Source organism: Anas platyrhynchos, chromosome 16 (genome assembly GCF_047663525.1).
Source record: "Anas platyrhynchos isolate ZD024472 breed Pekin duck chromosome 16, IASCAAS_PekinDuck_T2T, whole genome shotgun sequence".
In the NCBI taxonomy this organism is placed as follows: Eukaryota; Metazoa; Chordata; class Aves; order Anseriformes; family Anatidae; genus Anas; species Anas platyrhynchos.
The window spans coordinates 15,787,214-15,858,107 of NC_092602.1; positions in this window are offsets into that span (position 1 = coordinate 15,787,214).

A 70,894-nucleotide genomic window follows, 5' to 3' on the forward strand; every position below is an offset into this window, starting at 1 on the left:
CAGAAGTGCCCCCAAAGGAAGACTTTGGGTACAACTGAACTCCCCAATGGAGCCTTTATGCAGCCCCACATGCAACTGGACCCTTCGGGTTCGCTCTTTCCGAGCAACAATAAATATATGCCTAGCCGTTACTGGAGACGACTGAAAACTCGGGCCCCAGAAAACCCATTCCGAGCCCCTTTTGCCCATCCAAAAGTGCCCCCAGAGGAAGGCTTTGAGTACAACTGAAATCCCCATGGGAGCCTATACACAGCCCCACATGAAACTGGACCCTCCGTGTTCGCTGTTTACAAGCAACCCTAAATATAACCCTAGCCAGCATGGCAAAAGACTGAAAACTCGGGCCCCAGAAAAAGCGTTTCAAGCCCCATTCGCCCATCCAAAAGTGCCGCCAAAGGAAGACTTTGGGTACAAGTGAACTCCCCAGGGGAGCCTTTACGCAGCCTAACATGCAACTGGACCCCCCGCGTTCACTCTTTCTATGCAAGCCTAAATATATCCCTAGCCGGCATCGGAGATGACTGAAAAAGCGGGCCTCAGAAAACGCATTGCGATTCCCCTTGGACCATCCAAAAGTGCCCCCAAAGGAAGGCTTTGGGTACATCTGAACTCCCCAGGGGAGTCTTTATGCAGACCCACATGCAACTGGACCTTCCGGGACCACTCTTTCCGAGCAACACAAAATATAACCCTAGTCGACATCGGAGACGACTGAAAACTCGGGCCCCAGAAAATGCGTTACAAGCCCCATTCGCCCATCCATAAGTGCCCCCAGAGGAAGGCTTTGGGTACAAGTGAACTCCTCAGGGGAGCCTTTATGCAGCCCCACATGCAACTGGACCCTCCGGGTTCACTCTTTCACCGCAAACCTAAATATAGCCCTCGGCGCAATGGGAGAAGTCTGAAAAAGCGGGCCTCAGGAAATGCATTGCGATTCCCCTTGGACCATCCAAAAGTGCCCCTAAAGGAAGGCTTTGGGTACAAGTGAACTCCCCAGGGGAGCCTTTATGCAGCCCCACATGCAACTGGACCCTCCGGGTTCGCTCTTTCCGAGCAACAATACATATAGCCCTAGCCATTATTGGAGACGACTGAAAACTCGGGCCCCAGAAAACGCATTCCGAGCCCCTTTCGCCCATCCAAAAGTGCCCCCAGAGGAAGGCTTTGAGTACAAGTGAACTCCCCAGGGGAGCCTTTATGCAGCCCCACATGCAACTGGACCCTCTGTATTCGCTCTTTCACAGCACACCTAAATATAGCCCTAGAGAGCATGGGAGAAGACTGAAAACTCGGGCCCCAGAAAACGCATAACAAGCCCCTTACGCCCATCCAGAAGTGCCCCCAAAAAAGGCTTTGGGTACATCTGAACTCCCCAGGGGAGCCTTTAGGCAGCCCCACATGCAACTGGACCCTCCGCGTTCACTCTTTCTACGCAAGACTAAATATATCCCTAGTTGCAATGGGAGAAGACTGAAAAAGCGGGCCTCAGAAAACGCATTGCGAGCCCCTTTCGCCCATCCAAAAGTTTCCCCAGAGGAAGGTTTTGGGTAGAAGTGAATTCCCCAGTGGAGCCTTTAAGCAGCCCAACATGCAACTGGACCCTCCTTATTCGCTCTTTCAGAGCAACCCTAAATACAACCCTAGCCAGCGTGGCAGACGACTGAAAAATCGGGCCCCAGAAAACGCATTGCGATTCCCCTTGAACCATCCAAAAGTGCCCCCAAAGGAAGGCTTTGGGTACATCTGAACTCCCCAGGGGAGCATTTATGCCGCCCCACATGCAACTGGACCCTCCGGGTTCGCTCATTCCGAGCAACAATATATATATCCCTGGCCGTTATTGGAGACGACTGAAAACTCGGGCCCCAGAAAACGCATTCCCAGACCCTTTCGCCCATCCAAAAGTGCCCCCAGAGGAAGGCTTTGAGTACAAGTGAAATCCCCAGGGGAGACATTATGCCGTCCCACATGCAACTGGACCCTCCGTATTCGCTCTTTCAAAGCAAACCTAAGTATAGCCCTGGCCCGCATGGCAGACGACTGAAAACTCGGGCCATAGAAAATGCGTTACAAGCCCCATTCGCCCATCCAAAAGTGCCCCCAAAGGAAGGCTTCGGGTACAAATGAACTCCCCAGGGGAGCCTTTATGTTGCCCCACATGCAACTGGACCCTCCGGGTTCGCTGTTTACAAGCAACCCTAAGTACAACCGTAGCCAGCATGGCAGAAGACAAAACCTGGGCCCCAGAAAAAGCGTTTCAAGCCCCATTCGCCCATCCAAAAGTGCCCCCAAAGGAAGGCTTTGGGTACAACTGAACTCCCCAGGGGAGCCTTTACGCAGCCCAACATGCAACTGGACCCTCCGCGTTCACTCTTTCTACGCAAGACTAAATATATCCCTAGCTGCAAAGGGACAATACTTAAAAAGCGGGCCTCAGAAAACGCATTGCGATTCCCCTTTGTACCATCCAAAAGTGCCCCCAGAGGAAGGCTTTGGGTACATCTGAACTCCAGAGGGGAGCCTTTATGCAGCCCCACATGCAACTGGACCCTCCTTATTCGCTCTTTCACAGCAAGCCTAATATAGCCCTAGCCGGCATTGGAGATGACTGAAAAGTCATGCCCCAGAAAATGCATTCCGAGACCCTTTCGCCCATCCAAAAGTGCCCCCAGACGACGGCTTTGAGTACAAGTGAACTCCCCAAGGGAGCCTTTATGCCGCCCCACATGCAACTGGACCCTCCTTATTCGCTCTTTCACAGCAAGCCTAATATAGCCCTAGCCGGCATTGGAAATGACTGAAAAATCGGGCCAAAGTAAATGCATTACAAGACTCTTTCCACATCCAAAAGTGCCCCCAACGGTAGGCTTTGTGAACAACTGAACTCCCCAGGGAAGCCTTTATGCTGCCCCACATGCAACTGGACCCTCCGCGTTCACTCTTTCTACGCAAGCCTAAACATAGCCCTAACCCGCATAGGAGACGACTGAAAACTCGGGTCTCAGAAAACGCATTCCGAGCCCCTTTTGCCCATCCAAAAGTGCCCCCAGAGGAAGGCTTTGGGTACAACTGAACTCCCCAGGGGAGCCTTTATGCAGCCCCACATGCAACTGGACCCTCCGCGTTCACTCTTTCTACGCAAGCCTAAACATAGCCCTAACCCGCATAGGAGACGACTGAAAACTCGGGCCCCAGAAAATGCATTCCGAGACCCTTTCGCCCATCCAAAAGTGCCCCCAGAGGAAGGCTTTGGGTAGAAGTGAATTCCTCAGGGGAGCCTTTACGCAGCCCCACATGCAACTGGACCCTCCGTGTTCGCTGTTTACAAGCAACTCTAAATATAACCCTAGCCAGCATGGCAAAAGACTGAGAACTTGGACCCCAGAAAAAGCGTTTCAAGCCTCATTCGCCCATCCAGAAGTGCCCCGAAAGGAAGATGTTGGGTACAAGTAAACTCCCCAGGGGAGCCTTTATGCAGCCCCACATGCAACTGGACCCTCCGTATTTGCTCTTTCACAGCAACCCTAAATATAGCCCTGGCCCGCATGGCAGACCACTGAAAAATCGGGCCCCAGAAAACGCATTTCCATTCCCCTTGGACCATTCGAAAGTGCCCCCAAAGGAAGGCTTTGGGTACATCTGAACTCCCCAGGGGAGTCTTTATGCAGACCCACATGCAACTGGACCTTCCGGGTCCGCTCTTTCCGAGCAACACTAAATATAACCCTAGTCGACATCGGAGACGACTGAAAACTCGGGCCCCAGAAAACGCATTCCGAGCCCCTTTCGCCCATCCAAAAGTGCCCCCAGAGGAAGGCTTTGAGTACAAGTGAACTCCCCATTGGAGCCTTTATGCACCCCACATGCAACTGGACCCTCCGTATTCGCTCTTTCAAAGCAAACCAAAGTATAGCCCTGGCCCGCATGGCAGACGATTGAAAACTCAGGCCACAGAAAATGCATTACAAGCCCCATTCGCCCATCCAAAAGTGCCCCCAAAGGAAGGCTTTGGGTACAAGTGAACTCCTCAGGGGAGCCTTTATGCAGACCCACATGCAACTGGACCTTCCGGGTCCGCACTTTACGAGCAACACTAAATATAACCCTAGTCGGCATCGGAGATGACTGAAAACTCGGGCCCCAGAAAATGCATTGCGATTCCCCTTGGACCATCCAAAAGTGCCCCTAAAGGAAGGCTTTGGGTACAAGTGAACTCCCCAGGGGAGCATTTATGCAGCCCAACATGCAACTGGACACTCCGCGTTCACTCTTTCACCGCACGACTAAATATAAGCATCGGCGCAATGGGAGAAGACTGAAAAAGCAGGCCTCAGAAAATGCATTGCGATTCCCCTTGGACCATCCAATAGAGCCCCCAGAGGAAGGCTTTGGGTACAAGTGAACTTCCCAGGGGAGCCTTTATGCAGCCCCACATCCAACTGGACCCTCCGTATTCGCTCTTTCACAGCAAGCCTAAATATAACCCTAGCCAGCATGGCAGACAACTAAAAAATCGGGCCCCAGAAAACGCGTTACATGCCCCATTTGCCCATCCAGAAGTGCCCCCAAAGGAAGACTTTGGGTACAACTGAACTCCCCAGGGGAGCCTTTATGCAGCCCCACATGCAACTGGACCCTTCGGGTTCGCTCTTTCCGAGCAACAATAAATATATGCCTAGCCGTTACTGGAGACGACTGAAAACTCGGGCCCCAGAAAACCCATTCCGAGCCCCTTTTGCCCATCCAAAAGTGCCCCCAGAGGAAGGCTTTGAGTACAACTGAACTCCCCATGGGAGCCTATACACAGCCCCACATGAAACTGGACCCTCCGGGTTCGCTGTTTACAAGCAACCCTAAATATAACCCTAGCCAGCATGGCAAAAGACTGAAAACTCGGGCCCCAGAAAAAGCGTTTCAAGCCCCATTCGCCCATCCAAAAGTGCCCCCAAAGGAAGACTTTCGGTACAAGTGAACTCCCCAGGGGAGCCTTTACGCAGCCCCACATGCAACTGGACCCTCCGTATTCGCTCTTTCACAGCAACCCTAAATAAAGCCCTGGCCCGCATGGCTGACGACTGAAAACTCGGTCCTCAGAAAATGCGTTACAAGCCCCATTCGCTTATCCAAAAGTGCCCCCAAAGGAAGACTTTGGGTACAAGTGAACTCCCCAGGGGAGCCTTTACGCAGCCTAACATGCAACTGGACCCCCCGCGTTCACTCTTTCTATGCAAGACTATATATATCACTAGCCGGCATCGGAGATGACAGAAAAAGCAGGCCTCAGAAAACGCATTGCGATTCCCCTTGGACCATCCAAAAGTGCCCCCAAAGGAAGGCTTTGGGTACATCTGAACTCCCCAGGGGAGCCTTTATGCAGCCCCACATGCAACTGGACCCTCCGTATTCGCTCTTTCAAAGCAAACCGAAGTATAGCCCTGGCCCGCATGGCAGACGACTGAAAACTCGGGCCACAGAAAATGCATTACAAGCCCCATTCGCCCATCCATAAGTGCCCCCAGAGGAAGGCTTTGGGTACAAGTGAACTCCTCAGGGGAGCCTTTATGCAGCCCCACATGCAACTGGACCCTCCGGGTTCACTCTTTCACCGCAAGACTAAATATAGCCCTCGGCGCAATGGGAGAAGTCTGAAAAAGCGGGCCTCAGGAAATGCATTGCGATTCCCCTTGGACCATCCAAAAGTGCCCCTAAAGGAAGGCTTTGGGTACAAGTGAACTCCCCAGGGGAGCCTTTATGCAGCCCCACATGCAACTGGACCCTCCGGGTTCGCTCTTTCCGAGCAACAATACATATAGCCCTAGCCATTATTGGAGACGACTGAAAACTCGGGCCCCAGAAAACGCATTCCGAGCCCCTTTTGCCCATCCAAAAGTGCCCCCAGAGGAAGGCTTTGAGTACAAGTGAACTCCCCAGGGGAGCCTTTATGCAGCCGCACATGCAACTGGACCCTCTGTATTCGCTCTTTCACAGCACACCTAAATATAGCCCTAGAGAGCATGGGAGAAGACTGAAAACTCGGGCCCCAGAAAACGCATAACAAGCCCCTTACGCCCATCCAGAAGTGCCCCCAAAAAAGGCTTTGGGTACATCTTAACTCCCCAGGGGAGCCTTTAGGCAGCCCCACATGCAACTGGACCCTCCGCGTTCACTCTTTCTACGCAAGACTAAATATATCCCTAGTTGCAATGGGAGAAGACTGAAAAAGCGGGCCTCAGAAAACGCATTGCGAGCCCCTTTCGCCCATCCAAAAGTTTCCCAGAGGAAGGTTTTGGGTAGAAGTGAATTCCCCAGTGGAGCCTTTAAGCAGCCCAACATGCAACTGGACCCTCCTTATTCGCTCTTTCAGAGCAACCCTAAATACAACCCTAGCCAGCGTGGCAGACGACTGAAAAATCGGGCCCCAGAAAACGCATTGCGATTCCCCTTGAACCATCCAAAAGTGCCCCCAAAGGAAGGCTTTGGGTACATCTGAACTCCCCAGGGGAGCATTTATGCCGCCCCACATGCAACTGGACCCTCCGGGTTCGCTCATTCCGAGCAACAATATATATATCCCTGGCCGTTATTGGAGACGACTGAAAACTCGGGCCCCAGAAAACGCATTCCCAGACCCTTTCGCCCATCCAAAAGTGCCCCCAGAGGAAGGCTTTGAGTACAAGTGAAATCCCCAGGGGAGACATTATGCCGTCCCACATGCAACTGGACCCTCCGTATTCGCTCTTTCAAAGCAAACCTAAGTATAGCCCTGGCCCGCATGGCAGACGACTGAAAACTCGGGCCATAGAAAATGCGTTACAAGCCCCATTCGCCCATCCAAAAGTGCCCCCAAAGGAAGGCTTCGGGTACAAATGAACTCCCCAGGGGAGCCTTTATGTTGCCCCACATGCAACTGGACCCTCCGGGTTCGCTGTTTACAAGCAACCCTAAGTACAACCGTAGCCAGCATGGCAGAAGACAAAACCTGGGCCCCAGAAAAAGCGTTTCAAGCCCCATTCGCCCATCCAAAAGTGCCCCCAAAGGAAGGCTTTGGGTACAACTGAACTCCCCAGGGGAGCCTTTACGCAGCCCAACATGCAACTGGACCCTCCGCGTTCACTCTTTCTACGCAAGACTAAATATATCCCTAGCCGCAAAGGGACAATACTAAAAAAGCGGGCCTCAGAAAACGCATTGCGATTCCCCTTTTTACCATCCAAAAGTGCCCCCAGAGGAAGGCTTTGGGTACAACTGAACTCCACAGGGGAGCCTTTATGCAGCCCCACATGCAACTGGACCCTCCTTATTCGCTCTTTCACAGCAAGCCTAATATAGCCCTAGCCGGCATTGGAGATGACTGAAAACTCGGGCCCCAGAAAACGCATTCCCAGACCCTTTCGCCCATCCAAAAGTGCCCCCAGAGGAAGGCTTTGAGTATAAGTGAACTCCCCAGGGGAGACATTATGCCGTCCCACATGCAACTGGAACCTCCTTATTCGCTCTTTCAAAGCAAACCTAAGTATAGCCCTGGCCCGCATGGCAGACGACTGAAAACTCGGGCCACAGAAAATGCGTTACAAGCCCCATTCGCCCATCCAAAAGTGCCCCCAAAGGAAGGCTTTGGGTACAAGTGAACTCCCCAGGGGAGCCTTTATGCAGCCCCACATGCAACTGGACCCTCCGGGTTCGCTGTTTACAAGCAACCCTAAGTATATCAGTAGCCAGCATGGCAGAAGACAAAACTCGGGCCCCAGAAAAAGCGTTTCAAGCCCCATTCGCCCATCCAAAAGTGCCCCCAAAGTAAGGCTTTGGGTACAACTGAACTCCCCAGGGGAGCCTTTATGCAGCCCCACATGCAACTGGACCCTCCGGGTTCGCTCTTTCCAAGCAACACTAAACATAGCCCTAGCCGGCATGGGAGAAGACTGAAAACTCAGGCCCCAGAAAACGTATTCCGAGCCCCTTTCGCCCATCCAAAAGTGCCCCCTGAGGAAGGCTTTGAGTACAACTGAACTCCCCAGGGGAGCCTTTATGCCGCCCCACATGCAACTGGACCCTCCGGGTTCGCTGTTTACAAGCAACCCTAAGTATATCAGTAGCCAGCATGGCAGAAGACAAAACTCGGGCCCCAGAAAAAGCGTTTCAAGCCCCATTCGCCCATCCAAAAGTGCCCCCAAAGTAAGGCTTTGGGTACAACTGAACTCCCCAGGGGAGCCTTTATGCAGCCCCACATGCAACTGGACCCTCCGCGTTCACTCTTTCTACGCAAGACTAAATATATCCCTAGCCGCAAAGGGAAAAGACTAAAAAAGCGGGCTTCAGAAAACACATTGCGATTCCCCTTGGACCATCCAAAAGTGCCCCCAGAGGAAGGCTTTGGGTACATCTGAACTCCCCAGGGGAGCCTTTATGCAGCCCCACATGCAACTGGACCCTCCTTATTCGCTCTTTCACAGCAAGCCTAATATAGCCCTAGCCGGCATTGGAGATGACTGAAAACTCGGGCCCCAGAAAATGCATTCCGAGACCCTTTCGCCCATCCAAAAGTGCCCCCAGATGACGGCTTTGAGTACAAGTGAACTCCCCAAGGGAGCCTTTATGCCGCCCCACATGCAACTGGACCCTCCGGGTTCGCTCTTTCACAGCAAGCCTAATATAGCCCTAGCCGGCATTGGAGATGACTGAAAACTCGGGCCCCAGAAAACGCATTCCGAGACCCTTTCGCCCATCGAAAAGTGCCCCCAGAGGAAGGCTTTGAGTATAAGTGAAATCCCCAGGGGAGACATTATGCCGTCCCACATGCAACTGGACCCTCCTTATTCGCTCTGTCAAAGCAAACCTAAGTATAGCCCTGGCCCGCATGGCAGACGACTGAAAACTCGGGCCACAGAAAATGCGTTACAAGCCCCATTCGCCCATCCAAATGTGCCCCCAAAGGAAGGCTTTGAGTACAAGTGAACTCCCCAGGGGAGCCTTTATGCCGCCCCATATGCAACTGGACCCTCCGTGTTCGCTGTTTACAAGCAACCCTAAGTATAACCGTAGCCAGCATGGCAGAAGACAAAACACGGGCCCCAGAAAAAGCGTTTCAAGCCCCATTCGCCCATCCAAAAGTGCCCCCAAAGTAAGGCTTTGGGTACAAGTGAACTCCCCAGGGGAGCCTTTATGCAGCCCCACATGCAACTGGACACTCCGCGTTCACTCTTTCACCGCAAGACTAAATATAAGCATCGGCGCAATGGGAGAAGACTGAAAAAGCAGGCCTCAGAAAATGCATTGCGATTCCCCTTGGACCATCCAATAGAGCCCCCAGAGGAAGGCTTTGGGTACAAGTGAACTTCCCAGGGGAGCCTTTATGCAGCCCCACATGCAACTGGACCCTCCGGGTTCGCTCTTTCCAAGCAACACTAAACATAGCCCTAGCCGGCATGGGAGAAGACTGAAAACTCGGGCCCCAGAAAACGCGCTACAAGCTCCATTCGCCCATCCAAAAGTGCCCCCAAATGAAGGCTTTGGGTACAACTGAACTCCGCAGGGGAGCCTTTATGCAGCCCCACATGCAACTGGACCCTCCGCGTTCACTCTTTCACCGCAAGCCTAAATATAGCCCTCGGCGCAATGGGAGAAGACTGAAAAAGTGGGCCTCAGAAAACGCATTGAGAGCCCCTTTCGCCCATCCAAAAGTGCCCCCAGAGGAAGGCTTTGGGTAGAAGTGAATTCCCCAGTGGAGTCTTTATGCAGCCCCACATGCAACTGGACCCTCCGTGTTCGCTGTTTACAAGCAACCCTAAATATAACCCTAGCCAGCATGGCATAAGACTGAAAACTCGGGCCCCAGAAAAAGCGTTTCAAGCCCCATTCGCCCATTCAGAAGTGCCCCCAAAGGAAGACTTTGGGTACAAGTGAACTCCCCAGGGGAGCCTTTACGCAGCCCCACATGCAACTGGACCTTCCGTATTTGCTCTTTCACAGCAACCCTAAATATAACCCTGGCCCGCATGGCTGACGATTGAAAAATCATGCCCGACAAAACGCATTGCGATTCCCCTTGGACCATTTGAAAGTGCCCCCAAAGGAAGGCTTTGGGTACATCTGAACTCCCCAGGGGAGCCTTTATGCAGACCCACATGCAACTGGACCCTCCGTATTCGCTCTTTCAAAGCAAACCTAAGTATAGCCCTGGCCAGCATGGCAGACGACTTAAAAATCGGGCTGCAGAAAACGCCACACAAGCCCTATTTGTCCATCCAGAAGTGCCCCCAGAGGAAGACTTTGGGTACAACTGAAGTCCCCAGGGGAGCCTTTACGCAGCCCCACATGCAACTGGACCCTCCGTATTCGCTCTTTCACAGCAACCCTATATATAGCCCTAGCTCGCATGGCAGACGACTGAAAACTCGGGACCCAGAAAACGCATTGCGATTCCCCTTGGACCATCCGAAAGTGCCCCCAGAGGAAGGCTTTGGGTACAACTGAACTCCCCAGGGGAGCCTTTATGCAGACCCACATGCAACTGGACCCTCCAGGTTCGCTCATTCCGAGCAACACTTCATATAACTCTAGTCGGCATTGAGAAGGACTGAAAATTCGGGCCCCAGAAAACGCATTCCGAGCCCCTTTCGCCCATCCAAAAGTGCCCCCAAAGGAAGGCTTTGGGTACAAGTGAACTCCCCAGGGGAGCCTTTACGCAGCCCCACATGCAACTGGACCCTCCGTATTCGCTCTTTCACAGCAACCCTAAATATAGCCCTAGCCCGCATGGGAGATGACTGAAAAATCGGGCCCCCAAAAACGCGTTACAAACCCAATTCGCCCATCCAAAAGTGCCCCCTAAGGAAGGCTTTGGGTACAAGTGAACTCCCCAGGGGAGCCTTTACGCAGCCCCACATGCAACTGGACCCTCCGGGTTCGCTCTTTCGTAGCAACCCTAAGTATTACCCTGTCCCTCATGGCAGGCGACTGAAAAATCGGGCCCCCGAAAACGCGTTACAAACCCAATTCGCCCATCTAAAAGTGCCCCCAAAGGAAGGCTTTGGGTACATCTGAACTCCCCAGGGGAGCCTTTATGTAGACCCACATGCAACTGGACCCTCCGTATTCGCTCTTTCAAAGAAAACATAAGTATAGCCCTGGCCAGCATGGCAGACGACTTAAAAATCGGGCCCCAGAAAACGCCACACAAGCCCTATTTGTCCATCCAGAAGTGCCCCCAGAGGAAGACTTTGGGTACAACTGAAGTCCCCAGGGGAGCCTTTACGCAGCCCCACATGCAACTGGACCCTCCGTATTCGCTCTTTCACAGCAACCCTATATATAGCCCTGGCTCGCATGGCAGACGACTGAAAACTCGGGACCCAGATAACGCATTGCGATTCCCCTTTGACCATCCGAATGTGGCCCCAGAGGAAGGCTTTGGGTACATCTGAACTCCCCAGGGGAGCCTTTATGCAGCCCCACATGCAACTGGACCCTCCAGGTTCGCTCATTCCGAGCAACACTTCATATAACGCTAGTCGGCATTGAGAACGACTGAAAACTCGGGCCCCAGAAAACGCATTCCGAGCCCCTTTCATCCATCCAAAAGTGCCCCCAGAGGAAGGCTTTGGGTACAAGTGAACTCCCCAGGGGAGCCTTTATGCAGCCCCACATGCAACTGGACCTTCCACGTTCACTCTTTCACCGCAAGCTTAAATATAGCCCTCGGCGCAATGGGAGAAGACTGAAAAAGCCGGCCTCAGAAAACGCAATGCGATTCCCCTTGGACCATCCAAAAGTGCCCACAAAGGAAGGCTTTGGGTACAAGTGAACTCCCCAGGGGAGCCTTTATGCAGCCCCACATGCAACTGGACCCTTTGGGTTCGCTGCTTCCGAGCAACAATAAACATAGCCCTATACGGCATGGGAGATGACTGAAAATTAGGGCCCCATAAAAAGTATTCCGAGCCCCTTTTGCCCATCCAAAAGTGCCCCCAGAGGAAGGCTTTGGGTACAAGTGAACTCCCCAGGGGAGCCTTTACGCAGCCCCACATGCAACTGGACCCTCCTGGTTCGCTCTTTCACACCAACCCTAAATATATCCCTAGCCGGCATCAGAGATGACTGAAAAATCAGGCCAAAGAAAACGACTTACAAGCCCCATTCGCCCATCCAAAAGTGCCCCCAAAGGAAGGCTTTGGGTACAAGTGAACTTCCCAGGGGAGCTTTATGCAGCCCCACATGCAACTGGACACTCCGGGTTCGCTCTTTCCGAGCAAAAATATATATAGCCCTAGCCATTATTGCAGAAGACTGAAAACTCGGGCCCCAGAAAACGCATTCCGAAAGCCTTTCGCCCATCCAAAAGTGCCCCCAGAGGAAGGCTTTGAGTACAAGTGAACTCCCCAGGGGAGCCTTTATGCCGCCCCACATGCAACTGGACCCTCCGGGTTCGCTGTTTACAAGCAACCCTAAGTATATCAGTAGCCAGCATGGCAGAAGACAAAACTCGGGCCCCAGAAAAAGCGTTTCAAGCCCCATTCGCCCATCCAAAAGTGCCCCCAAAGTAAGGCTTTGGGTACAACTGAACTCCCCAGGGGAGCCTTTATGCAGCCCCACATGCAACTGGACCCTCCGGGTTCGCTCTTTCCAAGCAACACTAAACATAGCCCTAGCCGGCATGGGAGAAGACTGAAAACTCAGGCCCCAGAAAACGTATTCCGAGCCCCTTTCGCCCATCCAAAAGTGCCCCCTGAGGAAGGCTTTGAGTACAACTGAACTCCCCAGGGGAGCCTTTATGCCGCCCCACATGCAACTGGACCCTCCGGGTTCGCTGTTTACAAGCAACCCTAAGTATATCAGTAGCCAGCATGGCAGAAGACAAAACTCGGGCCCCAGAAAAAGCGTTTCAAGCCCCATTCGCCCATCCAAAAGTGCCCCCAAAGTAAGGCTTTGGGTACAACTGAACTCCCCAGGGGAGCCTTTATGCAGCCCCACATGCAACTGGACCCTCCGCGTTCACTCTTTCTACGCAAGACTAAATATATCCCTAGCCGCAAAGGGAAAAGACTAAAAAAGCGGGCTTCAGAAAACACATTGCGATTCCCCTTGGACCATCCAAAAGTGCCCCCAGAGGAAGGCTTTGGGTACATCTGAACTCCCCAGGGGAGCCTTTATGCAGCCCCACATGCAACTGGACCCTCCTTATTCGCTCTTTCACAGCAAGCCTAATATAGCCCTAGCCGGCATTGGAGATGACTGAAAACTCGGGCCCCAGAAAATGCATTCCGAGACCCTTTCGCCCATCCAAAAGTGCCCCCAGATGACGGCTTTGGGTACAAGTGAACTCCCCAAGGGAGCCTTTATGCCGCCCCACATGCAACTGGACCCTCCGGGTTCGCTCTTTCACAGCAAGCCTAATATAGCCCTAGCGGGCATTGGAGATGACTGAAAACTCGGGCCCCAGAAAACGCATTCCGAGACCCTTTCGCCCATTGAAAAGTGCCCCCAGAGGAAGGCTTTGAGTATAAGTGAAATCCCCAGGGGAGACATTATGCCGTCCCACATGCAACTGGACCCTCCTTATTCGCTCTGTCAAAGCAAACCTAAGTATAGCCCTGGCCCGCATGGCAGACGACTGAAAACTCAGGCCACAGAAAATGCGTTACAAGCCCCATTCGCCCATCCAAATGTGCCCCCAAAGGAAGGCTTTGAGTACAAGTGAACTCCCCAGGGGAGCCTTTATGCCGCCCCATATGCAACTGGACCCTCCGTGTTCGCTGTTTACAAGCAACCCAAAGTATAACCGTAGCCAGGATGGCAGAAGACAAAACACGGGCCCCAGAAAAAGCGTTTCAAGCCCCATTCGCCCATCCAAAAGTGCCCCCAAAGTAAGGCTTTGGGTACAAGTGAACTCCCCAGGGGAGCCTTTATGCAGCCCCACATGCAACTGGACACTCCGCGTTCACTCTTTCACCGCAAGACTAAATATAAGCATCGGCGCAATGGGAGAAGACTGAAAAAGCAGGCCTCAGAAAATGCATTGCGATTCCCCTTGGACCATCCAATAGAGCCCCCAGAGGAAGGCTTTGGGTACAAGTGAACTTCCCAGGGGAGCCTTTATGCAGCCCCACATGCAACTGGACCCTCCGGGTTCGCTCTTTCCAAGCAACACTAAACATAGCCCTAGCCGGCATGGGAGAAGACTGAAAACTCGGGCCCCAGAAAACGCGCTACAAGCTCCATTCGCCCATCCAAAAGTGCCCCCAAATGAAGGCTTTGGGTACAACTGAACTCCGCAGGGGAGCCTTTATGCAGCCCCACATGCAACTGGACCCTCCGCGTTCACTCTTTCACCGCAAGCCTAAATATAGCCCTCGGCGCAATGGGAGAAGACTGAAAAAGTGGGCCTCAGAAAACGCATTGAGAGCCCCTTTCGCCCATCCAAAAGTGCCCCCAGAGGAAGGCTTTGGGTAGAAGTGAATTCCCCAGTGGAGTCTTTATGCAGCCCCACATGCAACTGGACCCTCCGTGTTCGCTGTTTACAAGCAACCCTAAATATAACCCTAGCCAGCATGGCATAAGACTGAAAACTCGGGCCCCAGAAAAAGCGTTTCAAGCCCCATTCGCCCATTCAGAAGTGCCCCCAAAGGAAGACTTTGGGTACAAGTTAACTCCCCAGGGGAGCCTTTACGCAGCCCCACATGCAACTGGACCTTCCGTATTTGCTCTTTCACAGCAACCCTAAATATAACCCTGGCCCGCATGGCTGACGATTGAAAAATCATGCCCGACAAAACGCATTGCGATTCCCCTTGGACCATTCGAAAGTGCCCCCAAAGGAAGGCTTTGGGTACATCTGAACTCCCCAGGGGAGCCTTTATGCAGACCCACATGCAACTGGACCCTCCGTATTCGCTCTTTCAAAGCAAACCTAAGTATAGTCCTGGCCAGCATGGCAGACGACTTAAAAATCGGGCTGCAGAAAACGCCACACAAGCCCTATTTGTCCATCCAGAAGTGCCCCCAGAGGAAGACTTTGGGTACAACTGAAGTCCCCAGGGGAGCCTTTACGCAGCCCCACATGCAACTGGACCCTCCGTATTCGCTCTTTCACAGCAACCCTATATATAGCCCTAGCTCGCATGGCAGATGACTGAAAACTCGGGACCCAGAAAACGCATTGCGATTCCCCTTGGACCATCCGAAAGTGCCCCCAGAGGAAGGCTTTGGGTACAACTGAACTCCCCAGGGGAGCCTTTATGCAGACCCACATGCAACTGGACCCTCCAGGTTCGCTCATTCCGAGCAACACTTCATATAACGCTAGTCGGCATTGAGAAGGACTGAAAATTCGGGCCCCAGAAAACGCATTCCGAGCCCCTTTCGCCCATCCAAAAGTGCCCCCAGAGGAAGGCTTTGGGTACAAGTGAACTCCCCAGGGGAGCCTTTACGCAGCCCCACATGCAACTGGACCCTCCGTATTCGCTCTTTCACAGCAACCCTAAATATAGCCCTAGCCCGCATGGGAGATGACTGAAAAATCGGGCCCCCAAAAATGCGTTACAAACCCAATTCGCCCATCCAAAAGTGCCCCCTAAGGAAGGCTTTGGGTACAAGTGAACTCCCCAGGGGAGCCTTTACGCAGCCCCACATGCAACTGGACCCTCCGGGTTCGCTCTTTCATAGCAACCCTAAGTATTACCCTGTCCCTCATGGCAGGCGACTGAAAAATCGGGCCCCCGAAAACGCGTTACAAACCCAATTCGCCCATCTAAAAGTGCCCCCAAAGGAAGGCTTTGGGTACATCTGAACTCCCCAGGGGAGCCTTTATGTAGACCCACATGCAACTGGACCCTCCGTATTCGCTCTTTCAAAGAAAACATAAGTATAGCCCTGGCCAGCATGGCAGACGACTTAAAAATCGGGCCCCAGAAAACGCCACACAAGCCCTATTTGTCCATCCAGAAGTGCCCCCAGAGGAAGACTTTGGGTACAACTGAAGTCCCCAGGGGAGCCTTTACGCAGCCCCACATGCAACTGGACCCTCCGTATTCGCTCTTTCACAGCAACCCTATATATAGCCCTGGCTCGCATGGCAGACGACTGAAAACTCGGGACCCAGATAACGCATTGCGATTCCCCTTTGACCATCCGAATGTGGCCCCAGAGGAAGGCTTTGGGTACATCTGAACTCCCCAGGGGAGCCTTTATGCAGACCCACATGCAACTGGACCCTCCAGGTTCGCTCATTCCGAGCAACACTTCATATAACGCTAGTCGGCATTGAGAACGACTGAAAACTCGGGCCCCAGAAAACGCATTCCGAGCCCCTTTCATCCATCCAAAAGTGCCCCCAGAGGAAGGCTTTGGGTACAAGTGAACTCCCCAGGGGAGCCTTTATGCAGCCCCACATGCAACTGGACCTTCCACGTTCACTCTTTCACCGCAAGCTTAAATATAGCCCTCGGCGCAATGGGAGAAGACTGAAAAAGCCGGCCTCAGAAAACGCAATGCGATTCCCCTTGGACCATCCAAAAGTGCCCACAAAGGAAGGCTTTGGGTACAAGTGAACTCCCCAGGGGAGCCTTTATGCAGCCCCACATGCAACTGGACCCTTTGGGTTCGCTGCTTCCGAGCAACAATAAACATAGCCCTATACGGCATGGGAGATGATTGAAAATTAGGGCCCCATAAAAAGTATTCCGAGCCCCTTTTGCCCATCCAAAAGTGCCCCCAGAGGAAGGCTTTGGGTACAAGTGAACTCCCCAGGGGAGCCTTTACGCAGCCCCACATGCAACTGGACCCTCCTGGTTCGCTCTTTCACACCAACCCTAAATATATCCCTAGCCGGCATCAGAGATGACTGAAAAATCGGGCCAAAGAAAACGACTTACAAGCCCCATTCGCCCATCCAAAAGTGCCCCCAAAGGAAGGCTTTGGGTACAAGTGAACTTCCCAGGGGAGCTTTATGCAGCCCCACATGCAACTGGACCCTCCGGGTTCGCTCTTTCCGAGCAACAATATATATAGCCCTAGCCATTATTGCAGAAGACTGAAAACTCGGGCCCCAGAAAACGCATTCCGAAAGCCTTTCGCCCATCCAAAAGTGCCCCCAGAGGAAGGCTTTGAGTACAAGTGAACTCCCCAGGGGAGCCTTTATGCAGCCCCACATGCAACTGGACCCTCCGGGTTCGCTGTTTACAAGCAACCCTAAGTATATCAGTAGCCAGCATGGCAGAAGACAAAACTCGGGCCCCAGAAAAAGCGTTTCAAGCCCCATTCGCCCATCCAAAAGTGCCCCCAAAGTAAGGCTTTGGGTACAACTGAACTCCCCAGGGGAGCCTTTATGCAGCCCCACATGCAACTGGACCCTCCGCGTTCACTCTTTCACCGCAAGCCTAAATATAGCCCTCGGCGCAATGGGAGAAGACTGAAAAAGTGGGCCTCAGAAAACGCATTGAGAGCCCCTTTCGCCCATCCAAAAGTGCCCCCAGAGGAAGGCTTTGGGTAGAAGTGAATTCCCCAGTGGAGTCTTTATGCAGCCCCACATGCAACTGGACCCTCCGTGTTCGCTGTTTACAAGCAACCCTAAATATAACCCTAGCCAGCATGGCATAAGACTGAAAACTCGGGCCCCAGAAAAAGCGTTTCAAGCCCCATTCGCCCATTCAGAAGTGCCCCCAAAGGAAGACTTTGGGTACAAGTGAACTCCCCAGGGGAGCCTTTACGCAGCCCCACATGCAACTGGACCTTCCGTATTTGCTCTTTCACAGCAACCCTAAATATAACCCTGGCCCGCATGGCTGACGATTGAAAAATCATGCCCGACAAAACGCATTGCGATTCCCCTTGGACCATTCGAAAGTGCCCCCAAAGGAAGGCTTTGGATACATCTGAACTCCCCAGGGGAGCCTTTATGCAGACCCACATGCAACTGGACCCTCCGTATTCGCTCTTTCAAAGCAAACCTAAGTATAGCCCTGGCCAGCATGGCAGACGACTTAAAAATCGGGCTGCAGAAAACGCCACACAAGCCCTATTTGTCCATCCAGAAGTGCCCCCAGAGGAAGACTTTGGGTACAACTGAAGTCCCCAGGGGAGCCTTTACGCAGCCCCACATGCAACTGGACCCTCCGTATTCGCTCTTTCACAGCAACCCTATATATAGCCCTAGCTCGCATGGCAGACGACTGAAAACTCGGGACCCAGAAAACGCATTGCGATTCCCCTTGGACCATCCGAAAGTGCCCCCAGAGGAAGGCTTTGGGTACAACTGAACTCCCCAGGGGAGCCTTTATGCAGACCCACATGCAACTGGACCCTCCAGGTTCGCTCATTCCGAGCAACACTTCATATAACGCTAGTCGGCATTGAGAAGGACTGAAAATTCGGGCCCCAGAAAACGCATTCCGAGCCCCTTTCGCCCATCCAAAAGTGCCCCCAGAGGAAGGCTTTGGGTACAAGTGAACTCCCCAGGGGAGCCTTTACGCAGCCCCACATGCAACTGGACCCTCCGTATTCGCTCTTTCACAGCAACCCTAAATATAGCCCTAGCCCGCATGGGAGATGACTGAAAAATCGGGCCAAAGAATACGCCTTACAAGACCCTTTCGCCCATCCAAAAGTGCCCCCTAAGGAAGGCTTTGGGTACAAGTGAACTCCACAGGGGAGCCTTTACGCAGCCCCACATGCAACTGGACCCTCCGGGTTCGCTCTTTCATAGCAACCCTAAGTATTACCCTGTCCCTCATGGCAGGCGACTGAAAAATCGGGCCCCCGAAAACGCGTTACAAACCCAATTCGCCCATCTAAAAGTGCCCCCAAAGGAAGGCTTTGGGTACATCTGAACTCCCCAGGGGAGCCTTTATGTAGACCCACATGCAACTGGACCCTCCGTATTCGCTCTTTCAAAGAAAACATAAGTATAGCCCTGGCCAGCATGGCAGACGACTTAAAAATCGGGCCCCAGAAAACGCCACACAAGCCCTATTTGTCCATCCAGAAGTGCCCCCAGAGGAAGACTTTGGGTACAACTGAAGTCCCTAGGGGAGCCTTTACGCAGCCCCACATGCAACTGGACCCTCCGTATTCGCTCTTTCACAGCAACACTATATATAGCCCTGGCTCGCATGGCAGACGACTGAAAACTCGGGACCCAGATAACGCATTGCGATTCCCCTTTGACCATCCGAAAGTGCCCCCAGAGGAAGGCTTTGGGTACATCTGAACTCCCCAGGGGAGCCTTTATGCAGCCCCACATGCAACTGGACCCTCCAGGTTCGCTCATTCCGAGCAACACTTCATATAACGCTAGTCGGCATTGAGAACGACTGAAAACTCGGGCCCCAGAAAACGCATTCCGAGCCCCTTTCACCCATCCAAAAGTGCCCCCAGAGGAAGGCTTTGGGTACAAGTGAACTCCCCAGGGGAGCCTTTATGCAGCCCCACATGCAACTGGACCTTCCACGTTCACTCTTTCACCGCAAGCTTAAATATAGCCCTCGGCGCAATGGGAGAAGACTGAAAAAGCCGGCCTCAGAAAACGCAATGCGATTCCCCTTGGACCATCCAAAAGTGCCCACAAAGGAAGGCTTTGGGTACAACTGAACTCCCCAGGGGAGCCTTTATGCAGCCCCACATGCAACTGGACCCTTTGGGTTCGCTGCTTCCGAGCAACAATAAACATAGCCCTATACGGCATGGGAGATGACTGAAAATTAGGGCCCCATAAAAAGTATTCCGAGCCCCTTTTGCCCATCCAAAAGTGCCCCCAGAGGAAGGCTTTGGGTACAAGTGAACTCCCCAGGGGAGCCTTTACGCAGCCCCACATGCAACTGGACCCTCCTGGTTCGCTCTTTCACACCAACCCTAAATATATCCCTAGCCGGCATCAGAGATGACTGAAAAATCAGGCCAAAGAAAACGACTTACAAGCCCCATTCGCCCATCCAAAAGTGCCCCCAAAGGAAGGCTTTGGGTACAAGTGAACTCCCCAGGGGAGCCTCTACGCAGCCCCACATGCAACTGGACCCTCCTGGTTCGCTCTTTCACAGCAACCCTAAATATATCCCTTGGCGCAATGGGAGAAGACTGAAAAAGCGGGCCTCAGAAAACTCATTGCGATTCCCCTTGGACCATCCAAAAGTGCCCCCAAAGGAAGGATTTGGGTACAAGTGAACTCCCCAGGGGAGCCTTTAGGCAGCCCCACATGCAACTGGACCCTTCGTATTCGCTCTTTCTACGCAAGTCTAAATATAACCCTCGGCGCAATGGGAGAAGACTGAAAAAGCGGGCCCCAGAAAACGCATTGCGAGCCCCTTACGCCCAACCAAAAGTGCCCCCAAAGGAAGGCTTTGAGTACAATTGAACTCCCCAGGGGAGCCTTTTTGCAGCCCCACAGGCAACTGGACCATCCGTATTCGCTCTTTCTACGCAAGCCTAAATATAACCCTTGGCTCAATGGGAGAAGACTGAAAAAGCGGGCCCCAGAAAACGCATTCTGAGCCCCTTTCGCCCAACAAAATGTTCCCCCAAAGGAAGTCTTTGAGTACAACTGAACTCCCCAGGGGAGCCTTTACGCAGCCCCACAGGAAAGTGGACCCTCGGGGTTCACTCTTTCACCGCAAGACTAAATAGATCCCTCGGTGCAATGGGAGAAGACTGAAAAAGCGGGCCTCAGAAAACGCAATGCTATTCCCCTTTCGCCCATCCAAAAGTGCCCCCAGAGGAAGGCTTTGGGTACAAGTGAACTCCCCAGGGGAGCCTTTACGCAGCCCCACATGCAACTGGACCCTCAGTATTCGCTCTTTCACAGCAACCCTAAATATAGCCCTGGCCCGCATGGCAGACGACTGAAAACTCGGGCCCCAGAAAACGCGTTACAAGCCCCATTCGCCCATCCAAAAGTGCCCCCAAAGGAAGGCTTTGGGTACAACTGAACTCCCCAGGGGAGCCTTTTTGCAGCCCCACAGGCAACTGGACCCTCCGTATTTGCTCTTTCACAGCAACCCTAAATATAACCCTCGGCCCAATGGGAGAAGACTGAAAAAGTGGGCCCCAGAAAACGCATTCTGAGCCCCTTTCTCCCAACCAAATCTGCCCCCAGAGGAAGGCTTTGAGTACAAGTGAACTCCCCAGGGGAGCCTTTATGCAGCCCCACATGCAACTGGACCCTCCGGGTTCGCTGTTTACATGCAACCCTAAGTATATCAGTAGCCAGCATGGCAGAAGACAAAACTCGGGCCCCAGAAAAAGCGTTTCAAGCCCATTCGCCCATCCAAAAGTGTCCCCAAAGTAAGGCTTTGGGTACAACTGAACTCCCCAGGGGAGCCTTTATGCAGCCCCACATGCAACTGGACCCTCCGGGTTCGCTCTTTCCAAGCAACACTAAACATAGCCCTAGCCGGCATGGGAGAAGACTGAAAACTCAGGCCCCAGAAAACGTATTCCGAGCCCCTTTCGCCCATCCAAAAGTGCCCCCTGAGGAAGGCTTTGAGTACAACTGAACTCCCCAGGGGAGCCTTTATGCCGCCCCACATGCAACTGGACCCTCCGGGTTCGCTGTTTACAAGCAACCCTAAGTATATCAGTAGCCAGCATGGCAGAAGACAAAACTCGGGCCCCAGAAAAAGCGTTTCAAGCCCCATTCGCCCATCCAAAAGTGCCCCCAAAGTAAGGCTTTGGGTACAACTGAACTCCCCAGGGGAGCCTTTATGCAGCCCCACATGCAACTGGACCCTCCGCGTTCACTCTTTCTACGCAAGACTAAATATATCCCTAGTTGCAATGGGAGAAGACTGAAAAAGCGGGCCTCAGAAAACACATTGCGATTCCCCTTGGACCATCCAAAAGTGCCCCCAGAGGAAGGCTTTGGGTACATCTGAACTCCCCAGGGGAGCCTTTACGCAGCCCCACATGCAACTGGACCCTCCTTATTCGCTCTTTCACAGCAAGCCTAATATAGCCCTAGCCGGCATTGGAGATGACTGAAAACTCGGGCCCCAGAAAATGCATTCCGAGACCCTTTCGCCCATCCAAAAGTGCCCCCAGATGACGGCTTTGGGTACAAGTGAACTCCCCAAGGGAGCCTTTATGCCGCCCCACATGCAACTGGACCCTCCGGGTTCGCTCTTTCACAGCAAGCCTAATATAGCCCTAGCCGGCATTGGAGATGACTGAAAACTCGGGCCCCAGAAAACGCATTCCGAGACCCTTTCGCCCATCGAAAAGTGCCCCCAGAGGAAGGCTTTCAGTATAAGTGAAATCCCCAGGGGAGACATTATGCCGTCCCACATGCAACTGGACCCTCCTTATTCGCTCTGTCAAAGCAAACCTAAGTATAGCCCTGGCCCGCATGGCAGACGACTGAAAACTCGGGCCACAGAAAATGCGTTACAAGCCCCATTCGCCCATCCAAATGTGCCCCCAAAGGAAGGCTTTGAGTACAAGTGAACTCCCCAGGGGAGCCTTTATGCCGCCCCATATGCAACTGGACCCTCCGTGTTCGCTGTTTACAAGCAACCCTAAGTATAACCGTAGCCAGCATGGCAGAAGACAAAACACGGGCCCCAGAAAAAGCGTTTCAAGCCCCATTCGCCCATCCAAAAGTGCCCCCAAAGTAAGGCTTTGGGTACAAGTGAACTCCCCAGGGGAGCCTTTATGCAGCCCCACATGCAACTGGACACTCCGCGTTCACTCTTTCACCGCAAGACTAAATATAAGCATCGGCGCAATGGGAGAAGACTGAAAAAGCAGGCCTCAGAAAATGCATTGCGATTCCCCTTGGACCATCCAATAGAGCCCCCAGAGGAAGGCTTTGGGTACAAGTGAACTTCCCAGGGGAGCCTTTATGCAGCCCCACATGCAACTGGACCCTCCGGGTTCGCTCTTTCCAAGCAACACTAAACATAGCCCTAGCCGGCATGGGAGAAGACTGAAAACTCGGGCCCCAGAAAACGCGCTACAAGCTCCATTCGCCCATCCAAAAGTGCCCCCAAATGAAGGCTTTGGGTACAACTGAACTCCGCAGGGGAGCCTTTATGCAGCCCCACATGCAACTGGACCCTCCGCGTTCACTCTTTCACCGCAAGCCTAAATATAGCCCTCGGCGCAATGGGAGAAGACTGAAAAAGTGGGCCTCAGAAAACGCATTGAGAGCCCCTTTCGCCCATCCAAAAGTGCCCCCAGAGGAAGGCTTTGGGTAGAAGTGAATTCCCCAGTGGAGTCTTTATGCAGCCCCACATGCAACTGGACCCTCCGTGTTCGCTGTTTACAAGCAACCCTAAATATAACCCTAGCCAGCATGGCATAAGACTGAAAACTCGGGCCCCAGAAAAAGCGTTTCAAGCCCCATTCGCCCATTCAGAAGTGCCCCCAAAGGAAGACTTTGGGTACAAGTGAACTCCCCAGGGGAGCCTTTACGCAGCCCCACATGCAACTGGACCTTCCGTATTTGCTCTTTCACAGCAACCCTAAATATAACCCTGGCCCGCATGGCTGACGATTGAAAAATCATGCCCGACAAAACGCATTGCGATTCCCCTTGGACCATTCGAAAGTGCCCCCAAAGGAAGGCTTTGGATACATCTGAACTCCCCAGGGGAGCCTTTATGCAGACCCACATGCAACTGGACCCTCCGTATTCGCTCTTTCAAAGCAAACCTAAGTATAGCCCTGGCCAGCATGGCAGACGACTTAAAAATCGGGCTGCAGAAAACGCCACACAAGCCCTATTTGTCCATCCAGAAGTGCCCCCAGAGGAAGACTTTGGGTACAACTGAAGTCCCCAGGGGAGCCTTTACGCAGCCCCACATGCAACTGGACCCTCCGTATTCGCTCTTTCACAGCAACCCTATATATAGCCCTAGCTCGCATGGCAGACGACTGAAAACTCGGGACCCAGAAAACGCATTGCGATTCCCCTTGGACCATCCGAAAGTGCCCCCAGAGGAAGGCTTTGGGTACAACTGAACTCCCCAGGGGAGCCTTTATGCAGACCCACATGCAACTGGACCCTCCAGGTTCGCTCATTCCGAGCAACACTTCATATAACGCTAGTCGGCATTGAGAAGGACTGAAAATTCGGGCCCCAGAAAACGCATTCCGAGCCCCTTTCGCCCATCCAAAAGTGCCCCCAGAGGAAGGCTTTGGGTACAAGTGAACTCCCCAGGGGAGCCTTTACGCAGCCCCACATGCAACTGGACCCTCCGTATTCGCTCTTTCACAGCAACCCTAAATATAGCCCTAGCCCGCATGGGAGATGACTGAAAAATCGGGCCCCCAAAAATGCGTTACAAACCCAATTCGCCCATCCAAAAGTGCCCCCTAAGGAAGGCTTTGGGTACAAGTGAACTCCCCAGGGGAGCCTTTACGCAGCCCCACATGCAACTGGACCCTCCGGGTTCGCTCTTTCATAGCAACCCTAAGTATTACCCTGTCCCTCATGGCAGGCGACTGAAAAATCGGGCCCCCGAAAACGCGTTACAAACCCAATTCGCCCATCTAAAAGTGCCCCCAAAGGAAGGCTTTGGGTACATCTGAACTCCCCAGGGGAGCCTTTATGTAGACCCACATGCAACTGGACCCTCCGTATTCGCTCTTTCAAAGAAAACATAAGTATAGCCCTGGCCAGCATGGCAGACGACTTAAAAATCGGGCCCCAGAAAACGCCACACAAGCCCTATTTGTCCATCCAGAAGTGCCCCCAGAGGAAGACTTTGGGTACAACTGAAGTCCCCAGGGGAGCCTTTACGCAGCCCCACATGCAACTGGACCCTCCGTATTCGCTCTTTCACAGCAACCCTATATATAGCCCTGGCTCGCATGGCAGACGACTGAAAACTCGGGACCCAGATAACGCATTGCGATTCCCCTTTGACCATCCGAATGTGGCCCCAGAGGAAGGCTTTGGGTACATCTGAACTCCCCAGGGGAGCCTTTATGCAGCCCCACATGCAACTGGACCCTCCAGGTTCGCTCATTCCGAGCAACACTTCATATAACGCTAGTCGGCATTGAGAACGACTGAAAACTCGGGCCCCAGAAAACGCATTCCGAGCCCCTTTCACCCATCCAAAAGTGCCCCCAGAGGAAGGCTTTGGGTACAAGTGAACTCCCCAGGGGAGCCTTTACGCAGCCCCACATGCAACTGGACCCTCCTGGTTCGCTCTTTCACACTAACCCTAAATATATCCCTAGCCGGCATCAGAGATGACTGAAAAATCGGGCCAAAGAAAACGACTTACAAGCCCCATTCGCCCATCCAAAAGTGCCCCCAAAGGAAGGCTTTGGGTACAAGTGAACTCCCCAGGGGAGCCTCTACGCAGCCCCACATGCAACTGGACCCTCCTGGTTCGCTCTTTCACAGCAACCCTAAATATATCCCTTGGCGCAATGGGAGAAGACTGAAAAAGCGGGCCTCAGAAAACTCATTGCGATTCCCCTTGGACCATCCAAAAGTGCCCCCAAAGGAAGGCTTTGGGTACAAGTGAACTCCCCAGGGGAGCCTTTATGCAGCCCCACATGCAACTGGACCCTTCGTATTCGCTCTTTCTACGCAAGTCTAAATATAACCCTCGGCGCAATGGGAGAAGACTGAAAAAGCGGGCCCCAGAAAACGCATTGCGAGCCCCTTACGCCCAACCAAAAGTGCCCCCAAAGGAAGGCTTTGAGTACAATTGAACTCCCCAGGGGAGCCTTTTTGCAGCCCCACAGGCAACTGGACCATCCGTATTCGCTCTTTCTACGCAAGCCTAAATATAACCCTTGGCTCAATGGGAGAAGACTGAAAAAGCGGGCCCCAGAAAACGCATTCTGAGCCCCTATCGCCCAACAAAATGTTCCCCCAAAGGAAGGCTTTGAGTACAACTGAACTCCCCAGGGGAGCCTTTACGCAGCCCCACAGGAAAGTGGACCCTCGGGGTTCACTCTTTCACCGCAAGACTAAATAGATCCCTCGGTGCAATGGGAGAAGACTGAAAAAGCGGGCCTCAGAAAACGCAATGCTATTCCCCTTTCGCCCATCCAAAAGTGCCCCCAGAGGAAGGCTTTGGGTACAAGTGAACTCCCCAGGGGAGCCTTTACGCAGCCCCACATGCAACTGGACCCTCAGTATTCGCTCTTTCACAGCAACCCTAAATATAGCCCTGGCCCGCATGGCAGACGACTGAAAACTCGGGCCCCAGAAAACGCGTTACAAGCCCCATTCGCCCATCCAAAAGTGCCCCCAAAGGAAGGCTTTGGGTACAACTGAACTCCCCAGGGGAGCCTTTTTGCAGCCCCACAGGCAACTGGACCCTCCGTATTTGCTCTTTCACAGCAACCCTAAATATAACCCTCGGCCCAATGGGAGAAGACTGAAAAAGTGGGCCCCAGAAAACGCATTCTGAGCCCCTTTCTCCCAACCAAATCTGCCCCCAGAGGAAGGCTTTGAGTACAAGTGAACTCCCCAGGGGAGCCTTTATGCAGCCCCACATGCAACTGGACCCTCCGGGTTCGCTCTTTCCGAGCAACAATACATATAGCCCTAGCCGGCATGGGAGTCGACTGAAAACTCGGGCCCTAGAAAACGCTTTCCAAGCCCATTTCACCCATCCAAAAGTGCCCCCAAAGGAAGGCTTTGGGTAGAAGTGAACTCCCCAGGGGAGCCTTTACGCAGCCCCACATGCAACTGGACCCTCCGTGTTCGCTGTTTATGAGCAACCCTAAATATAACCCTAGCCAGCATGGCAGAAGACTGAAAACTCGGGCCACAGAAAAAGCGTTTCAAGCCCCATTCACCCATCCAAAAGTGCCCCCAAAGGAAGGCTTTGGGTACAACTGAACTCCGCAGGGAAGCCTTTATGCAGCCCCACATGCAACTGGTCCCTCCGCGTTCACTCTTTCACCGCAAACCTAAATATATCCCTCGGCGCAATGGGAGAAGACTGAAAAAGCGGGCCTAAGAAAACGCAATGCGATTCCCCTGGGACCATCCAAAAGTGCCCCCAGAGGAAGGCTTTGGGTACAACTGAACTCCCCAGGGGAGCCTTTAGGCAGCCCAACATGCAACTGGACCCTCCGGGTTCACTGCTTCCGAGTAACAATAAACATACCCCTAGCCGGCATGGGAGACCACTGAAAACTCGGACCGCAGAAAACGTTTTCCGAGCCCCTTTCGCCCATCTAAAAATGCCCCAAAGGAAGGCTTTGGGTACAACGGAACTCCCTAAGGGAGCCTTAATGCAGCCCCACATGCAATTGGACCCTCCGTATTCGGTCTTTCACAGCAACCCTAAATATATTCCTGGCCCGGATGGCAGTCGACTGAAAACTTGGGCCCCAGAAAATGCGTTACAAGCCCCATTCGCCCATCCAAAAGTGCCCCCGGAGGAAGGCTTTGGGTACATCTTTTGGATGGTCCAAGGGGAATCACAATGCGTATTCTGAGGACAGTTTTTCAGTCTTCTCCCATTGCGTCGAGGGATATATTTTGGCTTGCGGTGAAAGAGTGAATAAGGAGGGTCCTGTTGAATGTGGGGCTGCATAAAGGCTCCCCTGGGGAGTTCACTTGTACTCAAAGCCTTCCTTTAGGGACACTTTTGGATGGGCAAAGTGTCTTGAAATGCATTTTCTGGGGTTCGAGTTTCCAGTCTTCTGCCATGCTGGCTAGGGTTATATTTATTGTTGCTCGTAAACAGCGAATACGGAGGGTCCAGTTGCATGTGGGGCTGCCTAAAGGGTCCCCAGGGTAATTCACTTGTACCCAAAGCCTTACTCTAGGGGCACTTTTGGATGGACAAGGGGAATGGCAATGCGTATTCTGAGGCCCGCTTTTTCAGTCTTCTCCCATTGCGCCAAGGGATATATTTAGTCTTGCGGTGAAAAAGCGAATAAGGAGGGTCCAGTTGCATGTGGGGCTGCATAAAGGCTCCCCTGGGGAGTTCACTTGTACTCAAAGCCTTCCTCTGGGGGCACTTTTGGATGGTGGAACGGGTCTTGTAAGGCGTTTTCTGTGGCCCGATTTTTCAGTCGTCTTCCATGCGGGCTGGGGTTATATTTATGTTTGCTATTCAAGAGCGAATATGGAGGGTGCAGTTGCATGTGGGGCTGCATAAAGGCTCCCCTGGGGAGTTCAGTTGTTCCCAAAGCCTTCCTTTGGGGGCAGCTTTGAATGGGCGTATTTGGCTTGTAACGCATTTTCTGGGGCCCGAGTTTTCAGTCGAATGCCAGGCGGGCCAGGGCTATATTTAGGGTTGCTGTGAAAGAGTGAACCCGGAGGGTCCAGTTGCATGTTCGGCTGCATAAAGGCTCCCCTGGGGAGTTCACTTGTACCCAAAGGCTTCTTTTGGGGACACTTTTGGATGGTCCAAAGAGACTCGCAATGCGTTTTCTGAGGCCTGTTTTTCAGTCTTCTCCCATTGCGCCAAGGGCTATATTTAGTCTTGCGGTGAAAGAGTGATCCCGGAGGGTCCAGTTGCATGTGGGGCTGCATAAAGGCTCCCATGGGGTGTTCAGTTGTACCCAAAGCCTTCCTTTGGGGGCACTTTTGGATGGGCGAAAGTGTCTTGTAAGGCGTTTTCTTTGGCTTGATTTTTCAGTCATCTCCAATGCCAGCTAGAGCTATATTTAGTCTTGCTGTGAAATAGCGAATAAGGAGGGTCCAGTTGCATGTGGGGCTGCATAACGGCTCCCATGGGGAGTTCACTTGTACTCAAAGCCTTCCTCTGGGGGCTCTTTTGGTTGGGCGGAAGGGGTTCAGAATGCGTTTTCTGGGGCCCGAGTTTTCAGTTGTCTCCCATGCCGGCTAGGGCTATCTTTAGTGTTTCTCGGAAAGAGCGAACCCGGAGGGTCCAGTTGCATGTGGGGCTGCATAAAGGCTCCCCTGGGGATTTCAGTTCTACCCAAAGCCTTCCTTTTGGGGGCACTTCTGGATGGGCGAATGGGGACTGAAACGCTTTTTCTGTGGCCCTAGTTTTCAGTCTTCTACCATGCTGGCTAGGGTTATATTTAGGGTTGCTCGTAAACAGCGAACACGGAGGGTAGAGTTGCATGTGGGGCTGCGTAAAGGCTCCCCTGGGGAGTTCAGTTGTACCCAATGCCTTCCTTTGGGGCACTTTTGAATGTGCGAAAGGGGCTCGGAAAGCGTTTTTTGGGGCCCGAGTTTTCAGTCGTCTCCCATGCCGGCTAGTGCTATATTTAGTCTTGCGGTTAAAGAGTGAACCTGGAGGGTCCAGTTGCATGTGGGGCTGCATAAAGGCTCCCCTGGGGAGTTCAGTTGTACCCGAAGCCTTCCTCTGGTGGCACTACTGTATGGGCGAAAGGGGTTCGGAAAGCGTTTTCTTGGGCCCGAGTTTTCAGTCGTCTCCCATGACGGTTAGGGGTATGTTTAGTGTTGCTCAGAAAGAGCAAACCCGGAAGGTCCAGTTGCATGTGGGGCTGCATAAAGGCTCTCCTGGGAAGTTCACTTGTACCCAAAGCCTTCCTTTGGGGGCACTTTTGAATGGTCGAAAGAGACTCGCAATGTGTTTTCTGAGGCCCGCTTTTTCAGTCTTCTCCCTTTGCGGCTAGGGCTGTATTTAGGCTTGCGTAGAAACAGCGAACCCGGAGGGTCCAGTTGCATGTGGGGCTGCCTAAAGGCTCCCCTGGGGAGTTAAGATGTACCGTAAGCCTTCCTTTGGGGGCACTTTTGGATGGGCGAAATGGTCTTGTAAGGCGTTTTCTTTGGCCCTATTTTTCAGTCATCTCCGAAGCCGGCTAGGGCTATATTTAGGGTTTCTGTGAAAGAGCGAACCCGGAGGGTCCAGTTGCATGTGGGGCTGCATAAAGGCTCCCCTGGGGAGTTCACTTGTACTCAAAGCCTTCCTTTGGGGGCACTTTTGGATGGGCGAAAGTGTCTTGTAAGGCATTTTCTGGGGTCCGAGTTTTCAATTTCTGCCATGCTGGCTAGGGATATATTTAGGGTTTCTTGTAAACAGCGAACACAGAGGGTCCAGTTGTATGTGCGGCTGCGTAAAGGCTCCCCTGGGGAGTTCAGTTGTACCCAAAGCCTTCCTCTGGGGCACTTTTGGATGTGCGAAATGGGCTCGGAAAGCGTTTTCTGGGGCCCGAGTTTTCAGTTCTCTCCCATGCCGGCTAGGGCTATATTTAGTGTTGCTGTGAAAGAGCGAACCCGGAGGGTCCAGTTGCATGTGGGGCTGCCTAAAGGCTCCCCTGGGGAGTTCAGTTGTACCCAAAGCCTTCCTTTGGGGGCACTTTTGGATGGGCGAATGCGGCTTGTAACGCATTTTCTGGGGCCCGAGTTTTCAGTCGACTGCTATGCGGGCCAGGGCTAAATTTAGGGTTGCTGTGAAAGAGAGAATACGGAGGGTCCAGTTGCATGTGGGGATGCATAAAGGCTCCCCTGGGGAGTTCACTTGTACCCAAAGCCTTCCTTTGGGGGCACTTTTGGATGGTCGAAATAGACTCGCAATGCGTTTTCTGAGGCCCGCTTTTTCAGTCTTCTCCCTTTGCGGCTAGGGCTGTATTTAGGCTTGCGTAGAGAGAGTGAACGTGGAGGGTCCAGTTGCATGTGGGGCTGCATAGAGGCTCCCCTGGGGAGTTAAGATGTACCGTAAGCCTTCCTTTGGGGGCACTTTTGGATGGGCGAAATGGTCTTGTAAGGCGTTTTCTTTGGCCCTATTTTTCAGTCATCTCCGATGCCGGCTAGGGCTATATTTAGGGTTGCTGTGAAAGAGCGAACCCGGAGGGTCCAGATGCATGTGGGGCTGCATAAAGGCTCCACTGGGGAATACACTTGTACTCAAAGCCTTCCTTTGGGGGCACTTTTGGATGGGCGAAAGGGTCTTGTAAGGCATTTTCTGGGGTCCGAGTTTTCAATTTCTGCCATGCTGGCTAGGGATATATTTAGTGTTGCTCAGAAACAGCAAATACGGAGGGTCCAGTTGCATGTGGGGCTGCATAAAGGCTCCCCTGGGGAGTTCAGTTGTACCCAAAGCCTTCCTTTGGGGGCACTTTTGGATGTGCGAAAGGGGCTCGGAAAGGGTTTTCTGGGGCCCGAGTTTTCAGTTCTCTCCCATGCCGGCTAGGGCTATATTTAGTGTTGCTGTGAAAGAGCGAACCCGGAGGGTCCAGTTGCATGTGGGGCGGCATAAAGACTCCCCTGGGGAGTTCACTTGTACCCAAAGCCTTCCTTTGGGGGCACTTTTGGATGGGCGAATGGGGCTTGTAACGCATTTTCTGGGGCCCGAGTTTTCAGTCAACTGCTATGCGGGCCAGGGCTAAATTTAGGGTTGCTGTGAAAGAGCAAATACGGCGGGTCCAGTTGCATGTGGGGCTGCGTAAAGGCTCCCCTGGGTAGTTCAGTTGTACCCAAAGCCTTCCTTTGAGGGCACTTTTGGATGGGCGAAAGGGTCTTGTAAGGCGTTTTCTTTGGCCTGATTTTTCAGTCATCTCCGATGCCGGCTAGGGCTATATTTAGGCTTGCGGTGCAAGAGTGAACCCGGAGTGTCCAGTTGCATATGGCCTGCATAAAGGCTCCCCTGGGGAGCTCAGTTGTACCCAAAGCCTTCCTTTGGGGGCACATTTGGATGGGCGAAAGGGGTTTTAAACGCTTTTTACGGGGCCCGAGTTTTCAGTCATCTGCCATGCTGTCTAATGTTATATTTATGGTTGCTTGGAAACAGCAAATACGGAGGGTCCAGTTGCATGTGGGGCTGCGTAATGGCTCCCCTGGGGAGTTCATTTGTACTCAAAGCCTTCCTTTGGGGTCACTTTTGGATGGGCGAAAGGCGCTTGGAATCAGTTTTATGCGGCCCGAGTTTTCAGTTGTCTCCCATGCCGGCTAGGGATATGTTTAGGTTGCTCGGAAAGAGCGAACCCGGAGGGTCCAGTTGCATGTGGGGCTGCATAAAGGCTCCCCTGGGGACTTCACTTGTACCCAAAGCCTTCCTCTGGGGGCACTTTTGGATGGGCCATAGGGGCTCGGAATGCGTTTTCTTTGGCCCGATTTTTCAGTCATCTCCGATGCCGGCTAGGGTTATATGTAGGCTTGCTGTGAAAGAGCGAATAAGGAGGGTCCAGTTGCATGTGGGGCTGCGTAAAGGCTCTCCTGGGGAGTTCACTTGTACTCAAAGCCTTCCTCTGGGGCACTTTTGGATGGGTGAAAGGGGCTCGGAAAACGTTTTCTGGGGCCCGAGTTTTCAGTTCTCTCCCACGGCGGCTAGTGCTATATTTACTGTTGTTTGGAAACAGCGAACCCGGAGGTTCCAGTTGCATTTGGGGCTGCATAGAGACTCCCCTGGGGACTTCACTTGTAACTAAACCTTCCTTTGGGGGCACTTTTGGATGGTCCAAGGGGAATCGCATTGCGTTTTCTGAGGCCCGCTTTTTAAGTCTTTTCCCATTGAGCCGAGGGATATATTTAGGGTTGATATGAAAGAGCGAATACGGAGGGTCCAGTTGCATGTGGGGCTGCATAAAGACTCCCCTGGGGAGTTCACTTGTACTCAAAGCCTTCGTCTGGGGGCACAACTGGATAGGCGAAAGGGGCTCGGAATGCTTTTTCTGGGGCCCGAGTTTTCAGTCATCTCCCATGAAGGCTAGGAATATATTTAGTGTTGCTCGGAAACAGCGAACCTGCAAGGTCCAGTTGCATGTGGGGCTGCATAAAGGCTCCCCTGGGGAGTTCAGTTGTACCCATAGCCTTCCTTTGGGGGAACTTCTGGATGAGCGAATGGGGCTTTTAACGCATTTTCTGGGGCCCGACTTTTCAGTCGACTGCCATGCGGGCCAGGGCTAAATTTAGGGTTGCGCGGAAAGAGCGAATACGGAGGGTCCAGTTGCATGTGGGGCTGCATAAAGGCTCCCCTGGGGAATTCACTTATACTCAAAGCCTTCCTTTGGGGGCAGTTTTGGATGGGCGAAAGGGTCTTGTAAAGCATTTTCTGGGGTCCGAGTTTTCAGTTTCTTCCATGCTGGCTAGGAATATATTTAGGGTTGCTCGGAAACAGCGAACCTGGTGGGTCCAGTTGCATGTGGGGCTGCCTAAATGCTCCCCTGGGGAGTTCACTTGTACCCAAAGCCTTCCTTTGGGTGCACGTCTGGATGGGCGAAAGGGGTTCGGAATACGATTTCTGGGGCCCGAGTTTTCTGTCGTCTCCCATGCGGGCTCGGGCTATGTTTAGTTTTGCTCGGAAAGAGCGAACCCGGAGGGTCCAGTTGCATGTGGGGCGTCATAAACGCTCCCCTGGGGAATTCACTTGTACTCAAAGCCTTCCTTTGGGGGCACTTTTGGATGGTCCAAAGGGGAATCGCAATGCGTTTTCTGAGGCCCGCTTTTTCAGCCTTCTCCCCTTGCGCTGAGGGATATATTTAGTCTTGCGGTGAAAGAGTGAACGCGGAGGGTCCAGTTGCATGTGGGGCTGCATAAAGGCTCCCCTGGGGAGTTCACTTGTACCCAAAGTCTTCCTTTGGGGGCACTTCTGGATGGGCGAATGGGGCTTGAAATGCTTTTTCTGTGGCCCGACTTTTCAGTCTTCTGCCATGCTGGCTAGGGCTATATTTAGGGTTGCTTGTAAACAGCGAATACAGAGGGTTCAGTTGCATGTGGGGCTGCATAAAGGCTCCCCTGGGGAGTTCAGTTGTACCCAAAGCCTTCCTTTGGGGGCACTTTTGTATGGTCGAAAGAGACTCGCAATGCGTTTTCGGAGGCCCGCTTTTTCAGTCTTCTCCCTTTGTGTCTAGGGATATATTTAGGGTTGCCGTGAAAGAGTGAACCCGGAGGGTCCAGTTGCATGTGGGGCTGCATAAAGGCTCCCATTGGGGGGTTCAGATGTACTCAAAGCCTTCCTTTGGGGGCACTTCTGGTTGGGCGAATGGGGCTTGTAAGGCGATTTGTGGGGTCCGATTTTTCAGTCGCCTGCCATGCGGGCCAGGGTTTTATTTAGGGTTGCTGTGAAAGAGTGACTAAGTAGGGTCCAGTTGCATGTGGCGCTGCATAAAGGCTCCCCTGGGGAGTTCACTTGTACCCAAAGCCTTCCTTTGGGGGCACTTCTGGATGGGCGAATGGGCTTGTAACGCGATTTCTGTGGCCCGAGTTTTCAGTCTTCTGCCATGCTGGCTAGGGTTATATTTAGGGTTGCTCGTAAACAGCGAACACGGAGGGTAGAGTTGCATGTGGGGCTGAATAAAGGCTCCCCTGGGGAGTTCACTTCTACCCAAAGCCTTCCTTTGGGGGCACTTTTGGATGGGCGAATGGGGCTTGTAACGCATTTTCTGGGGCCCGAATTTTCAGTTGACTGCCATGCGGGCCAGGGCTTAATTTAGGGTTGCTGTGAAAGAGCGAATACGGAGGGTCCAGTTGCATGTGGGGCTGCGTAAAGGCTCCCCTGGGGAGTTCACTTGTATCCAACGCCTTCCTTTGGGGGCACTTTTGGATGGGCGAATGGGGCTTGAAACGCTTTTTCTGGGGCCCGAGTTTTCAGTCGTCTCCCATGCCGGCTAGGGACATGTTTAGTGTTGCTCGGAAAGAGCGAACCCGGAGGGTCCAGTTGCATGTGGGGCTGCATAAAGGCTCCCCTGGGGAGTTCAGATGTACACAAAGCCTTCCTTTGGGGGCACTTCTGGATGGTCGAAAGAGACTCGCAATGGGTTTTCTGAGGCCCGCTTTTTCAGTCTTCTCCCTTTGCGGCTAGGCACATATTTAGGCTTGCATAGGAAGAGTGAATACGGAGGGTCCAGTTGCATGTGGGGCTGCGTAAAGGCTCCCATGGGGAGTTCAGTTGTACCCATAGCCTTCCTTTGGGGGCACTTTTGGATGGGCGAAAGGGTCTTGTAATGCGTTTTCTTTGGCCCGATTTTCCAGTCATCTCCGATGCCGGCTAGGGTTATATTTAGGCCTGCTGTGAAAGAGCGAAAAAGGAGGGTCCAGTTGCATGTGGGGCTGCGTAAAGGTTCCCCTGGGGAGTTCAGTTGTAAGCAAATCCTTCCTCTGGGGCACTTTTGGATGGGTGAAAGGGGCTCGGAAGGCGTTGTCAGGGGCCCGAGTTTTCAGTTCTCTCCCCTGCCTGCTAGTGGTATATTTAGTGTTGCTCGGAAACAGCGAACCCGGAGGGTCCAGTTGCATGTGGGGCTGCGTAAAGGCTCCCCTGGGGAGTTCACGTGTAACTAAACCTTCCTTTGGGGGCACTTTTAGATGGTCCAAGGGGAATTGCAATGCTTTTTCTGAGGCCCGCTTTTTCAGGCTTCTCCCATTGCGCCGAGAGCTGTATTTAGTCTTGCGGTAAAAGATTGGACCCGGAGGGTCCAGTTGCATGAGGGGATGCATAAAGGCTCTTGTGGGAAGTTCACTTGTACCCAAAGCCTTCCTGTGGGGGCACTTTTGGATGGTCGAAAGAGACTCGCAATGCGTTTTCTGAGGCCCATTTTTCAGTCTTCCCCCTTTGCGCCGAGGGGTATATATAGACTTGCGTAGAAAGAGTGAACGCGGAGGGTCCAGTTGCATGTGGGGCTGCATAAAGGCTCCCCTGGGGAGTTCAGTTGTACCCAAAGCCTTCTTTTGGGGGCACTTTTGGATGGGCGAATGGGGCTTGTAACGCATTTTCTGGGGCCCGACTTTTCAGTCGACTTCCATGCGGGCCAGGGTTAAATTTATGGTTGCTGTGAAAGAGCGAATACGGAGGGTCCAGTTACATGTGGGGCTGCGTAAAGGCTCCCCTGGGGAGTTCACTTGTACCCAAAGCCTTCCTCTGGGGGCACTTTTGGATGGGCGAAAGGGGCTCGGAACGCATTTTCTGGGTCCGAGTTTTCAGTCGTCTCCCATGCCGGCTAGAGCTATGTTTAGTGTTGCTCGGAAAGAGCGAACTTGGAGGGTCCAGTGTCATGTGGGGCTGCATAAAGGCTCTCCTGGGGAGTTCAGTTGTACCCAAAGCCTTCCTTTGGGGGCACTTTTGGATGGTCGAAAGAGACTCGCAATGCATTTTCTGAGTCCCGCTTTTTCAGTCTTCCCCCTTTGCGCCGATGGCTATATTTAGGCTTCTGGTGAAAGAGTGAACCCGGAGGGTCCAGTTTCATGTGGGGCTGCATAAAGGCTCCCCTGGGGACTTCAATTGTACCCATAGCCTTCTTTTGGGGGCACTTTTGGATGGGCGAATTGGGCTTGTAACGCGTTTTCAGAGGCCTGCTTTTTCAGTCTTCTCCCATTGTTTCTAGGGATATAATTAGGGTTGCTGTGAAAGAGCGAATACGGAGGGTCCAGTTGCATGTGGGACTGCGTAAAGGCTCCCCTGGGGAATTCACTTGTACCCAACGCCTTCCTTTGGGGGCACTTTTGGATGGCCGAAAGGGTCTTGTAAGGCGTTTTCTGAGGCTCGATTTTTCAGTCTTCTCCATTTGTGTCTAGGGCTATATTTAGGCTTGCGGTGAAAGAGTGAAACTGGAGGGTCCAGTTGCATGTTGGGATGCCTAAAGGCTCCCCTGGGGAGTTAACTTGTACCAAAGCCTTCCTTTGGGGGCACTTTTGGATGGGCGAATGGGGCTTGAAACGCTTTTTCTGGGGCCCGAGTTTTCGGTCTTCTGCCATGCTGGCTAGTGGTATATTTATGTTGCTGTGAAACAGCGAATACGGAGGGTCCAGTTGCATGCGGGGCTGCGCACTGCTCCGCTGGGGAGTTCAGTTGTACCCAAAGCCTTCCTCTGGGGGCACTTTTGGATGGTCCAAGGGGAATCGAAATGCATTTTCTGAGTCCCGCTTTTTCAGTCTTCTCCCATTGTGCCTAGGGCTATATTTAGGCTTGAGGTGAGAAAGCGAACCCGGAGGGTCCAGTGTCATGTGGGGCTGCATAAAGGCTCCCCTGGGGAGTTCACTTGTACTCCAAATCTTCCTCTGGGGGCACAATTGGATGGGCGAAAGGGGCTCGGAATGCTTTTTCTGGGGCCCGAGTTTTCAGTCGTCTCCCATGCTGGCTAGGACTATATTTAGTGTTGCTTGGAAAGAGCGAACCTGGAAGGTCCAGTTGCATGTGGGGCTGCATAAAGGCTCCCCTGGGGAGTTCACTTGTACCCAAAGCCTTCCTTTGGGGGCACTTTTGGATGGTCCAAGGGGAATCGCAATGCGTTCTCTCAGGCCCGCTTTTTCAGCCTTCTCGCATTGCGCCTAGGGCTATATTTAGGTTTGCGGTGAAAGAGTGAACGCGGAGGGTCCAGTTGCATATGGGGCTGCGTAAAGGCTCCCCTGGGGAGTTCAGTTGTACCCAAAGCCTTCCTTTGGGGGCACTTTTGGATGGGCGAAAGGGTCTTGTAATGCGTTTTCTTTGGCCCGATTTTCCAGTCATCTCCGATGCCGGCTAGGGTTTTATTTAGGGTTGCTGTGAAAGAGTGACTAAGTAGGGTCCAGTTGCATGTGGCGCTGCATAAAGGCTCCCCTGGGGAGTTCACTTGTACCCAAAGCCTTCCTTTGGGGGCACTTCTGGATGGGCGAATGGGCTTGTAACGCGATTTCTGTGGCCCGAGTTTTCAGTCTTCTGCCATGCTGGCTAGGGTTATATTTAGGGTTGCTCGTAAACAGCGAACACGGAGGGTAGAGTTGCATGTGGGGCTGAATAAAGGCTCCCCTGGGGAGTTCACTTCTACCCAAAGCCTTCCTTGGGGGGCACTTTTGGATGGGCGAATGGGGCTTGTAACGCATTTTCTGGGGCCCGAATTTTCAGTTGACTGCCATGCGGGCCAGGGCTTAATTTAGGGTTGCTGTGAAAGAGCGAATACGGAGGGTCCAGTTGCATGTGGGGCTGCGTAAAGGCTCCCCTGGGGAGTTCACTTGTATCCAACGCCTTCCTTTGGGGGCACTTTTGGATGGGCGAATGGGGCTTGAAACGCTTTTTCTGGGGCCCGAGTTTTCAGTCGTCTCCCATGCCGGCTAGGGACATGTTTAGTGTTGCTCGGAAAGAGCGAACCCGGAGGGTCCAGTTGCATGTGGGGCTGCATAAAGGCTCCCCTGGGGAGTTCAGATGTACACAAAGCCTTCCTTTGGGGGCACTTCTGGATGGTCGAAAGAGACTCGCAATGGGTTTTCTGAGGCCCGCTTTTTCAGTCTTCTCCCTTTGCGGCTAGGCACATATTTAGGCTTGCATAGGAAGAGTGAATACGGAGGGTCCAGTTGCATGTGGGGCTGCGTAAAGGCTCCCATGGGGAGTTCAGTTGTACCCATAGCCTTCCTTTGGGGGCACTTTTGGATGGGCGAAAGGGTCTTGTAATGCGTTTTCTTTGGCCCGATTTTCCAGTCATCTCCGATGCCGGCTAGGGTTATATTTAGGCCTGCTGTGAAAGAGCGAAAAAGGAGGGTCCAGTTGCATGTGGGGCTGCGTAAAGGTTCCCCTGGGGAGTTCAGTTGTACGCAAATCCTTCCTCTGGGGCACTTTTGGATGGGTGAAAGGGGCTCGGAAGGCGTTTTCAGGGGCCCGAGTTTTCAGTTCTCTCCCCTGCCTGCTAGTGGTATATTTAGTGTTGCTCGGAAACAGCGAACCCGGAGGGTCCAGTTGCATGTGGGGCTGCGTAAAGGCTCCCCTGGGGAGTTCACGTGTAACTAAACCTTCCTTTGGGGGCACTTTTAGATGGTCCAAGGGGAATTGCAATGCTTTTTCTGAGGCCCGCTTTTTCAGGCTTCTCCCATTGCGCCGAGGGCTGTATTTAGTCTTGCGGTAAAAGATTGGACCCGGAGGGTCCAGTTGCATGAGGGGATGCATAAAGGCTCTTGTGGGAAGTTCACTTGTACCCAAAGCCTTCCTGTGGGGGCACTTTTGGATGGTCGAAAGAGACTCGCAATGCGTTTTCTGAGGCCCATTTTTCAGTCTTCCCCCTTTGCGCCGAGGGGTATATATAGACTTGCGTAGAAAGAGTGAACGCGGAGGGTCCAGTTGCATGTGGGGCTGCGTAAAGGCTCCCCTGGGGAGTTCACTTGTACCCAAAGCCTTCCTCTGGGGGCACTTTTGGATGGGCGAAAGGGGCTCGGAACGCATTTTCTGGGTCCGAGTTTTCAGTCGTCTCCCATGCCGGCTAGAGCTATGTTTAGTGTTGCTCGGAAAGAGCGAACTTGGAGGGTCCAGTGTCATGTGGGGCTGCATAAAGGCTCTCCTGGGGAGTTCAGTTGTACCCAAAGCCTTCCTTTGGGGGCACTTTTGGATGGTCGAAAGAGACTCGCAATGCATTTTCTGAGTCCCGCTTTTTCAGTCTTCCCCCTTGGCGCCGATGGCTATATTTAGGCTTCTGGTGAAAGAGTGAACCCGGAGGGTCCAGTTTCATGTGGGGCTGCATAAAGGCTCCCCTGGGGAGTTCAATTGTACCCATAGCCTTCTTTTGGGGGCACTTTTGGATGGGCGAATTGGGCTTGTAACGCGTTTTCAGAGGCCTGCTTTTTCAGTCTTCTCCCATTGTGTCTAGGGATATAATTAGGCTTGCTGTGAAAGAGCGAATACGGAGGGTCCAGTTGCATGTGGGACTGCGTAAAGGCTCCCCTGGGGAATTCACTTGTACCCAACGCCTTCCTTTGGGGGCACTTTTGGATGGCCGAAAGGGTCTTGTAAGGCGTTTTCTGAGGCTCGATTTTTCAGTCTTCTCCATTTGTGTCTAGGGCTATATTTAGGCTTGCGGTGAAAGAGTGAAACTGGAGGGTCCAGTTGCATGTTGGGATGCCTAAAGGCTCCCCTGGGGAGTTAACTTGTACCAAAGCCTTCCTTTGGGGGCACTTTTGGATGGGCGAATGGGGCTTGAAACGCTTTTTCTGGGGCCCGAGTTTTCAGTCTTCTGCCATGCTGGCTAGTGGTATATTTATGTTGCTGTGAAACAGCGAATACGGAGGGTCCAGTTGCATGCGGGGCTGCGCACTGCTCCGCTGGGGAGTTCACTCGTACCCAAAGCCTTCCTCTGGGGGCACTTTTGGATGGTCCAAGGGGAATCGAAATGCATTTTCTGAGTCCCGCTTTTTCAGTCTTCTCCCATTGTGCCTAGGGCTATATTTAGGCTTGAGGTGAAAAAGCGAACCAGGATGGTCCAGTTGCATGTGGGGCTGCATAAAGGCTCCCCTGGGGAGTTCACTTGTACTCCAAGTCTTCCTCTGGGGGCACAATTGGATGGGCGAAAGGGTCTCGGAATGCTTTTTCTGGGGCCCGAGTTTTCAGTCGTCTCCCATGCTGGCTAGGACTATATTTAGTGTTGCTTGGAAAGAGCGAACCTGGAAGGTCCAGTTGCATGTGGGGCTGCATAAAGGCTCCCCTGGGGAGTTCACTTGTACCCAAAGCCTTCCTTTGGGGGCACTTTTGGATGGTCCAAGGGGAATCGCAATGCGTTCTCTCAGGCCCGCTTTTTCAGCCTTCTCGCATTGCGCCTAGGGCTATATTTAGGTTTGCGGTGAAAGAGTGAACGCGGAGGGTCCAGTTGCATATGGGGCTGCGTAAAGGCTCCCCTGGGGAGTTCACTTGTATCCAACGCCTTCCTTTGGGGGCACTTTTGGATGGGCGAATGGGGCTTGAAACGCTTTTTCTGGGGCCCGAGTTTTCAGTCGTCTCCCATGCCGGCTAGGGACATGTTTAGTGTTGCTCGGAAAGAGCGAACCCGGAGGGTCCAGTTGCATGTGGGGCTGCGTAAAGGCTCCCCTGGGGAGTTCACTTGTATCCAACGCCTTCCTTTGGGGGCACTTTTAGATGGGCGAATGGGGCTTGAAACGCTTTTTCTGGGGCCCGAGTTTTCAGTCGTCTCCCATGCCGGCTAGGGACATGTTTAGTGTTGCTCGGAAAGAGCGAATACGGAGGGTCCAGTTGCATGTGGGGCTGCGTAAAGGCTCCCCTGGGGAGTTCACTTGTATCCAACGCCTTCCTTTGGGGGCACTTTTGGATGGGCGAATGGGGCTTGAAACGCTTTTTCTGGGGCCCGAGTTTTCAGTCGTCTCCCATGCCGGCTAGGGACATGTTTAGTGTTGCTCGGAAAGAGCGAACCCGGAGGGTCCAGTTGCATGAGGGGATGCATAAAGGCTCTTGTGGGAAGTTCACTTGTACCCAAAGCCTTCCTGTGGGGGCACTTTTGGATGGTCGAAAGAGACTCGCAATGCGTTTTCTGAGGCCCATTTTTCAGTCTTCCCCCTTTGCGCCGAGGGGTATATATAGACTTGCGTAGAAAGAGTGAACGCGGAGGGTCCAGTTGCATGTGGGGCTGCATAAAGGCTCCCCTGGGGAGTTCACTTGTACCCAAAGCCTTCTTTTGGGGGCACTTTTGGATGGGCGAATGGGGCTTGTAACGCATTTTCTGGGGCCCGACTTTTCAGTCGACTTCCATGCGGGCCAGGGTTAAATTTATGGTTGCTGTGAAAGAGCGAATACGGAGGGTCCAGTTACATGTGGGGCTGCGTAAAGGCTCCCCTGGGGAGTTCACTTGTACCCAAAGCCTTCCTCTGGGGGCACTTTTGGATGGGCGAAAGGGGCTCGGAACGCATTTTCTGGGTCCGAGTTTTCAGTCGTCTCCCATGCCGGCTAGAGCTATGTTTAGTGTTGCTCGGAAAGAGCGAACTTGGAGGGTCCAGTGTCATGTGGGGCTGCATAAAGGCTCTCCTGGGGAGTTCAGTTGTACCCAAAGCCTTCCTTTGGGGGCACTTTTGGGTGGTCGAAAGAGACTCGCAATGCATTTTCTGAGTCCCGCTTTTTCAGTCTTCCCCCTTTGCGCCGATGGCTATATTTAGGCTTCTGGTGAAAGAGTGAACCCGGAGGGTCCAGTTTCATGTGGGGCTGCATAAAGGCTCCCCTGGGGAGTTCAATTGTACCCATAGCCTTCTTTTGGGGGCACTTTTGGATGGGCGAATTGGGCTTGTAACGCGTTTTCAGAGGCCTGCTTTTTCAGTCTTCTCCCATTGTGTCTAGGGATATAATTAGGGTTGCTGTGAAAGAGCGAATACGGAGGGTCCAGTTGCATGTGGGACTGCGTAAAGGCTCCCCTGGGGAATTCACTTGTACCCAACGCCTTCCTTTGGGGGCACTTTTGGATGGCCGAAAGGGTCTTGTAAGGCGTTTTCTGAGGCTCGATTTTTCAGTCTTCTCCATTTGTGTCTAGGGCTATATTTAGGCTTGCGGTGAAAGAGTGAAACTGGAGGGTCCAGTTGCATGTTGGGATGCCTAAAGGCTCCCCTGGGGAGTTAACTTGTACCAAAGCCTTCCTTTGGGGGCACTTTTGGATGGGCGAATGGGGCTTGAAACGCTTTTTCTGGGGCCCGAGTTTTCAGTCTTCTGCCATGCTGGCTAGTGGTATATTTATGTTGCTGTGAAACAGCGAATACGGAGGGTCCAGTTGCATGCGGGGCTGCGCACTGCTCCGCTGGGGAGTTCACTCGTACCCAAAGCCTTCCTCTGGGGGCACTTTTGGATGGTCCAAGGGGAATCGAAATGCATTTTCTGAGTCCCGCTTTTTCAGTCTTCTCCCATTGTGCCTAGGGCTATATTTAGGCTTGAGGTGAGAAAGCGAACCCGGAGGGTCCAGTGTCATGTGGGGCTGCATAAAGGCTCCCCTGGGGAGTTCACTTGTACTCCAAGTCTTCCTCTGGGGGCACAATTGGATGGGCGAAAGGGGCTCGGAATGCTTTTTCTGGGGCCCGAGTTTTCAGTCGTCTCCCATGCTGGCTAGGACTATATTTAGTGTTGCTTGGAAAGAGCGAACCTGGAAGGTCCAGTTGCATGTGGGGCTGCATAAAGGCTCCCCTGGGGAGTTCACTTGTACCCAAAGCCTTCCTTTGGGGGCACTTTTGGATGGTCCAAGGGGAATCGCAATGCGTTCTCTCAGGCCCGCTTTTTCAGCCTTCTCGCATTGCGCCTAGGGCTATATTTAGGTTTGCGGTGAAAGAGTGAACGCGGAGGGTCCAGTTGCATATGGGGCTGCGTAAAGGCTCCCCTGGGGAGTTCAGTTGTACCCAAAGCCTTCCTTTGGGGGCACTTTTGGATGGGCGAAAGGGTCTTGTAATGCGTTTTCTTTGGCCCGATTTTCCAGTCATCTCCGATGCCGGCTAGGGTTTTATTTAGGGTTGCTGTGAAAGAGTGACTAAGTAGGGTCCAGTTGCATGTGGCGCTGCATAAAGGCTCCCCTGGGGAGTTCACTTGTACCCAAAGCCTTCCTTTGCGGGCACTTCTGGATGGGCGAATGGGCTTGTAACGCGATTTCTGTGGCCCGAGTTTTCAGTCTTCTGCCATGCTGGCTAGGGTTATATTTAGGGTTTCTCGTAAACAGCGAACACGGAGGGTAGAGTTGCATGTGGGGCTGAATAAAGGCTCCCCTGGGGAGTTCACTTCTACCCAAAGCCTTCCTTGGGGGGCACTTTTGGATGGGCGAATGGGGCTTGTAACGCATTTTCTGGGGCCCGAATTTTCAGTTGACTGCCATGCGGGCCAGGGCTTAATTTAGGGTTGCTGTGAAAGAGCGAATACGGAGGGTCCAGTTGCATGTGGGGCTGCGTAAAGGCTCCCCTGGGGAGTTCACTTGTATCCAACGCCTTCCTTTGGGGGCACTTTTGGATGGGCGAATGTGGCTTGAAACGCTTTTTCTGGGGCCCGAGTTTTCAGTTGTCTCCCATGCCGGCTAGGGACATGTTTAGTGTTGCTCGGAAAGAGCGAACCCGGAGGGTCCAGTTGCATGTGGGGCTGCATAAAGGCTCCCCTGGGGAGTTCAGATTTACACAAAGCCTTCCTTTGGGGGCACTTCTGGATGGTCGAAAGAGACTCGCAATGGGTTTTCTGAGGCCCGCTTTTTCAGTCTTCTCCCTTTGCGGCTAGGCACATATTTAGGCTTGCATAGGAAGAGTGAATACGGAGGGTCCAGTTGCATGTGGGGCTGCGTAAAGGCTCCCATGGGGAGTTCACTTGTATCCAACGCCTTCCTTTGGGGGCACTTTTGGATGGGCGAATGGGGCTTGAAACGCTTTTTCTGGGGCCCGAGTTTTCAGTCGTCTCCCATGCCGGCTAGGGACATGTTTAGTGTTGCTCGGAAAGAGCGAACCCGGAGGGTCCAGTTGCATGTGGGGCTGCGTAAAGGCTCCCCTGGGGAGTTCACTTGTATCCAACGCCTTCCTTTGGGGGCACTTTTGGATGGGCGAATGGGGCTTGAAACGCTTTTTCTGGGGCCCGAGTTTTCAGTCGTCTCCCATGCCGGCTAGGGACATGTTTAGTGTTGCTCGGAAAGAGCGAACCCGGAGGGTCCAGTTGCATGTGGGGCTGCATAAAGGCTCCCCTGGGGAGTTCAGATGTACACAAAGCCTTCCTTTGGGGGCACTTCTGGATGGTCGAAAGAGACTCGCAATGGGTTTTCTGAGGCCCGCTTTTTCAGTCTTCTCCCTTTGCGGCTAGGCACATATTTAGGCTTGCATAGGAAGAGTGAATACGGAGGGTCCAGTTGCATGTGGGGCTGCGTAAAGGCTCCCATGGGGAGTTCAGTTGTACCCATAGCCTTCCTTTGGGGGCACTTTTGGATGGGCGAAAGGGTCTTGTAATGCGTTTTCTTTGGCCCGATTTTCCAGTCATCTCCGATGCCGGCTAGGGTTATATTTAGGCCTGCTGTGAAAGAGCGAAAAAGGAGGGTCCAGTTGCATGTGGGGCTGCGTAAAGGTTCCCCTGGGGAGTTCAGTTGTACGCAAATCCTTCCTCTGGGGCACTTTTGGATGGGTGAAAGGGGCTCGGAAGGCGTTTTCAGGGGCCCGAGTTTTCAGTTCTCTCCCCTGCCTGCTAGTGGTATATTTAGTGTTGCTCGGAAACAGCGAACCCGGAGGGTCCAGTTGCATGTGGGGCTGCGTAAAGGCTCCCCTGGGGAGTTCACGTGTAACTAAACCTTCCTTTGGGGGCACTTTTAGATGGTCCAAGGGGAATTGCAATGCTTTTTCTGAGGCCCGCTTTTTCAGGCTTCTCCCATTGCGCCGAGGGCTGTATTTAGTCTTGCGGTAAAAGATTGGACCCGGAGGGTCCAGTTGCATGAGGGGATGCATAAAGGCTCTTGTGGGAAGTTCACTTGTACCCAAAGCCTTCCTGTGGGGGCACTTTTGGATGGTCGAAAGAGACTCGCAATGCGTTTTCTGAGGCCCATTTTTCAGTCTTCCCCCTTTGCGCCGAGGGGTATATATAGACTTGCGTAGAAAGAGTGAACGCGGAGGGTCCAGTTGCATGTGGGGCTGCATAAAGGCTCCCCTGGGGAGTTCACTTGTACCCAAAGCCTTCTTTTGGGGGCACTTTTGGATGGGCGAATGGGGCTTGTAACGCATTTTCTGGGGCCCGACTTTTCAGTCGACTTCCATGCGGGCCAGGGTTAAATTTATGGTTGCTGTGAAAGAGCGAATACGGAGGGTCCAGTTACATGTGGGGCTGCGTAAAGGCTCCCCTGGGGAGTTCACTTGTACCCAAAGCCTTCCTCTGGGGGCACTTTTGGATGGGCGAAAGGGGCTCGGAACGCATTTTCTGGGTCCGAGTTTTCAGTCGTCTCCCATGCCGGCTAGAGCTATGTTTAGTGTTGCTCGGAAAGAGCGAACTTGGAGGGTCCAGTGTCATGTGGGGCTGCATAAAGGCTCTCCTGGGGAGTTCAGTTGTACCCAAAGCCTTCCTTTGGGGGCACTTTTGGGTGGTCGAAAGAGACTCGCAATGCATTTTCTGAGTCCCGCTTTTTCAGTCTTCCCCCTTTGCGCCGATGGCTATATTTAGGCTTCTGGTGAAAGAGTGAACCCGGAGGGTCCAGTTTCATGTGGGGCTGCATAAAGGCTCCCCTGGGGAGTTCAATTGTACCCATAGCCTTCTTTTGGGGGCACTTTTGGATGGGCGAATTGGGCTTGTAACGCGTTTTCAGAGGCCTGCTTTTTCAGTCTTCTCCCATTGTGTCTAGGGATATAATTAGGGTTGCTGTGAAAGAGCGAATACGGAGGGTCCAGTTGCATGTGGGACTGCGTAAAGGCTCCCCTGGGGAATTCACTTGTACCCAACGCCTTCCTTTGGGGGCACTTTTGGATGGCCGAAAGGGTCTTGTAAGGCGTTTTCTGAGGCTCGATTTTTCAGTCCTCTCCATTTGTGTCTAGGGCTATATTTAGGCTTGCGGTGAAAGAGTGAAACTGGAGGGTCCAGTTGCATGTTGGGATGCCTAAAGGCTCCCCTGGGGAGTTAACTTGTACCAAAGCCTTCCTTTGGGGGCACTTTTGGATGGGCGAATGGGGCTTGAAACGCTTTTTCTGGGGCCCGAGTTTTCAGTCTTCTGCCATGCTGGCTAGTGGTATATTTATGTTGCTGTGAAACAGCGAATACGGAGGGTCCAGTTGCATGCGGGGCTGCGCACTGCTCCGCTGGGGAGTTCACTCGTACCCAAAGCCTTCCTCTGGGGGCACTTTTGGATGGTCCAAGGGGAATCGAAATGCATTTTCTGAGTCCCGCTTTTTCAGTCTTCTCCCATTGTGCCTAGGGCTATATTTAGGCTTGAGGTGAGAAAGCGAACCCGGAGGGTCCAGTGTCATGTGGGGCTGCATAAAGGCTCCCCTGGGGAGTTCACTTGTACTCCAAGTCTTCCTCTGGGGGCACAATTGGATGGGCGAAAGGGTCTCGGAATGCTTTTTCTGGGGCCCGAGTTTTCAGTCGTCTCCCATGCTGGCTAGGACTATATTTAGTGTTGCTTGGAAAGAGCGAACCTGGAAGGTCCAGTTGCATGTGGGGCTGCATAAAGGCTCCCCTGGGGAGTTCACTTGTACCCAAAGCCTTCCTTTGGGGGCACTTTTGGATGGTCCAAGGGGAATCGCAATGCGTTCTCTCAGGCCCGCTTTTTCAGCCTTCTCGCATTGCGCCTAGGGCTATATTTAGGTTTGCGGTGAAAGAGTGAACGCGGAGGGTCCAGTTGCATATGGGGCTGCGTAAAGGCTCCCCTGGGGAGTTCAGTTGTACCCAAAGCCTTCCTTTGGGGGCACTTTTGGATGGGCGAAAGGGTCTTGTAATGCGTTTTCTTTGGCCCGATTTTCCAGTCATCTCCGATGCCGGCTAGGGTTTTATTTAGGGTTGCTGTGAAAGAGTGACTAAGTAGGGTCCAGTTGCATGTGGCGCTGCATAAAGGCTCCCCTGGGGAGTTCACTTGTACCCAAAGCCTTCCTTTGCGGGCACTTCTGGATGGGCGAATGGGCTTGTAACGCGATTTCTGTGGCCCGAGTTTTCAGTCTTCTGCCATGCTGGCTAGGGTTATATTTAGGGTTGCTCGTAAACAGCGAACACGGAGGGTAGAGTTGCATGTGGGGCTGAATAAAGGCTCCCCTGGGGAGTTCACTTCTACCCAAAGCCTTCCTTGGGGGGCACTTTTGGATGGGCGAATGGGGCTTGTAACGCATTTTCTGGGGCCCGAATTTTCAGTTGACTGCCATGCGGGCCAGGGCTTAATTTAGGGTTGCTGTGAAAGAGCGAATACGGAGGGTCCAGTTGCATGTGGGGCTGCGTAAAGGCTCCCCTGGGGAGTTCACTTGTATCCAACGCCTTCCTTTGGGGGCACTTTTGGATGGGCGAATGGGGCTTGAAACGCTTTTTCTGGGGCCCGAGTTTTCAGTCGTCTCCCATGCCGGCTAGGGACATGTTTAGTGTTGCTCGGAAAGAGCGAACCCGGAGGGTCCAGTTGCATGTGGGGCTGCATAAAGGCTCCCCTGGGGAGTTCAGATGTACACAAAGCCTTCCTTTGGGGGCACTTCTGGATGGTCGAAAGAGACTCGCAATGGGTTTTCTGAGGCCCGCTTTTTCAGTCTTCTCCCTTTGCGGCTAGGCACATATTTAGGCTTGCATAGGAAGAGTGAATACGGAGGGTCCAGTTGCATGTGGGGCTGCGTAAAGGCTCCCATGGGGAGTTCAGTTGTACCCATAGCCTTCCTTTGGGGGCACTTTTGGATGGGCGAAAGGGTCTTGTAATGCGTTTTCTTTGGCCCGATTTTCCAGTCATCTCCGATGCCGGCTAGGGTTATATTTAGGCCTGCTGTGAAAGAGCGAAAAAGGAGGGTCCAGTTGCATGTGGGGCTGCGTAAAGGTTCCCCTGGGGAGTTCAGTTGTACGCAAATCCTTCCTCTGGGGCACTTTTGGATGGGTGAAAGGGGCTCGGAAGGCGTTTTCAGGGGCCCGAGTTTTCAGTTCTCTCCCCTGCCTGCTAGTGGTATATTTAGTGTTGCTCGGAAACAGCGAACCCGGAGGGTCCAGTTGCATGTGGGGCTGCGTAAAGGCTCCCCTGGGGAGTTCACGTGTAACTAAACCTTCCTTTGGGGGCACTTTTAGATGGTCCAAGGGGAATTGCAATGCTTTTTCTGAGGCCCGCTTTTTCAGGCTTCTCCCATTGCGCCGAGGGCTGTATTTAGTCTTGCGGTAAAAGATTGGACCCGGAGGGTCCAGTTGCATGAGGGGATGCATAAAGGCTCTTGTGGGAAGTTCACTTGTACCCAAAGCCTTCCTGTGGGGGCACTTTTGGATGGTCGAAAGAGACTCGCAATGCGTTTTCTGAGGCCCATTTTTCAGTCTTCCCCCTTTGCGCCGAGGGGTATATATAGACTTGCGTAGAAAGAGTGAACGCGGAGGGTCCAGTTGCATGTGGGGCTGCGTAAAGGCTCCCCTGGGGAGTTCACTTGTACCCAAAGCCTTCCTCTGGGGGCACTTTTGGATGGGCGAAAGGGGCTCGGAACGCATTTTCTGGGTCCGAGTTTTCAGTCGTCTCCCATGCCGGCTAGAGCTATGTTTAGTGTTGCTCGGAAAGAGCGAACTTGGAGGGTCCAGTGTCATGTGGGGCTGCATAAAGGCTCTCCTGGGGAGTTCAGTTGTACCCAAAGCCTTCCTCTGGGGGCACTTTTGGATGGTCGAAAGAGACTCGCAATGCATTTTCTGAGTCCCGCTTTTTCAGTCTTCCCCCTTTGCGCCGATGGCTATATTTAGGCTTCTGGTGAAAGAGTGAACCCGGAGGGTCCAGTTTCATGTGGGGCTGCATAAAGGCTCCCCTGGGGAGTTCAATTGTACCCATAGCCTTCTTTTGGGGGCACTTTTGGATGGGCGAATTGGGCTTGTAACGCGTTTTCAGAGGCCTGCTTTTTCAGTCTTCTCCCATTGTGTCTAGGGATATAATTAGGGTTGCTGTGAAAGAGCGAATACGGAGGGTCCAGTTGCATGTGGGGCTGCATAAAGGCTCCCCTGGGGAGTTCACTTGTACCCAAAGCCTTCCTTTGGGGGCACTTTTGGATGGGCGAATGGGGCTTGTAACGCGTTTTCTGGGGTCCGATTTTTCAGTCGACTTCCATGCGGGCCAGGGCTATATTTAGGCTTGAGGTGAGAAAGCGAACCCGGAGGGTCCAGTGTCATGTGGGGCTGCATAAAGGCTCCCCTGGGGAGTTCACTTGTACTCCAAGTCTTCCTCTGGGGGCACAATTGGATGGGCGAAAGGGTCTCGGAATGCTTTTTCTGGGGCCCGAGTTTTCAGTCGTCTCCCATGCTGGCTAGGACTATATTTAGTGTTGCTCGGAAAGAGCGAACCTGGAAGGTCCAGTTGCATGTGGGGCTGCATAAAGGCTCCCCTGGGGAGTTCACTTGTACCCAAAGCCTTCCTTTGGGGGCACTTTTGGATGGTCCAAGGGGAATCGCAATGCGTTCTCTCAGGCCCGCTTTTTCAGCCTTCTCGCATTGCGCCTAGGGCTATATTTAGGTTTGCGGTGAAAGAGTGAACGCGGAGGGTCCAGTTGCATATGGGGCTGCGTAAAGGCTCCCCTGGGGAGTTCACTTGTATCCAACGCCTTCCTTTGGGGGCACTTTTGGACGGGCGAATGGGGCTTGAAACGCTTTTTCTGGGGCCCGAGTTTTCAGTCGTCTCCCATGCCGGCTAGGGACATGTTTAGTGTTGCTCGGAAAGAGCGAACCCGGAGGGTCCAGTTGCATGTGGGGCTGCATAAAGGCTCCCCTGGGGAGTTCACTTGTATCCAACGCCTTCCTTTGGGGGCACTTTTGGATGGGCGAATGGGGCTTGAAACGCTTTTTCTGGGGCCCGAGTTTTCAGTCGTCTCCCATGCCGGCTAGGGACATGTTTAGTGTTGCTCGGAAAGAGCGAACCCGGAGGGTCCAGTTGCATGTGGGGCTGCCTAAAGGCTCCCCTGGGGAGTTCACTTGTACCCAAAGCATTCCTCTGGGGGCACTTTTGGATGGGCGAATGGGGCTTGAAACGCTTTTTCTGGGGCCCGAGTTTTCAGTCGTCTCCCATGCCGGCTAGGGACATGTTTAGTGTTGCTCGGAAAGAGCGAACCCGGAGGGTCCAGTTGCATGTGGGGCTGCCTAAAGGCTCCCCTGGGGAGTTCACTTGTACCCAAAGCATTCCTCTGGGGGCACTTTTGGATGGGCGAATGGGGCTTGAAACGCTTTTTCTGGGGCCCGAGTTTTCAGTCGTCTCCCATGCCGGCTAGGGACATGTTTAGTGTTGCTCGGAAAGAGCGAACCCGGAGGGTCCAGTTGCATGTGGGGCTGCGTAAAGGCTCCCCTGGGGAGTTCACTTGTATCCAACGCCTTCCTTTGGGGGCACTTTTGGATGGGCGAATGGGGCTTGAAACGCTTTTTCTGGGGCCCGAGTTTTCAGTCGTCTCCCATGCCGGCTAGGGACATGTTTAGTGTTGCTCGGAAAGAGCGAACCCGGAGGGTCCAGTTGCATGTGGGGCTGCATAAAGGCTCCCCTGGGGAGTTCAGATGTACACAAAGCCTTCCTTTGGGGGCACTTCTGGATGGTCGAAAGAGACTCGCAATGGGTTTTCTGAGGCCCGCTTTTTCAGTCTTCTCCCTTTGCGGCTAGGCACATATTTAGGCTTGCATAGGAAGAGTGAATACGGAGGGTCCAGTTGCATGTGGGGCTGCGTAAAGGCTCCCATGGGGAGTTCAGTTGTACCCATAGCCTTCCTTTGGGGGCACTTTTGGATGGGCGAAAGGGTCTTGTAATGCGTTTTCTTTGGCCCGATTTTCCAGTCATCTCCGATGCCGGCTAGGGTTATATTTAGGCCTGCTGTGAAAGAGCGAAAAAGGAGGGTCCAGTTGCATGTGGGGCTGCGTAAAGGTTCCCCTGGGGAGTTCAGTTGTACGCAAATCCTTCCTCTGGGGCACTTTTGGATGGGTGAAAGGGGCTCGGAAGGCGTTTTCAGGGGCCCGAGTTTTCAGTTCTCTCCCCTGCCTGCTAGTGGTATATTTAGTGTTGCTCGGAAACAGCGAACCCGGAGGGTCCAGTTGCATGTGGGGCTGCGTAAAGGCTCCCCTGGGGAGTTCACGTGTAACTAAACCTTCCTTTGGGGGCACTTTTAGATGGTCCAAGGGGAATTGCAATGCTTTTTCTGAGGCCCGCTTTTTCAGGCTTCTCCCATTGCGCCGAGGGCTGTATTTAGTCTTGCGGTAAAAGATTGGACCCGGAGGGTCCAGTTGCATGAGGGGATGCATAAAGGCTCTTGTGGGAAGTTCACTTGTACCCAAAGCCTTCCTGTGGGGGCACTTTTGGATGGTCGAAAGAGACTCGCAATGCGTTTTCTGAGGCCCATTTTTCAGTCTTCCCCCTTTGCGCCGAGGGGTATATATAGACTTGCGTAGAAAGAGTGAACGCGGAGGGTCCAGTTGCATGTGGGGCTGCATAAAGGCTCCCCTGGGGAGTTCACTTGTACCCAAAGCCTTCTTTTGGGGGCACTTTTGGATGGGCGAATGGGGCTTGTAACGCATTTTCTGGGGCCCGACTTTTCAGTCGACTTCCATGCGGGCCAGGGTTAAATTTATGGTTGCTGTGAAAGAGCGAATACGGAGGGTCCAGTTACATGTGAGGCTGCGTAAAGGCTCCCCTGGGGAGTTCACTTGTACCCAAAGCCTTCCTCTGGGGGCACTTTTGGATGGGCGAAATGGGCTCGGAACGCATTTTCTGGGTCCGAGTTTTCAGTCGTCTCCCATGCCGGCTAGAGCTATGTTTAGTGTTGCTCGGAAAGAGCGAACTTGGAGGGTCCAGTGTCATGTGGGGCTGCATAAAGGCTCTCCTGGGGAGTTCAGTTGTACCCAAAGCCTTCCTTTGGGGGCACTTTTGGATGGTCGAAAGAGACTCGCAATGCATTTTCTGAGTCCCGCTTTTTCAGTCTTCCCCCTTGGCGCCGATGGCTATATTTAGGCTTCTGGTGAAAGAGTGAACCCGGAGGGTCCAGTTTCATGTGGGGCTGCATAAAGGCTCCCCTGGGGAGTTCAATTGTACCCATAGCCTTCTTTTGGGGGCACTTTTGGATGGGCGAATTGGGCTTGTAACGCGTTTTCAGAGGCCTGCTTTTTCAGTCTTCTCCCATTGTGTCTAGGGATATAATTAGGGTTGCTGTGAAAGAGCGAATACGGAGGGTCCAGTTGCATGTGGGACTGCGTAAAGGCTCCCCTGGGGAATTCACTTGTACCCAACGCCTTCCTTTGGGGGCACTTTTGGATGGCCGAAAGGGTCTTGTAAGGCGTTTTCTGAGGCTCGATTTTTCAGTCCTCTCCATTTGTGTCTAGGGCTATATTTAGGCTTGCGGTGAAAGAGTGAAACTGGAGGGTCCAGTTGCATGTTGGGATGCCTAAAGGCTCCCCTGGGGAGTTAACTTGTACCAAAGCCTTCCTTTGGGGGCACTTTTGGATGGGCGAATGGGGCTTGAAACGCTTTTTCTGGGGCCCGAGTTTTCAGTCTTCTGCCATGCTGGCTAGTGGTATATTTATGTTGCTGTGAAACAGCGAATACGGAGGGTCCAGTTGCATGCGGGGCTGCGCACTGCTCCGCTGGGGAGTTCACTCGTACCCAAAGCCTTCCTCTGGGGGCACTTTTGGATGGTCCAAGGGGAATCGAAATGCATTTTCTGAGTCCCGCTTTTTCAGTCTTCTCCCATTGTGCCTAGGGCTATATTTAGGCTTGAGGTGAAAAAGCGAACCAGGAGGGTCCAGTTGCATGTGGGGCTGCATAAAGGCTCCCCTGGGGAGTTCACTTGTACTCCAAGTCTTCCTCTGGGGGAACAATTGGATGGGCGAAAGGGTCTCGGAATGCTTTTTCTGGGGCCCGAGTTTTCAGTCGTCTCCCATGCTGGCTAGGACTATATTTAGTGTTGCTCGGAAAGAGCGAACCTGGAAGGTCCAGTTGCATGTGGGGCTGCATAAAGGCTCCCCTGGGGAGTTCACTTGTACCCAAAGCCTTCCTTTGGGGGCACTTTTGGATGGTCCAAGGGGAATCGCAATAAGTTCTCTCAGGCCCGCTTTTTCAGCCTTCTCGCATTGCGCCTAGGGCTATATTTAGGTTTGCGGTGAAAGAGTGAACGCGGATGGTCCAGTTGCATATGGGGCTGCGTAAAGGCTCCCCTGGGGAGTTCAGTTGTACCCAAAGCCTTCCTTTGGGGGAACTTCTGGATGGGCGAATGGGGCTTGTAACGCATTTTCTGTGGTCCGAGTTTTCAGTCGACTGCCAGGCGGACCAGGGCTATATTTAGGGTTGCTGTGAAACAGCGAATACGGAGGGTCCAGTTGCATGTGGGGCTGCATAAACGCTCTCCGCGGGAGTTCAGATGTACCCAAAGCCTTCCTTTGGGGGCACTTTTGGATGGTTCAAAGGGAATCGCAATGCGTATTCTGAGGTCCGCTTTTTGAGTCTTCTCCTATTGGGCCGAGGGATATATTTAGTCTTGCGGTGAAAGAGTGAATAAGGAGGGTCCAGTTGCATGTGGGGCTGCATAGAGGCTCCCCTGGGGAATTCACTTGTACTCAAAGCCTTCCTTTGGGGGCACTTTTGGATGGGCGAAAGGGTCTTGTAAGGCATTTTCTGGGGTCCGAGTTTTGAAGACCCACATGGAACTGGACCTTCCGGGTTCGCTCTTTCCGAGCAACACTAAATATAACCATAGTCTGCATCGGAGACGACTGAAAACTCGGGCCCCAGAAAACGCATTCCGAGCCCCTTTTGCCCATCCAAAAGTGCCCCCAGAGGAAGGCTTTGGGTACATCTGAACTCCCCAGGGGAGTCTTTATTCAGCCCCACATGCAACCGGACCTTCCGGGTTCGTTGTTTCCGAACAACACTACATATAACACTAGTCGGCATCGGAGATGACTGAAAAATCGGGCCAAAGAAAACGCCTTACAAGACCCTTTCGCCCATCCAAAAGTGCCTCCAAAGGAAGGCTTTGGGTACAAGTGAACTCCCTAGGGGAGCCTTTATGCTGCCCCACATGCAACTGGACCCTCCTGGTTCGCTCTTTCCGAGCAACACTAAACATAGCCCTAGACTGCATGGGACACGACTGAAAACTCGGGCCCCAGAAAACGCTTTCCGAGTCCCTTTCGCCCATCCAAAAGTGCCCTCAAAGGAAGGCTTTGGGTAGAAGTGAACTTCCCAGGGGAGCCTTTATGCAGCCCCACATGCAAATGGACCCTCCGTATTCGCTCTTTCACAGCAAGCCTAAATATAACCGTAGCCAGCATGGGAGACGACTGAAAAATCGGGCCCCAGAAAACGCGTTACAAGCCCCATTCGCCCATCCAGAAGTGCCCCCAAAGGAAGGCTTTGGGTACATCTGAACTCCCCAGGGGAGCCTTTATGCAGCCCCACATGCAACTGGACCCTCCGTATTCGCTCTTTCACAGCAACCCTAAATATATCCCTGGCTCGCATGGCAAACGACTGAAAACTCGGGCCCCAGAAAACGTATTCCGAGCCCCTTTTGCCCATCCAAAAGTGGCCCCAGAGGAAGGCTTTGAGTACAAGTGAAATCCCCAGGGGAGACATTATGCCGCGCCACATGCAACTGGACCCTCCGTATTCGCTCCTTCAAAGCAACCCTAAATATACCCCTAGCCGGCATCGGAGATGACTGAAAAATCGGGCCAAAGAAAACGCATTACAAGACCGTTCCGCCCATCTAAAAGTGCCCCCAAAGGAAGGCTTTGGGAACAACTGAACTCCCCAGGGAGCCTTTAGGCAGCCCCACATGCAACTGGACCCTCCGCGTTCACTCTTTCCACGCAATCCTAAATATAGACCTAGCTGCAAAGGGAGAAGACTGAAAAAGCGGGCCTCAGATAACACATTGAGAGTCTCTTTCGCCCATCCAAAAGTGCCCCCAAAGGAAGGCTTTGGGTAGAAGTGAACTCCCCAGGGGAGCCTTTACGCAGCCCCACATGCAACTGGACCCTCAGGGTTCGCTCTTTCCGAGCAACACTAAACATAGCCCTAGCCCGCATGGGAGACGACTGAAAACTCGGGCCCCAGAAAACGCTTTCCGTGCCCCTTTCGCCCATCCAAAAGTGCCCCGAAAGGAAGGCTTTGGGTACAACTGAACTCCCCAGGGGAGCCTTTACGCAGCCCCACATGCAACTGGACCCTCCGTGTTCGCTGTTTACGAGCAACCCTATATATAACACCAGCCAGCGTGGCAAAAGACAAAACTCGGTCCCCAGAAAAAGCGTTTCAAGCCCCATTCGCCCATCCAGAAGTGCCCCCAAAGGAAGACTTTGTGTACAACTGAACTCCCCAGGGGAGCCTTTATGCAGACCCACATGCAACTGGACCCTACTTAGTCACTCTTTCACAGCAACCCTAAATATAACCCTGGCCTGCATGGCAGACAACTGTAAAATCGGGCCCCAGAAAACGCATTGCGATTCCCCTTGGACCATCCAGAAGTGCCCCCAAAGGAAGGCTTTGGGTACATCTGAACTCCCCAGGGGAGCCTTTATTCAGCCGCACATGCAACCGGACCTTCCGGGTTCATTGTATCCAAGCAACACTACATATAACACTAGTCGGCATCGGAGATGACTGAAAAATCGGGCCAAAGAAAACGCATTACAAGACCGTTTCGCCCATCCAAAAGTGCCCCCAAAGGAAGGCTTTTGGTACAAGTGAACTCCCCAGGGGAGCCTTTACCCCGCCCAATATGCAACTGGACCCTCCATGTTCGCTGTTTACAAGCAACCCTGAATATATCCGGAGCCAGCATGGCAGTAGACTGAAAAATCGGGACACAGAAAAAACGTTTCAAGCCCCATTCGCCCATCCAAAAGTGCCCTCAGAGGAAGGCTTTGGGTACAAGTGAACTCCCCAGGGGAGCCTTTATGCATCACCACATGCAACTGGACGCTCCAGGTTCGCTCTTTCTCAGCAAGCCTAAATACAGCCCTATCCGGCATCGGAGATGACTGAAAAATCGGGACAAAGAAAACGCAATACAAGACCATTTCGCCCATCCAAATGTGCCCCCAAAGGAAGGCTTTGGGTACAAGTGAACTCCCCAGGGGAGCCTTTAGGCAGCCCCACATGCAGCTGGACCCTCCGCGTTCACTCTTTCTACGCAATCCTAAATATATACCTAGCTGCAAAGGGAGAAGACTGAAAAACCGGGCCTCAGATAACACATTGCGAGTCTCTTTCGACCATCCAAAAGTGCCCCCAAAGGAAGGCTTTGGGTACAACTGAACTCCCCAGGGGAGCCTTTACGCAGCCCCACATGACACTGGACCCTCCGGGTTCGCTCTTTCCGAGCAACAATAAACATAGCCCTACCCCTCATGGGGGACGACTGAAAACTCGGGCCCCAGAAAACGCTTTCCGTGCCCCTTTCGCCCATCCAAAAGTGCCCCCAGAGGAAGGCTTTGGGTACATCTGAACTCCCCAGGGCAGCCTTTACGCAGCCCCACATGCAACCGGACCTTTCGGGTTCGCTGTTTCCGAGCAACACTACATATAACACTAGTCGGCATGGGAGATGACTGAAAAATCGGGCCAAAGAAAACGCCTTACAAGACCCTTTCGCCCATCCAAAAGTGCCCTCAAAGGAAGGCTTTGGGTACAAGTGAACTCCACAGGGGAGCCTTTATGCTGCCCCACATGCAACTGGACCCTCCGGGTTCACTCTTTCACCGCAAACCTAAATATAGCCCTCGGCGAAATGGGAGAAGACTGAAAAAGCGGGCCTCAGGCAATGCATTGCGATTCCCCTTGTAGCATCCCAAAGTGCCCCTAAAGGAAGGCTTTGAGTACATCTGAACTCCCCAGGGGAGCCTTTATGCAGACCCACATGCAACTGGACCCTCCGGGTTCGCTCTTTCCGAGCAACAATATATATAGCCCTAGCCATTAGTGGAGACGACTGAATATTCGGGCCCCAGAAAACGCATTCCGAAACCCTTTCGACCATCCAAAAGTGCCCCCAGAGGAAGGCTTTGAGTACAAGTGAACTCCCCAGGGGAGCCTTTAGGCAGCCCCACATGCAACTGGACCCTCCGGGTTCGGTCTTTCCGAGCACCACTAAACATAGCCGTAGCCGGCATGGGAGATGACTGAAAAATCGGGCCAAAGAAAAGGCCTTACAAGACCATTTCGCCTATCCAAAAGTGCCCCCAAAGGAAGGCTTTGAGTACAACTGAACTCCCCAGGGGAGCCTTTAGGCAGTCCCACATGCAACTGGACCCTCTGTATTCGCTCTTTCACTGCAAACGTAAATATATCCCTAGACAGCATGGGAGACGACTGAAAACTCGGGCCCCAGAAAACGCGTTACAAGCCCCATTCGCCCATCCAGAAGTGCCCCCAAAGTAAGGCTTTGGGTACAAGTGAACTCCCCAGGGGAGCCTTTATGCAGCCCCACATGCAACTGGACCCTCCGGGTTCGCTCTTTATCAGCAAGCCTAAATATATCCCTAGCCGGCATCGGAGATGACTGAAAAATCGGGCCAAAGAAAACGCCTTATAAGAGCCTTTCGCCCATCCAAAAGTGCCCCCAAAGGAAGGCTTTGGGTACAAGTGAACTTCCCAGGAGAGCGTTTATGCAGCCCCACATGCAACTGGACCCTCCAGGTTCGCTCTTTCCGAGCAACACTAAACATAGCCTTAGCCGGCATGGGAGACGACTGAAAACTCGGGCCCCAGAAAACGTATTCTGAGCTCCTTTCGCCCATCCAAAACTGCCCCCAGAGGAAGGCTTTGAGTACAAGTGAACTCCCCAGGGGAGCCTTTAGGCAGCCCCACATGCAACTGGACCCTCCATGTTCGCTCTTTGCAAGCAACCCTAAATATATCCGGAGCCAGCATGGCAGAAGACTGAAAAATCGGGAAACAGAAAAAACGTTTCAAGCCCCATTCGCCCATCCAAAAGTGCCCTCAGAGGAAGGCTTTGGGTACAAGTGAACTCCCCAGGGGAGCCTTTATGCAGCCCCACATGCAACTGGATGCTCCAGGTTCGCTCTTTCTCAGCAAGCCTAAATATAGCCCTAGCCGGCATCGGAGATGACTGAAAAATCGGGCCAAAGAAAACGCATTACAAGATCCTTTCGCCCATCCAAAAGTGCCCCCAAAGGAAGGCTTTGGGTACAAGTGAACTCCCCAGGGGAGCCTTTAGGCAGCCCCACATGCAACTGGACCCTCCGCGTTCACTCTTTCTACGCAATCCTATATATATACCTAGCTGCAAAGGGAGAAGACTGAAAAAGCGGGCCTCAGATAACACATTGCGAGTCTCTTTCGACCATCCAAAAGTGCCCCCAAAGGAAGGCTTTGGGTACAACTGAACTCCCCAGTGGAGCCTTTACGCAGCCCCACATGCAACTGGACCGTCTGGGTTCGCTCTTTCCGAGCAACACTAAACATATCCCTAGCCCTCATGGGGGACGACTGAAAACTCGGGCCCCAGAAAACGCTTTCCGTGCCCCTTTCTCCCATCCAAAAGTGCCCCCAAAGGAAGGCTTTGGGTACAACTGAACTCCCCAGGGGAGCCTTTACGCAGCCCCACATGCAACTGGACCCTCCATGTTCGCTGTTTACGAGCAACCCTAAATGTAACACTAGCCAGCGTGGCAGAAGACAAAACTCGGGCCCCAGAAAAAGCGTTTCAAGCCCCATTCGCCCATCCAGAAGTGCCCCCAAAGGAAGACTTTGTGTACAACTGAACTCCCCAGGGGAGCCTTTATGCAGACCCACATGCAACTGGACCCTCCGTATTCGCTCTTTCACAGCAACCCTAAATATAACCCTGGCTCGCATGGCAGACAACTGAAAAATTGGGCCCCAGAAAACGCATTGCGATTCCCCTTGGAGCATCCGAAAGTGCCCCCAAAGGAAGGCTTTGGGTACATCTGAACTCCCCAGGGTAGCCTTTACGCAGCCCCACATGCAACCGGACCTTTCGGGTTCGCTGTTTCCGAGCAACACTACATATAACACTAGTCGGCATGGGAGATGACTGAAAAATCGGGCCAAAGAAAACGCCTTACAAGACCTTTTCACCCATCCAAAAGTGCCCCCAGAGGAAGGCTTTGGGTACAAATGAACTCCCCAGGGGAGCCTTTATGCTGCCCCACATGCAACTGGACCCTCTGGGTTCACTCTTTCACCGCAAACCTAAATATAGCCCTCGGCGCAATGGGAGAAGTCTGAAAAAGCGGGCCTCAGGCAATGCATTGCGATTCCCCTTGTAGCATCCCAAAGTGCCCCTAAAGGAAGGCTTTGAGTACATCTGAACTCCCTAGGGGAGCCTTTATGCAGACCCACATGCAACTGGACCCTCAGGGTTCGGTCTTTCCGAGCAAGAATATATATAGTCCTAGCCATTAGTGGAGACGACTGAAAATTCGGGCCCCAGAAATCGCATTCCAAAACCCTTTCGCCCATCCAAAAGTGCCCCCAGAGGAAGGCTTTGAGTACAAGTGAACTCCCCAGGGGAGCCTTTATGCAGCCCCACATGCAACTGGACCCTCAGGGTTCGGTCTTTCCGAGCAACACTAAACATAGCCCTAGCCGGCATGGGAGATGACTGAAAAAATGGGCCAAAGAAAAGGCCTTACTAGACCATTTCGCCTATCCAAAAGTGCCCCCAAAGGAAGGCTTTGAGTACAACTGAACTCCCCAGGGGAGCCTTTAGGCAGTCCCACATGCAACTGGACCCTCTGTATTCGCTCTTTCACTGCAAACGTAAATATATCCCTAGACAGCATGGGAGACGACTGAAAACTCGGGCCCCAGAAAACGCGTTACAAGCCCCATTCGCCCATCCAGAAGTGCCCCCAAAGTAAGGCTTTGGGTACAAGTGAACTCCCCAGGGGAGCTTTAGGCAGCCCCACATGACACTGGACCCTCCGGGTTCGCTCTTTCCGAGCAACACTAAACATAGCCCTAGCCCTCATGGGAGACGACTGAAAACTCGGGCCCCAGAAAACACATTCCGTGCCCCTTTCGCCCATCTAAAAGTGCCCCCAAAGGAAGGCTTTTAGTACAACTGAACTCCTCAGGGGAGCCTTTACGCAGCCCCACATGCAACTGGACCCTCTGGGTTCGCTCTTTCACCGCAAGCCTAAATATAGCCCTTGGCGCAATGGAAGAAGACTGAAAAAGCGGGACTCAGAAAACGCATTGCGATTCCCCTTGTACCATCCAAAAGTGCCCCCAAAGGAAGGCTTTGGGTACATCTGAACTCCCCAGGGTAGCCTTTATGCAGACCCACATGCAACTGGACCCTCCGGGTTCGCTCTTTCGAGCAACAATATATATAGCCCTAGCAATTAGTGGAGACGACTGAAAATTCGGGCCCCAGAAAACGCATTCCAAAACCCTTTCGCCCATCCAAAAGTGCCCCCAGAGGAAGGCTTTGAGTACAAGTGAATTCCGCAGGAGAGCCTTTACGCAGCCCCACATGCAACTAGACCCTCCGTGTTCGCTGTTTACAAGCAACCCTAAATATAACACTAGCCAGCATGGCAGAAGACTGAAAACTCGGGCCACAGAAAACGCGCTACAAGCTCCATTCGCCCATCCAAAAGTGCCCCCAAAGGAAGGCTTTGGGTACAACTGAACTCCCCAGGGGAGCCTTTAGGCAGCCGCACATGCAACTGGACCTTCCGGATTCGCTCTTTCAGAGCAACACTAAATATAACCCTAGTCGGCATTGGAGACGACTGAAAACTCGGGCCCAGAAAACGCATTCCGAGCCCCTTTCGCCCATCCAAAAGTGCCCCCAGACGAAGGGTTTGGGTACAAGTGAATTCCCCAGGGGAGCCTTTATGCAGACCCACATGCAACTGGACCCTCCGTATTCGCTCTTTCACAGCAACTCTAAATATAACCCTGGCTCGCATGGCAGACAACTGAAAAATTGGGCCCCAGAAAACGCATTGCGATTCCCCTTGGAGCATCCGAAAGTGCCCCCAAAGGAAGGCTTTGGGTACATCTGAACTCCCCAGGGTAGCCTTTACGCAGCCCCACATGCAACCGGACCTTTCGGGTTCGCTGTTTCCGAGCAACACTACATATAACACTAGTCGGCATGGGAGATGACTGAAAAATCGGGCCAAAGAAAACGCCTTACAAGACCCTTTCGCCCATCCAAAAGTGCCCCCAAAGGAAGGCTTTGGGTACAAGTGAACTCCCCAGGGGAGCCTTTATGCTGCCCCACATGCAACTGGACCCTCCGGGTTCACTCTTTCACCGCAAACCTAAATATAGCCCTCGGCGCAATGGGAGAAGTCTGAAAAAGCGGGCCTCAGGAAATGCATTGCGATTCCCCTTGGACCATCCCAAAGTGCCCCTAAAGGAAGGCTTTGAGTACATCTGAACTCCCTAGGGGAGCCTTTATGCAGACCCACATTCAACTGGACCCTCTGTGTTCGGTCTTTCCGAGCAAGAATATATATCCCTAGCCATTAGTGGAGACGACTGAAAATTCAGGCCCCAGAAATCGCATTCCAAAACCCTTTCGACCATCCAAAAGTGCCCCCAGAGGAAGGCTTTGAGTACAAGTGAACTCCCCAGGGGAGCCTTTAGGCAGCCCCACATGCAACTGGACCCTCCAGGTTCGCTCTTTCACCGCAAGCCTAAATATAGCCCTTGGCGCAATGGAAGAAGACTGAAAAAGTGGGACTCAGAAAACGCATTGCGATTCCCCTTGTACCATCCAAAAGTGCCCCCAAAGGAAGGCTTTGGGTACATCTGAACTCCCCAGGGTAGCCTTTATGCAGACCCACATGGAACTGGACCCTCCGGGTTCGCTCTTTCGAGCAACAATATATATAGCCCTAGCCATTAGTGGAGACGACTGAAAATTCGGGCCCCAGAAAACGCATTCGAAAACCCTTTCGCCCATCCAAAAGTGCCCCCAGAGGAAGGCTTTGAGTACAAGTGAATTCCGCAGGGGAGCCATTACGCAGCCCCACATGCAACTAGACCCTCCGTGTTCGCTGTTTACAAGCAACCCTAAATATAACACTAGCCAGCATGGCAGAAGACTGAAAACTCGTGCCCCAGAAAACGCGCTACAAGCTCCATTCGCCCATCCAAAAGTGCCCCCAAAGGAAGGCTTTGGGTACAACTGAACTCCCCAGGGGAGCCTTTACGCAGCCGCACATGCAACTGGACCTTCCGGGTTCGCTCTTTCAGAGCAACACTAAATATAACCCTAGTCGGCATTGGAGACGACTGAAAACTCGGGCCCAGAAAACGCATTCCGAGCCCCTTTCGCCCATCCAAAAGTGCCCCCAGGGGAAGGCTTTGGGTAGACGTGAATTCCCCAGGGGAGCCTTTACGCAGCCCCACATGCAACTTGACCCTCCGTATTTGCTCTTTCACAGCAACCCTAAATATAACCCTGGCCTGCATGGCAGACGACTGAAAAATCGTGCCCGAGAAAACTCATTGCGATTCCCCTTGGACCATTCGAAAGTGCCCCCAAAGAAAGATTTTGGGTATATCTGAACTCCCCAGGGGAGCCTTTATGAAGACCCACATGCAACTGAACCTTCCGGTTCGCTCTTTCTGAGCAACACTAAATATATCCCTAGTCAGCATTGGAGACGACTGAAAACTCAGGCCCCAGAAAACGCATTCCGAGCCCCTTTTGCCCATCCAAAAGTGCCCCCAGAGGAAGGCTTTGAGTACAAGTGAACTCCCCAGGGGAGACATTATGCCGTCCCACATGCAACTGGACCCTCCGTATTCGCTCTTTCAAAGCAAACCTAAGTATAGCCCTGGCCAGCATGGCAGACGACTTAAAAATCGGGCCCTAGAAAACGCCTCACAAGACCCATTTGTCCATCCAGAAGTGCCCCCAAAGGAAGACTTTGGGTACAACTGAACTCCCCAGGGGAGCCTTTACGCAGCCCAACATGCAACTAGACCCTCCGTATTCGCTCTTTCACAGCAACCCTAAATATAGCCCTGGCTCGCATGGCAGACGACTGAAAACTCGGGCCCCAGAAAACGCATTGCGATTCCCCTTTGACCATCCGAAAGTGCCCCCAAAGGAAGGCTTTTGGTACATCTGAACTCCCCAGGGGAGCTTTTATGCAGCCCCACATGCAACTGGACCCTCCGTTTTCGCTGTTTCCGAGCAACAATAAATATAGCCCTAGTCGGCATGGGAGACGACTGACAAGTCAGGCCCCAGAAAACGCATTCCCAGACCCTTTCGCCCATCCAAAAGTGCCCCCAGAGGAAGGCTTTGAGTACAAGTGAAATCCCCAGGGGAGACATTATGCCATCCCACATGCAACTGGACCCTCCGTATTCGCTCTTTCAAAGCAAACCTAAGTATAGCCCTAGCCCGCATTGCAGACGACTGAAAACTCGGGCCCCAGAAAAAGCGTTACAAGCCCCATTCTCCCACGCAGAAGTGCCCCCAAAGGAAGGCTTTGTGTACAGCTGAAATCCCCAGGGGAGCTTTTATGCAGCCCCACATGCAACTGGACCCTCCGGGTTCACTCTTTCACCGCAAACCTAAATATAGCCCTTGACGCAATGGGAGAAGACTGAAAAAGCGGGCCTCAGGAAATGCATTGCGATTCCCCTTGGACCATCCAAAAGTGCGCACAAAGGAAGGCTTCGGGTACAAGTGAACTCCCCAGGGGAGCCTTTAGGCAGCCCCACATGCAACTGGACCCTCCGGTGTCGCTCTTTCCGAGCAACACTAAACATAGCCCTAGCCATTATTGGAGACGACTTAAAATTCGGGCCCCAGAAAACGCATTCCGAACCCCTTTCGCCCATCCAAAAGTGCCCACAGAGGAAGGCTTTGAGTACAAGTGAACTCCCCAGGGGAGCCTTTATGCAGCCCCACATGCAACTCGACCCTCCGGGTTCACGGTTTCACAGCAAGCCTAAATATAGCCGTAGCCGGCATCGGAGATGACTGAAAAATCGGGCCAAAGAAAACGCATTACAAGACCCTTTCGCCCATCCAAAATTGCCCCCAGAGGAAGGCTTTGGGTACAAGTGAACTCCCCAGGGGAGCCTTTACGCAGCCCCACATGCAACTGGACCCTCCGTATTTGCTCTTTCACAGCAACCCTAAATATATCCGGAGCCAGCATGGCAGAAGACTGAAAAATCGGGAAACAGAAAAAACATTTCAATCCCCATTCGCCCATCCAAAAGTGCCCTCAGAGGAAGGCTTTGCGTACAAATGAACTCCCCAGGGGAGCCTTTATGCAGCCCCACATGCAACTGGATGCTCCAGGTTCGCTCTTTCTCAGCAAGCCTAAATATAGCCCTAGCCGGCATCGGAGATGACTGAAAAATCGGGACAAAGAAAACGCATTACAAGACCCTTTCGCCCATCCAAAAGTGCCCCCAAAGTAAGGCTTTGGGTACAAGTGAACTCCCCAGGGGAGCGTTTATGCAGCCCCACATGCAACTCGATCCTCCGGGTTCACTGTTTCACAGAAAGCCTAAATATAGCCGTAGCCGGCATCGGAGATGACTGAAAAATCGGGCCAAAGAAAACGCATTACAAGACCCTTTTGCCCATCCAAAAGTGCCCCCAGGGGAAGGCTTTGGGTAGACGTGAATTCCCCAGGGGAGCCTTTACGCAGCCCCACATGCAACTGGACCCTCCGGGTTCGCTCTTTCCGAGCAACACTAAATATAACCCTGGCCCGCATGGCGGATGACTGAAAAATCGTGCCCGACAAAACTCATTGCGATTCCCCTTGGACCATTCGAAAGTGCCCCCAAAGGAAGGCTTTGGGTACATCTGAACTCCCCAGGGGAGCCTTTACGCATCCCCACATGCAACCGGACCTTTCGGGTTCGCTGTTTCCGAGCAACACTACATATAACACTAGTCGGCATGGGAGATGACTGAAAAATCGGGCCAAAGAAAACGCCTTACAAGACCGTTTCGCCCATCCAAAAGTGCCCTCAAAGGAAGGCTTTGGGTACAAGTGAACTCCACAGGGGAGCCTTTATGCTGCCCCACATGCAACTGGACCCTCCGGGTTCACTCTTTCACCGCAAACCTAAATATAGCCATAGCTCCAATGGGAGAAGACTGAAAAAGCGGGCCTCAGGAAATGCATTGCGATTCCCCTTGGACCATCACAAAGTGCCCCTAAAGGAAGGCTTTGAGTACATCTGAACTCGGAACAGAAAGAGTGAACGCGGAGGGTCCATTTGCATGTGGGGCTGCATAAAGGCTCCCCTGGGGAGTTCACTTGTACCCAAAGCCTTCCTTTGGGGGCACTTCTGGATGGGCAAATGGGGCTTGTAACGCATTTTCGGAGGCCCGATTTTTCAGTCGTCTGCCATGCGGGCCAGGGATATATTTAGGGTTGCTGTGAAAGAGCGAATAATGAGGGTCCAGTTGCATGTGGGGCTGCCTAAAGGCTCTACTGGAGAGTTCAGTTGTACCCAAGGCTTCCTTTGGGGGCACTTTTGGATGTGCGAATGTGACTTGTAAGGCGTTTCCTGAGGCCCGATTTTTCAGTGGTCTCCCATGCCGGCTAGGGTTATATTTAGTGTTGCTCGGAAAGAGCGAACCCGGAAGGTCCAGTTTCATGTGGGGCTGCGTAAAGGCGCCCCTGGGGAGTTCAGTTGTACCCAAAGCCTTCCTTTGGGGGCACTTTTGGATGGGCGAATAGGGCTCGGAATGCGATTTCTGAGGCCCGATTTTTCAGTCTTTTCCCTTTGCGGCTAGGGAAATATTTAGGCTTGTGGTGAAAGAGTGAACGCGGAGGGTCCAGTTGCATGTGGGGCTGCATAAAGGCTCCCCTGGGGAGTTCACTTGTACCCAAAGCCTTTCTTTGGGGGCACTTCTGGATGGGCAAATGGGGCTTGTAACGCATTTTCGGAGGCCCGATTTTTCAGTCGTCTGCCATGCGGGCCAGGGTTATATTTAGGGTTGCTGTGAAAGAGCGAATAATGAGGGTCCAGTTGCATGTGGGGCTGCCTAAAGGCTCTACTGGAGAGTTCAGTTGTACCCAAGGCTTCCTTTGGGGGCACTTTTGGATGTGCGAATGTGACTTGTAAGGCGTTTTCTGAGGCCCGATTTTTCAGTGGTCTCCCATGCCGGCTAGGGTTATATTTAGTGTTGCTCGGAAAGAGCGAACCCGGAAGGTCCAGTTACATGTGGGGCTGCGTAAAGGCGCCCCTGGGGAGTTCACTTGTACCCAAAGCCTTCCTTTGGGGGCACTTTTGCATGGTCGAAAGAGACTCCCAATGCGTTTTCTGAGGCCCGCTTTTTCAGTCTTCTCCCATTGCGGCTAGGGCTATATTTAGGCTTGCTGTGAAAGAGTGAACGCGGAGGGTCCAGTTGCATGTGGGGCTGCGTAAAGGCTCCCCTGGGAAGTTCAGTTGTACCCAAAGCCTTCCTTTGGGGGCACTTCTGGATGGGCGAAAGGGGTTCGGATAGCGTTTTCTGGGGCCCTAGTTTTCAGTCGTCTCCCATGCCGGCTAGGGCTATAGTTAGTATTGCTCGGAAAGAGCGAACCCGGAGGTTCCAGTTGCATGTGGGGCTGCATAAAGGCTCCCCTGGGGAGTTCACTTGTACCCAAAGCCTTCCTTTGGGGGCACTTTTGGATGGGCGAATTGGGCTCGGAATGCAATTTCTGAGGCCCGAGTTTTCAGTTCTCTCCAATGCCAGCTAGCGCTATATTTATGTTGCTCGGAAAGAGCGAACCCGGAGGGTCCAGTTGCACGTGGGTCTGCATAAAGGCTCCCTTGGGGAGTTCAGATGTACACAAAGCCTTTCTTTGGGGGCACTTTTGGATGGGCGAAAGTGACTCGCAATGCGTTTTCTGAGGCCCGCTTTTTCAGTCTTACCCCTTTGCGCCGAGGGGTATATATAGACTTGAGGTGAAAAAGCGAATAAGGACGGTCCAGTTGCATGTGGGGCTGCCTAAAGGCTCCCCTGGGGAGTTCACTTGTACTCCAAGTCTTCCTCTGGGTGCACAATTGGATGGGCGAAAGGGGCTCGGAATGCTTTTTCTGGGGCCCGAGTTTTCAGTCGTCTCCAATGCTGGCTAGGACTATATTTAGTGTTGCTCGGAAAGAGCGAACCTGGAAGGTCCAGTTCCATGTGGGGCTGCGTAAAGGCTACCCTGGGGAGTTCAGTTGTACCCAAAGCCTTCCTTTGGGGACACTTTTGGATGGTCCAAGGGGAATCGCAATGCGTTTTCTGAGGCCCGCTTTTCAGTCTTCTCCCATTGCTCCGAGGGCTATATTTAGGCTTGCGTAGAAAGAGTGAACCCGGAGGGTCCAGTTGCATGTGGGGCTGCATAAAGGCTCCCCTGGGGAGTTCACTTGTACTCAAAGCCTTCCTCTGGGGGCACTTTTGGATGGGCGAAAGGGGCTCGGAGAGCGTTTTCCTTGGCCCGATTTTTCAGTTATCTCCCTTTTCCGGCTAGGGCTATATTTTGGCTTGCGGTGAAAGAGTGAACCCGGACGGTCCAGTTGCATATGGGGCTGCAAAAAGGCTCCACTGCGGAGTTCACTTGTACTCAAAGCCTTCCTTTGGGGGCACTTCTGGATGGGCGACTGGGCCTTGTAACGCATTTTCTGGAGCCCGAGTTCTCAGTCGACTGCCATGCCGGCCAGGGTTATATATAGGGTTGCTTTGAAAGAGCGAATAATGAGGGTCCAGTTGCATGTGGGGCTGCCTAAAGGCTCCCCTGGGGAGTTCACTTGTACCCAAAGCATTCCTCTGGGGGCACTTTTGGATGGGCGAAAGGGGCTCGGAAAGCTTTTTCTGGGGCCCGAGTTTTCAGTCGTCTCCCATGCCGGCCAGGTCTATGTTTAGTGTTGCTCGGAAAGAGCGATCCCGGAGGGTCCAGTTGCATGTGGGGATGCATAAAGGCTCTCGTGGGAAGTTCACTTGTACCCAAAGCCTTCCTTTGGGGGCACTTTTGGGTGGTCCAAAGAGACTCGTAATGCGTTTTCTGAGGCCCGTTTTTCAGTCTTCCCCCTTTGCGCCGAGGGGTATATATAGACTTGAGGTGAAAAAGCGAATAAGGACGGTACAGTTGCATGTGGGGCTGCCTAAAGGCTCCCCTGGGGAGTTCACTTGTACTCCAAGTCTTCCTCTGGGTGCACAATTGGATGGGCGAAAGGGGCTCGGAATGCTTTTTCTGGGGCCCGAGTTTTCAGTCGTCTCCAATGCTGGCTAGGACTATATTTAGTGTTGCTCGGAAAGAGCGAACCTGGAAGGTCCAGTTGCATGTGGGGCTGCATAAAGGCTCCCCTGGGGAGTTCAGTTGTACCCAAAGCCTTCCTTTGGGGGAACTTTTGGATGGTCCAAGGGGAATCGCATTGCGTTTTCTGAGGCCCGCTTTTTCAGCCTTCTCCCATTGCGCCGAGGGCTCTATTTAGTCTTGCGGTGAAAGAGTGAACGCGGAGGGTCCAGTTGCATGTGGGGCTGCATAAAGACTCCCCTGGGGAGTTCAGTTCTACCCAACGTCTTCCTTTCGGGGCACTTCTGGATGGGCGAATGGGGCTTGAAATGCTTTTTCTGTGGCCCGAGTTTTCAGTCTTCTGCCATGCTGGCTAGGGTTATAATTAGGGTTGCTTGTAAACAGCGAATACGGAGGGTCCAGTTGCATGTGGGGTTGCGTAAAGGCTCCCCTGGGGAGTTCACTTGTACCCAAAGCCTTCCTTTGCGGGCACTTCTGGATGGGAGAATAGGGCTCGAAATGATTTTTCTGTGGCCCGAGTTTTCAGTATTCTGCCATGCTGGGTAGTGTTATATTTAGGATTGCTTGTAAACAGCGAATACGGAGGGTCCAGTTGCATGTGGGGCTGCATAAAGGCTCCCCTGGGGAGTTCTCTTGTACCCAAAGCCTTCCTTTTGGGGCACTTTTGGATGGGCGAAAGAGACTCGCAATGCGTTTTCTGAGGCCCGCTTCTTCAGTCTTCTCCCATTGCGGCTAGGGATATATTTAGGCTTGCGTAGAAAGAGTGAACCCGGAGGGTCCAGTTGCATGTGGGGCTGCATAAAGGCTCCCCTGGGGAGTTCACTTGTACTCAAAGCCTTCCTCTGGGGGCACTTTTGGATGGGCGAAAGGGGCTCGGAGAGCGTTTTCCTTGGCCCGATTTTTCAGTCATCTCCCTTTTCCGGCTAGGGCTATATTTTGGCTTGCGGTGAAAGAGTGAACCCGGACGGTCCAGTTGCATCTGGGGCTGCATAAAGGCTCCACTGCGGAGTTCACTTGTACTCAAAGCCTTCCTTTGGGGGCACTTCTGGATGGGCGACTGGGCCTTGTAACGCATTTTCTGGAGCCCGAGTTCTCAGTCGACTGCCATGCCGGCCAGGGTTATATTTAGGGTTGCTTTGAAAGAGCGAATAATGAGGGTCCAGTTGCATGTGGGGCTGCGTAAAGGCTCCCCTGGGGAGTTCACTTGTACCCAAAGCATTCCTCTGGGGGCATTTTTGGATGGGCGAAAGGGGCTCGGAAAGCTTTTTCTGGGGCCCGAGTTTTCAGTCGTCTCCCATGCCGGCCAGGTCTATGTTTAGTGTTGCTCGGAAAGAGCGATCCCGGAGGGTCCAGTTGCATGTGGGGCTGCATAAAGGCTCCTCTGGGGAGTTCAGTTGTACCCAAAGCCTTCCTCTGTGGGCACTTCTGGATGGGCGAAAGAGAATCGCAATGGGTATTCTGAGGCCCTCTTCTTCAGTCTTCTCCCATTGCGGCTAGGGATATATTTAGGCTTGCGTAGAAAGAGTGAACGCGGAGGGTCCAGTTGCATGTGGGGCTGCGTAAAGGCTCCCCTGGGGAGTTCAGTTGTACCCAAAGCCTTCCTTTGGGGGCACTTTTGGATGGTCCAAGGGGAATCGCAATTATCTTTCTGAGGCCCACATTTTCAGTCTTCTCCCATTGTTTCCAGGGCTATATTTAGACTTGCTGTGAATGATAGAATACGGACGGTCCAGTTGCATGTGGTGCTGCGTAAAAGCTCCCCTGGGGAGTTCACTTGTACCCAAAGCCTTCCTCTGAGGGCACCTTTGGATGGGCGAAAAGGGCTCGGAAAGCGTTTTCTGGGGCCCGAGTTTTCAGTTGTCTCCCATGCCGGCTAGGGATATGTTTAGTGTTGCTCGGAAAGAGCGAACCTGGAAGGTCCATTTGCATGTGGGGCTGCATAAAGGCTCCCCTGGGGAGTTCAGTTGTACCCAAAGCCTTCCTTGGGGGCACTTTTGGATTGGCGAATTGGGCTCGGAATTCGATTTCTGAGGTCCGAGTTTTCAGTACTCTCCAATGCCAGCTAGGGATATATTTAGTGTTGCTCGGAAAGAGCGAACCCGGAGGGTCCAGTTGCATGTGGGGCTGCCTAAATGCTCCCCTGAGGAGTTCAGTTGTACCCAAAGCCTTCCTCTGGGGGCACTTTTGGATGGGCGAAAGGGGCTCGGAGAGCGTTTTCCTTGGCCCGATTTTTCTGTCATCTCCCTTTTCCGGCTAGGGCTATATTTTGGCTTGCGGTGAAAGAGTGAACCCGGACGGTCCAGTTGCATCTGGGGCTGAATAAAGGCTCCACTGCGGAGTTCACTTGTACTCAAAGCCTTCCTTTGGGGGCACTTCTGGATGGGCGACTGGGCCTTGTAACCCAATTTCTGGAGCCCGAGTTCTCAGTCGACTGCCATGCCGGCCAGGGTTATATTTAGGGTTGCTTTGAAAGAGCGAATAATGAGGGTCCAGTTGCATGTGGGGCTGCGTAAAGGCTCCCC